The sequence below is a fragment of the Canis aureus genome, chromosome 6, assembly GCF_053574225.1.
Source record: "Canis aureus isolate CA01 chromosome 6, VMU_Caureus_v.1.0, whole genome shotgun sequence".
Classification (NCBI taxonomy): Eukaryota; Metazoa; Chordata; class Mammalia; order Carnivora; family Canidae; genus Canis; species Canis aureus.
In genome coordinates, this window is record NC_135616.1 from 12,388,154 (window position 1) to 12,457,606 (window position 69,453).

Genomic DNA, 69,453 nt, shown 5'->3' on the forward strand with positions numbered 1-69,453 from the left:
AGACAAAGCGGGATATTAATGGCAAAACTAAACTCAGAGATCCGACTAGAGCTTTGGTATGACACTATAGTGATGCATCGAGCAACTTAACCAAGTGTAGCAAGAGGCAAGAATCATCTGAGTCAGATATAACTGGCTGGCCACCTGCAAAGAATGCTCATTCTTCCCATATAAAAATGAAAAGAACTGTCAAGAGAAAAATCCAAACAACAGTTTTTAAGGCTTCATACAACTGGACTTTGATGTTCAAAGGTAATTTACTCTTGGTTCATCAATTCAATGTCACTTAGAGCAGTAGTTAATCAATATCACCCAGCTGTATTTGAATAGCTATGAAAAATACCTGCTTAGTTTAAGTCCCATTATGTAGACATCTCTAACACTGTTACATTTATTTAAATTTCTCTTCAAATCTCATAATGGAGTTTTTATTCCAAGCCCAGTTGTGCCTTGATATATCCTTTGGTTTATCAAAGATTGTCCTGGTTCTACCAGGCACTGACTTGCACTTACAAACCAAGGCATCAGCTTTTCAAGCTTCATATGCAATTTATTGAGGATGGTTGGAACTTTACTGGAATGGCAATGAAACTACAGATTAATTTTGGAGAGAATTGACCAATGCACTGAGACTATCAATCCATAAACACGGTATATCCCTCCATTAATTTAGTTCTCTTAAATGCCTACCAATAAAGTTTTATAGCTTTCTCTGTATAACCTAGATTGTCTCTAGAAATCTTCTGTTTGATTACGGTCTTTGATGCTATGGTAACTAGTATTTTTTAAATTTTATTTTAAAATTCTTTGATTCTTGCAGATAAATGCATAATTAATTTTTGAATATTAGTGATCCAGAAAATTTGATAAGCAAATAATTCTATTTATTTATTTTTTTTTTTTATGACCGTCACACACAGAGAGAGAGAGAGAGAGAGAGGCAGAGACACAGGCAGAGGGAGAAGCAGGCTCCATGCACCGGGAGCCCGATGTGGGATTCGATCCCGGGTCTCCAGGATCGCGCCCTGGGCCAAAGGCAGGCGCCAAACCGCCGCGCCACCCAGGGATCCCAATAAGCAAATAATTCTAATAACTCCTATAGAATTTTTTTAAAAAGGTATTTATTTATTTGAGATAAAGAGAGCACAAGCAGGGGGAAGAGCAGAGGGAGAGAGAGAAACAGGCTACCCACTGAACAGGGAGCTGATGTGGGGCTTGATCCCAGGACACAGAGATGATGATCTGAGCCAAAGGCAGACCCTTCACTGACTGAGCCACCCAGGTGCCCCAGCATGTAGATTTTTTTGTAGATAATGATAGTATTGTTTCTTTTTTCCTAATCATATAACTTTTCATTTGTTTCATTCATTCTGGCCTTAGTGTTCTGACTGGGATTCCAGTATAACATGTATTAGGACTAGTGATAGTTTATACCCTTGTTTTGTTTCCTGTATTTAAGGAACTGTTTTGAACTTTGGATCTTTTAAGTGAAATGTATATTGTGGGTTTTGTATAGATATTCCTTATCAGCTTAAGGTTGTTACCTTGCTGTGATGCTTTGTTAACAATTTTTACTTAAAAGAATGCCACATTAGGGTGCCTGGATAGCTCAGTCAGTTAAGTGTCTGCCTTCAGCTCAGGTCATGATCCCTGGACCCTGGCGTTGAGCCCTGTGTTGGACTCTTCAGTCTTAAAAAGTAGAGAGCCACAGTGATGAGTCTGCTTCTCCATCTGCCCCTCACTCACTCCCACTTGTACTCTCTTTCTTTCTCTCAAATAAATAAATAAAATCTTTTTAAGAAAAAGAATATCACATCATGTTCTTTTTGAAGTATGCTAATGAATTATATTAATAGAGTTTCTGATGTTGATTTTTCTGTATATTCTTTGGTTAAGAGATTCTATCTGTTTCACATTGTTTTATTTGACTGCTAATTTACAGTCATTTAGGATCTTTTATCTATTTTTATGAATGAGATTGGCAAGCGATTTTTTTCTTTTAATGTATCTACCTGATTTTGATATTGAAGGTTATCTAGACTCAAAAATGATATGGTGTTTCCTTTTTTTCTATACCCTGGGATAATTTGTGTAAGATTAGAATTATTCAGGTTTTCTTTTAGATACTGTCAGTGATTTTGAAGTAATGTATTTTTTTTAAACTTTTTTTTTTAAGACTTTATTTATTTATTCATGAGAGAGAGAGGCAGAGAGGCAGAGAGGCAGACAGAGGAAGAAGCAGGCTCCATGCAGGGAGCCCAACATGGGACTCTATCCTGGGTCTCCTGGGGTGAAGGCGGCGCCAAATCGCTAAGCCACCAGGGGTGCCCTGAAGTAATGTATTTTTAAGAATGTGTCCATTTTATCCAAGTTTTCAATTTTATTGTAAAAATGTTCACAAAATTCTACTCTGTTACCAATTTATTTATATTTGAGTTCTATTTCTTTTATTTCTTAGTAACATTTTTTTCTCTGCCTCTTCAGTTCCTCCTCCTCATTCTTTCTCTCTTCTTTCTCTGTTTCTCTTTTTTCCTTTCTTTTTATTTCTCCCTCAAGACTCGCTGAAGATTTGTCAATTTCTTTAGTGATTTTATAAAGTCAAATTTGTCTTTGGTAATTTTATTTATACCATGTTTATTTTCTGTTAATCTAGTGACTGTAGGATACACAAGACATTTACATCTTTGCTTGCATTTTCATTTCCCTACTGATATACTTTTTAAGAGCAGATTTTTAAGAATTAGATTCAGATCATATTACCAGTTATTTTGAAGGCTTTTGTTTCTTTTTACTTAGTTAATAAATCTTTTTTACTCCAAGATTGAAATATTTTTTCTTAGTTCTTCTTCTAAAAGTTTTGGAGTTGTACCTTTTGTGTTTAGATCTATGATACATTGTGACTAAATTTTTGTGTATGGTGTAAGATAAGGGTCAAGGTATTATTTTTTCTATATGGATAATCAGTTATTCTGGACTATGTGTTAAAAAGATCATCATTTCCCATTGTTGAGTAGTGTTGACAACTGTTGAAAACCAATCACCCATAATTATGTCTGGGTATAGTCTAGTCTCATTATAATATTTCACTGATTTATATATTTAATCTTATAGCAATACTGTACAGTATTTATTAGTATAATTTTAAATTAAATTTTGATATCAGGGTCAAACTTTATCCTTCTTTTTCAAAATTCCAATTTTTCAATGTTCCAATTTTTCCAAATTGATTCAGCTATTTTATGTCTTTTGCATTTCAAATTAAATTTTAGAATTAATTTGTGAATCTGTATAAAAGCATCTTGGGGCACCTGGGTGACACAGTTGGTTGAGCATCGATCTCTTGGCTTTGGTTTTAGTTATAATCTCAGGGTGGTGAGATTGAGCCTTGTATTAGGCTCCGTGCTCAGAATGGAGCCTGCTTGGGACTATCTTTCCCTCTTCCTCTGCATCTGTCTCTCAGATAAATAAATAAATAAATAAATAAATAAATAAATAAATAAATCCCCCCTCCCCCCAAAAAACCCTCTTGATATTTTTATTGGAATTATATTCCATCTATAGATCAATTTGGGAAACTAGTACAAGAGTGGAACTTATTTGTTATGCTTTCTTTTTCACATCTAATCCTTTAAATCATCAAACATATTTAATATACTGTTTTACATATTTGCTAATGGGGTTGATACAAGCTGTTGGACGTTGCTAGAGTGTTAGTGTTGAATCATGGAACACCAGTTGACCATACAGCCTATTTCCTATCATAACCTGATGTCACCTTACTCAGTAAGCCATATATGTAGGTATCAGAAGGAATTTGTCATCTATTGGAAAGGCTGTGAAAAACAATGAGCTTAGGCAGGTATAGAAGTTACAACAAAGTTGTATGCGTGGGCATCTCAGACCTGTAGCACCAGCTTCTATTACATTGCCTCCTCTCTCTCAACTCATCATAGGGAGTATCTTATGACCAGGTGACAGAAGAAAAAACTCCAGGGGTGTGTGTGTGGTGTAGTTGGTTAAGCATCCAACTCGTTTTCAGTCAGATCATGATCTCAGGCTCATGAGATCCAGCCCCATGTTAGGCTCTGCACTCAGTGTAGTCTGCTTGGAGTTTCTCTCTCCTTCTCCCTCTGCTCTTCCCTCACATGCTCTCCCTTTTTTCTTTCTGTCTCTCCCTATGATAAATACATCAATCCTTTTAAAAAATAAAAAATTCAAGTATAGCTTACAATCAGTAGCTCTGCAAGAAATGCTGGTATCATTCAACTCAGATGTGACTCTGAAGGACAAGCAGTGAAGGAAAATTTTGTCAGTGGACAAAATTTGTTTAGTTTACCTGGAGTTAATTGACAAAAGTATATATCTACAATGTTTTGAAGGCAGTTGCTAACAGTTTGGATGGTCAGGAATTTGGAAGAAACAAGATTGTAAGATAGGTCACAAGGAAGTCTAGGGGAGAGGAGCACTTGGAGTTAGCACACTGAGAAGATTTTGTGTGTCTTATGTGAATACCAAAAAGGGCATGTTTTTAATGGGGATATTAATAATTAGAAGGACAAGATGAAGCATTCTGATGATGTCTTTCATCAATCATCCCAGTGTGTGCACAATAGGCCCAGAAATGAAATGTCACAATGGCAGTGATGAAGACTATGTATGAGACCTACAACATGGACTTCCTTTTATCTGACTTGATTGCTGCTACTGATGAGTGTCTATTCTACCAATAGTAAATACCCCTGAGCCTCTAATACGGCACCATTCCTTAGGGAAACGAGCCAGTCTCCTCGTAGGTTATTGATTACATTGACTTCTTCCACTGTAAAGGAGGTAAAATGTCATCCTCACTGGGACAGACAATATTCTGCAATTGCATTTTTGCCTTCTCTGCCATATGTTTCTGCCAGCACCACTATCTCTACACTCACAGACTACCCTAGGCAATACTGTGGCATTCCATATAGCATTGCTACCAGTCAAGATATTTATATCACAGGAAAGAAAGTGCCTTGGTCACAGTTTAGTTAAATGGCAATATTTTTTCCCTTGCAAAGATTCATAAAATATAGTCTGAAATCATGGCATAGTCTATGGCTATGACAGAAGTCATACAACAAGGGAATGTGGTACTACCTCAAATCGCCAGGGCAGACATAGGGAAAGACATTAGATTTTACAGTTGGAAATTATTTTGTCACTTGTGGAATGAATTTTTTTGTCACTTGTTCTGTTTCCTTAAGCAATTCACTTAACCACTCTGGTGTTGATGTCAATTTCCTCATGGTCAGAATTAGGTAAATAATGAAGTAACATGAAATGTCCCTGGCACTTAGATAGGTCCACAGTAGTTGCTGGCTGAATAGAGAACGTAAGCTTTTTTTAAACGTTCAGTCTATGATACTATTGTTGCCTATAACAGAAAGTATTTCCTGTGGAATCAATCAGATGCCATCCTGTTGCTGTCCAACACTAGGAAATGCCCTCATCTGAATCATTACTGCTTTGTGTTGTTTTAATAACATTATTCAGCTTAGGAGATAGAAAAAACACCATTAGTCCAAAATTCTTAATCACCTGATGGATATACATATTCTAGAAAGAATTTTTCCTATAATTCGTACTGGACTGTACTTTGCAACAAAAGAATGATTTAACCACTCCTTGGGAAGCTAAATTCAAGTATTCTCTGATTTCCCTTGGGGCCTAGATGTAAATATTTCTTTGTTGCTCTTTTATAGCCATTTTATACTGATCAAGTATATTTTGGCTCTTGACATTTCCCTCGGCACTGTGGAGATATATTTGTGCCCCTTAAAAATGATAGAGACACTTTGGCGGCTCAGTGGTTGAGTGTCTGCCTTTGGCTCAATCCCTGTGTCCTGGGATTGAGTCCCTCATCCAGCTCCCTGTACAGAGCCTGCTTCTCCCTCTGCCTATGTCTCTGCCTCTCTCCGTGTCTCTCATGAATAAATACATAAAATCTTTTTTTTTAAAAAAAGATCTATAGGTGAAACAAAAATAGAAAACCCTCACTACACAAGTTTTATTCATAAGGACCATAGAAACAAAAGAGCTGTTCTGTAATAGCAGTATTTAATATAGAAAGCCAAAAAAAAATGTGTATAAAACATGATATTGACCCTTTTAAAAGTTCTTATGTCTTTCAGACAGGTTATATACCCTTTGCTTGTATGCATTAAGTTAAATATTTTTGTGATTATTGATACAAATGTAAGCACATTTGAGATTCACTATTTTTTTACCCATAACCTAAATATATGAAGTAATTTCTGAATATGCATCCTTTTGTAGCATTTTAGGTGGGTACAAAATAGAGAAAAGGTATAAAGGTCTACTAATATGTAAGCGTATATATGTGTATAAATTAAGTATAAATATGAGTATTTAAGTTGAAACCTATAAAACATAAATTAATTAAATTTTAAAATAGTTTAGCAAATGATAATTTTTAAAAATTTTTATTAAAAATTCAAAATTCTTTATTATCAATTTTATTCATGTTTGCTTATAATCATATTTTATATAAAATGAGAAAATCATTCTAATGAGATGTCTTACTAGTTAACAAAGATATTTCAATGTTTGGTGATCTACTACAAATAGTGTATGCCTGATTTTTACCAACAGAAAAGGCTTTAGGCTTGAATTTAGAGATTTATTTCTAGTTCCAAGGTTATTAGAACACTTGGACAAATAATCTCCTTGGGCCTCATTATCCTTATTTAAAAGCTGAAGAACTTATACGAAATGACTTTCAAAGGTTCATTTATCTCTAGAAACTAAAATCATCTGATAAAAAATGAATTTCAAAGCTATTTATATCAATCTAGGAAAGATTATTCTGAGGAAAATATTATTTGTTTGCCTATCTGTACGCCTCACTAGCTTGTAAATTTCACCAGTCCAAGATTGTGACATATTTATTTTAGTATGTGATGACAAACATGATGTCTCCTATGTATCCAGTGCTCAGTGAATGTGGAATAAATAATTAGTGTCATTGCAGAAAAATTAAAACCAGAATAGAGTGTTCTGTTGTGCCTTTCTAAAAGCCTAATCTTTTTACTTAAAAAGGAAACCTAGTGAAAACACACACACACAAAAACCTTGTTAAGACTTACAGGATAACGTGAGAAGTTTCAGTTGGCAATCGTTAAGTTAAATCTTAAAGACTGTGACATTATAAGTGGTGCAAACATTCAATTAAAACTATAAAACCCCAAATTATAGGATCATGTATTTATTTAAAGTACCAGTGTCTTCTAGTTAATGCAGATTCTTCATCTATTATTAATGAACTAGACCTTTAAAACCACTTGGCAAGACAGTTTTATTGCTTGCTAATGAGGATCCACATTTTAAAGACATACTTTTGTATAAAATAGAAAAACTGAGCAACTTTTCCGGTTTTTTAAAAACAAAGTTTAGTGTTTGTCCATTTAATCGATTATCTTATTCTTCCAATTCCAGTTAGTTTTCTTCTATTTAAAGTATGTAGCTAACACTAAAAATAAACTCTAAATGAATGATTTTTTTATAAAGAACTCTAATTTTGGCCTTTCATCGTGAATTTGTATAGCCCTTTCTCTTAATACTTCAGTGCTACTGAAAATATGCAATATACTCCCTGTTCTGTTGGAAAAGTTGAAAGATCAAAGATTGATTATTTTTATAGGAAAATATGGTCTATGATTTTAGGATCAGTTAGGAATTTGATTGCTCTTTTCAGCCCCCAACTACTGTTTTCATGATTTGAATGGTAATTTCTTTCAGAGAACATGTCATCTATTACATAGGAGATCTCCTCCTTAACTTCAACTGAATTGACTCATGAGTAAATATTTCCATATTGTTCTGTTTTGTTGACTGATGGGCTTGACAAAAGAACTGGCATTATATGGAAATAATCCCATCATATACGAAGCAAGCTACTTTTTTCTCAAACCTTATACATCTTGATGACTTTAAAAATCAGCCTGAAAACACTTTGTTTAAAAAATTTTGTAGCTTTATTTTGTTAGTATTTTGTCACAGGGTAAAATTTTATAAACTAAAAGACGCTAAATATTTGTGGAAGATAATTCTCCATGGGTCTTGCATATTTCTAATCATTTTGTAAGCAAGACACTAGCTGTCTTTTAATCTGGATTATTTATTCAACAATATTTGGTTAGCAAAAAGCCTTAGAAGAGAGATGGTGTCTCCCTCAGGAGCAAAGAGCAGGCATGCTTACTTACTGTATACTGTAATAAATTTAATGATTGTTTTCCTCTTACTGACCGATATAAAAATGTGGTTTTCCTTAGCTCAGAATTCCTTTCTTATAGTGACACCCACTGTGTATTCAGATGTCATTTAGTCTCCTTCGTGTCATCTTGAAGAAACTGACTTGCAAAACTGGTGGAAAAAATGATGATGCTTTTGCTACTGCTACTGCAGTAGCAAAGTATAAGTAATAAAATTCCTTCATCTCTGACCAGGAATCTTCTGTCTTCTACTAGCATCCACAGAACCATGGCAGGATAACTTCATATCCTACAAGGAGGGGAAGACTCTTATCCTCCATACTCAGAAAAATTATTGACATTACTCAGAAAAGTTTGTGATTATATTGACCTCAAGTGAATTTAGTTTCTAATTAAAATTAAATTTTACCTGAAAACCATACAGTTCTTTTCTCAAGATTCTCTGCAATTTTACTCCATTTTGCTCAACCTAATGGTGTTGCCTAGTACATATTCTGTACCATAGAAGTCTTTCCTCACTGTACACTGACCATATCTACTATTTTTCTATACTTTATTCATATTTCACTAGTTTTTCTCAAATGTCCTTTTTCCTATTTAAGAATAGTCCTTTCCTATTTAAGATCCCATTTATATTACATTTAGCCATCTCATTTTCTTAGCCTCCTCTGGCTTATGATAGTTTCTTAGATGTTCCTTACTTTTGATGACTTGGACACATTTGAAGAATACCAATTGAGTATTTCGTAGGATACCCTTGTAGGGAGATTATTTGATATTTTTCTTCTTGCTACATAGACGTTATAGATTTAGGGGAAGAAGATCACAGAGATGAAGTGAAATTCTCATGATATCATATCAAGTTACATGCTAGCAACATGACATCACTGGCAATATTAATCTTGATCACCTGACAAAAGTGGTGCTTGCCAGGTTTACCACTGTAAAGTTTCTTTTTCTTCCTTTCTAAGCTCTACTCTTTGGAAGTGGCTCACCAACTGTAGCTAATATTTCTGGAAGTAGGGGAAGTTTCCAATTCCATAACTTTTGGGGGGGGAGTATATAAATAAATTATTTTTATTTCTTCTATGTGGGAAACATTCTACTATTATTTTTTAATGAAATCTTTATTTATACTAGCATGGGCTTATGGATATTCATTTTATGCTTTGGGTTATAATACAATAGTATGTTATTTATTTAGTTATTCAAATTGCTACAGCTTTGGCCATTGGGAGCTCTTTCAGGAAAGCCTCTGGATTTTTTTGGCATCTATCTATGATCTCATATATACATGTAAATATATATACTTCCTTACTTTCTGAAACTATAGGATGCTCTGCCCATTCCTAGAATCAGTCATATCTCCAAAGACCTTTGGTTTCTTTTATTAGAGAATGTTATTAAAAATATTGAATAGAGAGCTAGATACACTCTTTGCTAAAGGGGTATCATTGTTTTTGTGCTGCCTCAGTGGACAGAGCTAAAAAATGGCTTACTAATTTTTCTCAAATGTTCAGACATTTTCTCAGTCTTCCTGAGCATCTTTTACCCTCTATTTACATATATTCTTCATAGTCTTAATATTTAGATTAAGTTCTAACTCCTTCTTGAAGGTTTCCTTATCTATGCTATTATTCGCTACTACTCGTAACAGTCAAAATTTTATTGAAATTGATTCAATTTTTAAAATTTTATTTTGATTCCAATATGGTTAATATACAGTGTTATATTAGTTTCAAGTGTAAAGAAAATTATTCAAAATATAGATTTTGAGGCAAAAAAGCATATATAAGGATGGATGTAACAAATGAAAATTAGAAAAATTCAGCAGGCATTTATTCAAAATCAACACTTGTACATTAGCAATAAAGTATATTCAAGTATGCAAAACTTAAATTGACAGATTTTGAGAACAAATATCCACCTCCAAAACCTGAGAGAATTTAGGATATCTTTTTCTATAATTGGTAATGAATCATACAAAAAATTAGTAAGGATATCTATGACTTGGACAATGTAATTAAGTTTGAGAATACTGGCAAATGTAGAGTTTAACAAACTCTAATTAGAGAGTCTACATTCTTCCCAAACACACATTAATCAGTTGCCAAGATTTGTAACTTATTAAGCCATAGGACAAGTTTCCACAATTTCAATTTCAATATTTCATATTCCACATATTTCCACATATTTAATTGAATACCACACAGACCATCTTATCTCAACACAATGAAATTAAGTTATAAATCAATAATGCAAAGATAACAAAAAAGCCTATATGTTTGGAAATCTATATAAATAGGCATTTAAATAGCTGATCGAAGAAGTCATGGGCACCTGGGTGGCTCACTGGTTGATCCTGGGGTCCTGGAATTGAGTCGTTCATCAGGCTCTTCACAGGGAGCCTGCTTCTCCTTTTGCCTATGTCTCTGCCTCTCTCTGTGTCTTTCAGGAATAAATAAATAAGATCTTTAAAAGAAGAGAAGTCATGCTGATAATTAGTATTTTATTTTTTATTTTTAGCCTCAAATCTATTTTGATTTTTTTGTCACTTTCTTCAAGTCTTCAGGCTTGCTTTTTAGCTTGTGGAAGCATTTCTGGAGTAGCTTGAGTGATGTAAGCACAGCATACAATAAGTATCCCTGTCAAGATTTCTAGAGCTTTCTTCTGGTGCAGCTGCCTCCTCTCTGGTGTGTTGTTATGCAAACCTGACTGCTTCAGCCTCTGCTAACAGTGACTGACCTCTCTTTCTGCAGCTCATGGCGACAGCCACTTCTGCTTGGGCTGGCTGTCCTTATGCTCCTTGCTGGAAAATGTCTCAAAACTGAAAGCTATTGTTGGCTCAGCTATACAATAGCTCTTAGGGAATACAATCCTGTGTTACCTGTGGTAAAATATCTAAAAACAGTTGGGTTTTATATTTTATTTTTTTATTTTTATTTTATATTATATATTCATTTTTATATAAGAAGATATATCTTATCCTGTTTACTAGCAGTTTACCGTGAGTGGGCTTATCTCTATGCCATTCCACTCCTGCCTCATACTTTTCTGCTCTTCTTGCTGCTGCTTCTGGCTTAGGGCAGTCTTTCCTCTTGCTCCGTTTTGCTTGTTCCTCTCTCCTCAAATCATGGGCCAGCTAATATAGTCTCTTCAGCGTGTCTAGTGTTTTATGGAGGAAAGAGAGCCAAAAATTATTTCAAAGTGTTTTCGTTATCTGTCCAAAATATTGCTGAGTGCAGATCTTTCAAAATGTGTGTGTGCCTGTATGTGTGTACATGTGTGTGTGTTGGCAAAGAGAGCCATATGAAGAGAGGAAAACATAAATTGAGATTTTAAATAACTATTCAGGCTAAAAATCATTTGTAATTGCAGCATTAGTATTTTAATATATCTCTTTTCTGCCTTTTCTTTTCTATCTTTCTCTCTTTTTTGTTTGGGCACAGAAGATTGTTGAATATGATGTGTCTATGATTATTAATCTTATGTGTCAACTTGACTGGGCCAGAAAGTACCGAGATATTTGATTAAACATTATTCTGGGTGTTTCTGGATGAGATTAACATTTGATTCAGTAGACTGAATAAAGCAAATTGCCCTCTTCACTATGGTGCACCTTATACTATTAATTGAAGGCCTGAATAGAACAAAAAGACCGAGTAAGAGAGAATTTATTCTCTCTCTGCTTAACTGTCTTGGAGTTGGCACATCGGTCATCTCCAGCCCTTGTACTCAGATTGAATCTGTATCATTGGTTCTCCTGGGTCTCCAGCTTGCTAACTGCAGATATTTGGACTCTCAATGTCCATAATCGTGTAAGTCAATTCCTTATAAGAAATATCAGATGTAAGTAAAAATATGTAAAATCTCTTATTCCTATTGGCACTGTTTCTCTGGAGAACCTGGACTAATACAGTATCTTACAGTGATTTCAATTCCAAAAAGGTGTCTGTTGTTGTTGTTGTTTTGTTTTGGCCAACTGACTTTGGTATATTCTTAGTAATTTCCAGTCTTTAAGAGAGTGCTCTGATTCCTTCATTTCACAGTGGAACTGCTTTTGGGAATTTGGGGGAAAAGAGAAGGCAGTTAGGAAAGGAGGAGATCCAGGCTTACACAATGTCATACAGATAAGGACCAAGTGCTATCAAAATTGGGAATAGAACATTTCCCATTTTCCAACAGTATACGCAACACTTTGGGTAAAAACTGTTATTCAACAATACCCAAAGTCATAGTCAATGGAAAAAAGCTCACATGATTAGAAATCAAACTTCATTATGGCAACTTAATCGAGAAAATAATTTCCCAAACTGGAGTTTTCAGAATTTTTGACAGACCACATTTTCCTTGCATGTACAAAATACATTTTGTAAATATATGAGATAACATTTTCTGATCTTTGTTTGCAAATGTGTTCATTTTCTGAGACATCACTTTAATTTCCTGAAATGTTACTTGTCTCCCCTTGTGTTTATTAAAATCATCTGAGACAAATCTTAAATTGTACTTCCTCTTTGTAGCCAAACTTTGCTTTGAACCTCTGTTTCCATTACAATTACTTTCCTGAGGAATCAGTTTTCCCTATATGAATTTTGTGAGAGTACTTCTGTCATAAGTAGAGAAAATATGGGAGTGAAACACAGCAGAGAGAAAAGAAAGGAAATTAGAAAAGAGGATACATATGATGATGAAGGAAGAATACATTGGACTAGTTTTATGGTTTGAACTGTGTCTCCTGAAAGTCATATCCTAAAGTCCTAACTCCACTACCCTAGAATGTAATGTTATTTGGACATGGGGTCCCAGAGGATATGTAATTAGACCAGAGTAAGGTATGACTAGTGTCCTTTTATAAGAGGGGGAAATTTGGACACAGATATACTCACAGGGAGAACACTACATGACCATGAAGGCAGGGATGAAGATGACACATGTAGAAGCTAAGGAATGTCAAAGATTCCTGTTCAAATCCCAGAAGCTAGGTAAGAGGCACGAACAGATTCTCCCTATAGCCCTCAGAAGGAACCAATCCTGCTGACACCTTGATCTCTGACTTTCAGCCTCCAGAATTGTGAGACAATAAATTTCTGTTGTTTAAGCCACCAGTTTGCAGCACTTTGTTAAGGCAGCCTTGGGAAAACTAATAAAACCAGAATTCAAAAAACCTTGACTTTTGAACTATCATTTCTATTAACTCTATGATGGGCAATGCTGATCAACATCTTTGTGTCTTGGTTTCCTTAGCTTAAAAAAGTGAAAGAATGTACCAAATGAGCATTTCTGTTTTTATTTTGTAATATAGGTACTCCTTTATATTAAAAAATATTGAGAAACCCAAAAAGCTTGTGTTTCTGTGGCTATATGGATGTGTATTTAGTTATATTGAAAATTAAACTTAGGAATTCTATAAAATATTTATTTCTGAATTATTTTAAAATAAACTCATGTAAAAAGAGTATTTTTACACATTCTTATGACAACTATACTTTAATGAACCAAACTTAGAAGAGTAACATTCTTTTACATTTTTGTAAATGTCTTAATTGTCGAGCTTATAGTGTAGCTGGGCTCTTAAATAGTGTTGGGTTCTTACATCTGTTTCTGCATTTGACCATTAACAATATGCTGTTATCATTTAAGTATACAAGGAAAATCCAGACTCACATATATTTTGAGTTGGAAAAGTGAAGAGTATTTTAATCCCTTTTTTGAAAGGGTGTGGATATTCTTTGATTTTATCCAAAAACTCATCTTTGTGCACTATGGAATTTGAAACCTTACCAATGACATTTTGTTCCCTCTGTTACATTAAAATCTCGATGTATTTATATGTTGAATGACTCTCTTACTCATTGCAAGATTTTGTGTCATGATGCTTTTTTGGTCATTTGGAGAATATTGATTGATTCACTGACTTATGCAGATGTTCCAAACATTTACACAGTTCACTACTTAATATCAAAACATCACATTTGGAAATAGGTTATTAAAACTCATGGTTGCAGATGTAAGTTTTCCAAAGTTCTAATCTTTGCTTGAAAGTTTAAATTTTATTGATATCAAAAAGTAACATCAATTGTTGGTCTTAAAGTCTTAAAGTGACAAACTTACTTTGTTCATTTTTGAGAAAGTAACTTAAATTCCCAAGTCTGAAAAATCAAATTTTGCCTATCATTTGTTTGTTCAAATTGATTTCCAACAGTAAAAATGCTGTTTCATGGGGAAGAAAAGAAAAGCTATGTTGGTTCTCAATTTGAACAGTGGTGCAATTCATTTTCCACCAGATAGCCTTTGTACTTTGACATGCTCTAGAAGGGCTTTATATGTATCTCCCATTTCCTCACACTGAAGATTAAAAATACATGGATTTTGGTGTAGACATTTGATAAAATTAATGGTTTTCACTGTTTCATCAAGGACATTCTTAAGTGAATATATATATATATATATATATATATATATATTCATGAGTACAGTTTGGAACTTTGATATGCCCTAGCCAGTAGTTTTACCCACCATTGTTTTTTTCATCACTAGTATGTCAGGAAGTAGGATTTCCTGTCCCTTTCAAGGTCCTTCTAGACAGACTGAGAATCAAATTGACATAAGACAGAATAACAAGAGAAAATAAAATTTAATAGCATACGTACAGGAAACCCACAACAGATATAGGAATTCCAAAGACAGTCAAGCAAAATGCAGTATATATGTCATCCTGAACTAAGGAAAAGGTGGTAAGATCTGGGACTTCAGAGGAAAAGAGTATCATTTACAGGAAAATGAAGAACAGTAAGTGTTTGATAAATAAATGTTTACTGGGCCACTCAGAAACAATAGGACAAGGGTGCCTGAGTGGCTCAATTAGTTAAGCATCTGCCTTCAGTTTAGGTCAGGATCCTAGGGTCCTGGGATTAGGCCCCTAGTCTGATTCCCTGTTTAACAGGGAGTCTGTTTCTCCCTCTCCCTCTCTGCTCCCTCTCTTTGTGCTTTATCTCTCTCTGTCAGATAAATAAAGAAAATCTTTAAGAATAAAGGCACACACAAAAAAAAAAAAAAAAGAATAAAGGCACAATAGGAGAAAGAGACAGCTTTGACCAAAGTGTCCTTGCTTGGTTCTTACTTGTCTACCATACTTAGTTCATATCATACTGTAGTGATCTATGGGGATAGCTCTTTTCCTAGAGCATATCCTCTAAATTATTTTTATGCAGTTACAGGGGAGGTAAAGAGCATTTCCTGAATCTGCTGGATTTTGATCACTTTTTAACTCAAATTAATCTTCATGCCAAAATGGTCCATCTTGGGGCAGCCTGTTGGTGGTCCCTACTATTGCAAATGTTGACCCAGGGAAGAAGCAAACAAAGTGTTATTATTGTTGTAAAGATAGTTTCTATCTCATGAGCCACTGAGCTAGATGATTTGAAGGTCCTCAAGATGTATTCATGTAACCTTTTATGTAACTTATTATTCTATGAGTAGTTTTGTAATATGTAAAACACATTGATCAAGTTTCTAACTTATTTCCTCAATATCCAAGAATGGATATACATTGTGAACAGGTAGAAAAGTCACCATCTAACTCCATGGGGCACTATAGTCCTAGAAGTCACCATCTAACTCCATGGGGCACTATAGTCCTAGAAGACTTGGGGACGCACCTCTCAAAAGTCAATATCAGCAGGATAGGAGAGTTGCAGGACTCAACTGGCAACCCTGGCTATCACAGGTGGTTAAATGAAACATTTACTTTCCTACAAACTGTCCTGGCTAGACAAGATCACAAAAAAGATAGGACCAACATAGTATAAATTTTCTTAGTGTAGCAGTCTTCTATTATTGATGAACATGAGCCAATGTATATTTTGAATTATGTTCTCAATAAAAAGAGAAAAAGTGTTTTGAGAAACCCAATTCCTGGGCTTGAATATAAAAAAATTTAAAAATGTTTTAGCTTATTACTTTTCATATCTGAATAATTAGCAGTATTCACAATTTTTCAGCATTAACATTTAACTCAAAGAAGCAAGTTACAATTACTGTGAAAACACTTAATGAATATTTTAATAAAAACATTTACATTCCAAAGTGGATGAAAATGGTTTTCAGACTGACTCACACATTAGATTTACTAGGCCTGTGCCCTAACAGAATGTAATTGCGAAATTCAATTACTTTGTATCTATCTATATCCACATATGTCAGAAGACATTTACTGTTGGTAATAAAATAATTTAATGATGCATATAGAAATTTTTAATGGTGTTTGCTTGGAAAAATAAATAACTATCAAAAACAATAAAATCTCATTGGGTTTTTGTAGGTATCATGAATGCTGAGTAGCTGTTGTTCTAAGATCACAACTGAAGATAATTAAGGAGAAAAACAGAATTGATCCTAAAGAAAAGTTGTTTCCTGATATTGTTTTAGTTTTGTTGGTAATTCATTTACATGCATTTGACAGAACATTGTTGATGGAATCATTTTTCCAGATTAATGTTTTAAAGGATTATTAAATAAATTAAATATAGAGAAAAATATACTGTAAAAGGCACTACTTAGGACTAAAATGTCTATCTCTCTTACTCAGTCATCTTAAATGAAGTAACTTATTAATATGAAGCAGAGGCCTGAGTTACTAAAAGTGTGCTGTCTTAGAAAAGAAGAGAGGAAGGAAAGAGAAAAGGAAGGGAGGCAAGAAGAGAGGAGGATTTTAAGAGTAATTCATACTTCTTCATATCTTTCACTATGTCTACTGTAATATGTTGCACATGGTAGGTGTTGAAATGTTTCTGCATCAAAGAAAATATGGTTCAAAGAAAATATGATTCAAAGAAAATATCAAGACATTATAATCTAGCCTATTGGCTTTATCTGTAGTTTATTTAAAAATGTGATTATTATTATGATAGAGCTTAAAATCAGAGGACTGGTTTGGAACACAGTTAGTGATGGTTTGGGGGATTAAAAAACAACTCAAAAATAAAAAGAATCAACAGAGCAAGTATGGTGAGAGCCAAAGAAATATTAAATAATGACTTCTTATGATTTGAATAAGTGTTCTGCAGGGATCCTGGCATTTAAATAAAAATCTTAAAGCAACTTTGATGCTTACAGATTGTGGGAGGGCAGAAAATAAGGTAAAGAACAGCTCACATGCACAGCTTGGAGAAGCCATGGCAGAAGAATTCAAGCACAACCCTCCACTTGCCAGGTGAGGAACTGATATTGACAGCTGGAAATGTGGTGGCAATGAAACTAAGCATAGGACAATTGTCTGCTGCTTCTATCAACCACTGACAATCTTTTTAAAATTTCAGTATAATTGACAATATTACATTAGATTCTAGTGTACAACATAGTGATTTAACAAACCTATCATTATGCTATGCTCACCAGTTACCGTTTTTTTGCCAATGTGAGTTAAAATTATTTTTTTAAGTTTTCTTGTTAAGCAAACTTGTTAACAGTCTTCTGTGTACATAGTGCTAAGCAAAGTAAATATGCTGGTATGTTGAGTGAGATCACTGGCTGATTGAGAGGAATGATTACTACAATGTATTATATGTAATAAACAAAGTGGGAACTTGAGAAATTCTTAATTTGTACAACCTAGCCCAGGAACAGGGAATGCTGGATTATATTGTATTTAAATAATTGTTTTGCTTTTCAAAATGTTTACTGTATCATCTTAGTTTATTTATTATCTAGAAGTTTTTCGTATTTATATTCTCAGAATATCAAAGGTTTTTAAATCATTGTAAACAAGTGCAAAGTAGGCTCCCAGCAGTACTAATGTTCAAGGATGGAAAGTGGCTGGACCCCTTTGTGGAGAGCTCTAGTTTGAAACTGAGTCAGAATCACTGCTAACGTTTTTGAGCCCATCAAGTTAAAAGTACAAATAGAGGCCCACATTTCTGGTATTTATAACTTCAAAAATATCAATCATATTAGCAAACTGCTAAATAAAATATGTTCTATTCTCATAAGTTGACAAATATACCTTCATTATGAATTCATAAAAATATTTGTGAAAATCCATGGTTATAATATGATTAAAAATCAGTAAAATATAAAAAACCAGTGAGTATGCTTATTCTTGCCCATGCCTGAAAGTTATCTCTACAGAAAAGTGATATGGGATGAGTAATAAAATAAAGGCATACATAACTCATGAATTATTATACATTAATTTTCTGAAGTGTGTTTCTTTGACTATATTTCAGTAAAACCATGACTTACAGAGTCAAGATAAAAAAGTTTCATACAGTTTGTAGTCTATTGATGGACATTGCATGCTATGCAATCTTCTTGAAGTTATTATTCTTAGATAATTTTCCATTAATTTCAATTTGCAGGAACTTTGATCTACTAAGAAATTAGCAATTGGAATTGACAATAAGAATCCTGAGGCAATATTTATATTTGGAAATAAGCTTTTATTTTTCATGTCACATTCAAAACACTGTGACAGGGTAAAAAATATCATAACCAAAGAAATTACTTCACATTATTTTAATTTTATTATATAAATTTTTAGACTTATGTGGTAATTTTTACTATTTATTAAAATAATAGTCACAAAGTTTAAAATAAAAAGTTAAGTTTTTATTCTTTAAAATATTACAATGCTAAGATATTAAAAGTACAACAAAAATAGCTTTTTGTAGCTTGAATTTTTTTCAATTTAAATCTCTTTAAAAGTTGAAACATATTTGTCTATACTAGCCAGAAAATAACCTTTATAGATTCTAGGTTATGTGCACATAAATCTTCTAAATAGTTAGGAAATAATTTTGCTCCATTTTTCTAATTTATGTATATTTGGGATGTCTTTTGTTGCATTGCTGATATATAGCATTTTTCATTTAGAAAAATTTTGTGTCAAAACTTTTAAATAGCATTTTAAAAGTCATATTAAAAGTTAAAGAGTAAACCTTGAATCTGTTTTACTGTTTTGGTATGCTTTATAAACATAATAGTAACAAGAAATGTTTTATAAAAACAACCCTGATGGTACCTCAGTGGTTCAGTTGGTTGAGTGTCTGATTCTTGATTTTGTCTCAGGGACATGAGATCAATCCCTGTGTTGGGCTCCATACTCAGCACAAAGTCTGCTTGAGATTCTCTCTCACCCTCTCCCTCTGCCCCTTCCTCCATTCATACTCGTACTTTCTAAATACAACAAATAAAATCTTTTTTAAAAAGTAACTCTAAGGCAGCCCGGGTGGCTCAATGGTTTAGCACTGGCTTCAGCCCAGGGTGTGATCCTGGAGACCTGGGATTGAGTCCCCTATCGGGCTCACTGCTTGAGGCCTGTTTCTCCCTCTGCTGTGTCTCTGCCTCTATGTGTGTGTGTGTGTGTGTGTGTGTGTGTGTGATGATTAAATAAATAAAATCTTTAAAAGTATATAAATAAAAAAATTAAAAAGTAACTCTAGATAGCACAAATTCAGTAGTTCTGTTTTTTCTGCAAAAGACCACAAATTTTATTTAAGTCTTTGATTCTTTTAATTAAAGTAACTTCTTGAATCAGATGATAAATTTCCATTTTAAAAAAGCCTCTAGGGGTATTGGTTTTGACTGCATTAATCTACAGAACAATTTGGAGAGAATTAATATCTTTATAATTCATGAACAAAGTATATTTATCCATTAACCTATCTTTTTTTGTAACATATAGTTTTCTCTTTAGAGTAATATATGTATTTTGTTTGATTTATTCCAAGGTATTTTACTTTTTGGGTTAATTGTAATTGGTATAATTTTAATATTTATTTTTCTACTTCTTTGTGGCTGTTAGAGTTCTGTTTATTTTTGTATGCTGAACTAATTCCAAGCATCTTCCTAAATTTATTCATTAATTCAAACAGTTTGAATAGAAGACATGGTAGCAGACATCCAATGGTTTTACAGACGTCCTACAGGTCTCACAAGGGAATAGTTGCAGTATTTCATCAGTAAATATGTTTTCCATAGGGTTTTTGGAAGACATTTACTATCAGATTAGGAATGTGTTCTTCTATTCCTAGTTTGGGAAGAGATTTAAAAACATCTCTAAAAAAGATCCATCATCAGCGGGTATCAAATTTTGTGACATGTTTTCTACGTGCATTTGAGATTTTCATAGATATTTATCTTTTATTTTGTTAATGGAATGTGTCACAATGGTTTCTAAATGTTAAGGAAGTTTTCAGACCTGGCCAAGAAGATAAACAAGGAACAAATACAAATTAAAACCAAAGTTGCTCATGATGTGTTAACATTTTTATATACTTAACTATATTTGGCTTGCTAATATTTTATGTAGAGGTTTTTGATTCCATGTTTATGAGAGAGTTTGGCATGTACCTTTACTTTCTTGTAACGCCCTTGTCGAATGTTCAACATCAAGATAATACTAGCTTCATAACACGAGCTAGGAGATATTCTCCCTACTTCTGTAGCCCAAGAGATCTTGTATTAGATTGTGTTTTTTCATCTCTATATATTTGGGAGAATTTGCCAGTGTCTAGTCCTGAAGTTTTCCTTTGAAAAGGATGATCACTGGGACAACTGGGTGGCTCAGCGGTTGAACATCTGCCTTTGGCTCAGGGCCTGATCCCAGGATCTGGGATTGAGTCCCACATCAGGCTCCTTGCATGGAACCTGTTTCTCCCTCTGCCTAGGTCTCTGTCTCTGTCTCTGTCTCTGTCTCTGTCTCTGTCTCTCTCTCTCTTTCTCCCCTCTCTCTCTGTCTCTCATGAATAAATAAATAAAATCTTTAAAAAAGAAAAGATTGATTACAGATTCTTTATTAGATATAATACTCTTTTATTTTTACCTAGAGTCAGTTGAAAATGTGTTTTACTAGGATTTTTCATATTTTATCTAAATTTTAAAATTGACATAATATATATAATTATATATATATTAAACACACACACACACAATTCTTTAAAATGGCTGTCCAGTCTTTAGTGGTAGTCCCTTTTTAAACTTTTGTGTTATTAGTGACTTCTCATTTTTTTCCCTTGACCAGCTATGTAAGGGGTTTATCAAGAAGTCAACTATTGGCTCTGCTGATTTATTTTTTGTTGATTTTCATTTTATTGATTTATTTTCTTTCATAACTTTCCTTGGATAGAACTTTTCATTCTCTTTCTAGCCCCTCGAAATTAATCTTCATATAATTGATTTTCAGTTTTTCTTATTTAATACTATAAACTTTTCTCTGAAGACAACTTTAGCTTCATTCCACAGATTTTGACTTGTTATATATGAATTATCTTTAAGTTCAAACATTTTAAATTTTGTTCTGATTTTTTCACTGACCCTTGGGTTATTTTGAATATATTACAATAATTTGCATACATTTGTGGGTGTTCTAGTTCTCTTTCTGTTATTAATTTCTAGTTTAAATCCGATGACTTCTGAGATATCACTTTTGTTCCACTTTGAAATTTATTGATACTTGCTTTTTGTCTTAGTATATGGACAATTTTAGCAAATGTTCCATGTGTACTTGATAGTAATAATATGTACTGTGTAGTTGTTAGATTCTATGTTTTAAATATAAATCATTTCATGTTTAAAAATTTTGTGTCTTTTTATCAGTTACTGAGAAATCTGTGTCAAAATTCCCTTCTATGCTTATGGATTTATTTAATAAAATATTTTAGAAGAAAGTAAGAAAGAAAGAAAGAAAGTTTTAGTTTAAAAGGATGCCTTATCTACTTATTGAATGAACCACTTTTATGTTTTCTCTTAATCTAGAAAAATCAGAGTAATCGTAAAAAAAGAGAGAGAGAGAAAGAGCTTTGAATTGCAACTGGGTAATATATTGAGTTGTAAATACAGGCTTGCATATTAAATTGTAGGTAAATTTTTATCCCAACTATAATTTTCTTTTTCTTATGGAAAGTATCTTAAGTATTTAATCTTTTCATGATTGCATATTGTTTTATGATGAAGGTTTTAATCACTCATTCAGATGTATTGAGCACCTAACCATGAAGGAAACACTCGTTACAGGTTATCTCCCATTCTTTCCAAAGAGAAGCAGTCTTATTGACTTTATGTTTACTTCAAGTCATAGAAAGATTGCAGGCTGAAGTTTACATCCATAAAAGATAAAAAGAAAATATTCATATATTATAAAAGTGACTTGGCAAAACTTCCTCCCTTTGGAGAAAAAAATAGTCAACACTTAATCCCTGATGGACAAAAAAAGAGTAAGATATCCTGACTGAAAAAATAGAACGCTCCCAATTACTCTTAGACTCCTAATTACATGTGTGAACAGAACAAAGAATAGACACAGCAAAGCTAGTAATAAGTACACTATTAGAAATAGAATATTTGTGGGGTGACTGGGTAGCTTAGTCAGTTAAGTGTCTGCCTTCAGTTCAAGTCAGGATCTCGGGGTCCTGGGATCAAACCCCAAGTCTGGCTCCCTGCTCAACGGGGAGTCTGCTTCTCCCTCTGCCTCTCCCCCAGCTTGTGTTTTCTCTCTCTTTCTCTCTCTCTCTCCCTCAAATAAGTAAATAATATCTGAGTAAAAAGAAATACAATATTTGTTTCTTTGGGTGGTAACAAAAATATTTACAAGTATGCAAAAAATTAAAATCTTATGGGGTATTTAAGGCATATCTAAGAGCCAGGATTTAGAGAAACAAGTTCTATTAGATTCTGTTTTTGATACTAGGTATCTAAGCATGAAGGCTGTAGAGTCATCTAAGACCACAACTTAAATAAAATGAACAAATACATGCTGAACACATTTCTAAGCATCTTAGAGAAAATTTAAATGCATAGCACATGTTACTGTACTCTGGTAAACAACTCTTGCCTAAGAAAATTATACAATAGTACAAACGTGTACAAATTTATGGTTTTCAATGTCATTCTGGTCCTCAGGGAAACATGGCAATCTTTTATAGATTTCTATTTCACTTGCTTTATTTTTCCCACATAGGCAAGTCCTAATATGTAACAATCCTTTACATGGTCCCAACACTACCCCTACTCTTCTTTCTCTCAGGAGGTGATTATGCCTTCTCTTTCATGGAGAAAATAGAGGGTCTATCCACCTTACCAAATTACAGTATTATTTGTCCTTACATCATTTCCTTCCTTTTCAATGGATACGCTGGCTTTTCTTCTTCTCGTGTCTTATATCCTCACCCCTGTAAGTTCCTATACAACTTAAAATGATCTCTTTCCTAAGCCATTAACCTCTTCTACACTGTCTTCTTTCATTTTTATATTTTAAGAGAATTATCCTGGGGCACCTGAGTACTGAGTCGTTTAAGTATCTGACTCTTGATCTCAGCTTGGGTCTTGATCCCAGAGTCATTTGTTCAAGCTCCACCTTGGGCTCCATTCTGGGTGTGGAGCCTACTTAAAAAAAAGAGTACTCTTCTGCTGGCCATCACTGATTTCATGGCCATGCTTCCTAAAAGCATCACCAATGTCTACTTTCTTCAGTTCCTTCAGCCCATTGATTATTTAACCCAATATATTCTGCAGTCTGCTAACACCAGTCTACCCACACCATCCCTGTCAGTGTTCATTTGTTCATTTCATCTATTGCCTTTCTTCCCTTTGATCTTATTGAGCAATTCTTTATGCTACAATCTTCTTTTTCTTTCTTTTTTTTTAAGATTTTATTTATTTATTTGACAGAGAGAACACAAGCAGGAGGAGTGGCAGGCAGAGGGATAGGGAGAAGCAGCCTTGCCCTAAGCAAGGAGCCCAATGTGGGGCTTGATCCCAGGAACCTGGGATCATGACCTGAGCTGAAGGCAGACATTTAACCCACTGAGCTACATTTAACCCCTATGCTACAACCTTTCTACTCCCTTGAATCTACAGTGTTTGTCCCAGTTTCTTCTCCCACTTCTCTGTGTAAGTCTCCTGAGCAGATTTTTCTTGCATCTGCAAGTGTTCCTCCAAGGGCCAATCTTAACTTTATTCTCCTCTTAATCTTTATTGGATTATCTCTTCTACCCTGATGGCATTGAGAATCACAGATATAGAACTCTGCACCTTCTTGAGACTTAAATGTATCCAGCCTTCCAGGGCACTCCAGTGAAGATTCTGTAAACTTTTCAAATCCACTCTGTGAATTCATTTTCTTGCATCTGAGACTCAAAACTGATCCTTCTTCTTAAAAATAATATTACTAATATTAATGACTCAGATCTCTTGAAGACTATTCTAAATTATTAATATACATTATCACTTTTAGCTCCATTTTCTGATGAGCACAATGAGACAGAAAAGCATTAGCTTATCCAAGATTATGTGTCTAGTAAGTGAATGTATAACTCCTGTTAAGCATGACACCCATAGCACGCTACAGTTCACAAATCCCTCTTGGCCAATTTCATTGACTAAATTTTTATTATTTCTTATCTGATCTAATCCAGTATCCTTCTAATTGGTTGTCTTAACTCTAGTTTCATCTCCCTCAAATGTATTCTCCAAATGGCTGACAGAGTTATCTTTCAAGAAGATAAATATGATTTCATTAAAAATTTTCAATGGCTTCCTGTGATCCATAACAAAGTACTATATATATATATATATATATATATATATATATATATATATATATATAAATATTTATTTATTCATTTGAGAGAGAAAGAGAATGTGCTTGCATGTTGGAGAGGGGCAGAGGGAGAGGAAGAGAATTCCAAGCAGACTCCCAGCAGAGCTCAGAGCACCACTCAGCCCTGTCCCAGTAACCTGGGATCATGACTTGAGCTGAAAGTAAGTTGAAAACTTAACAAACTGAACCACCCAGGTGCCCCCAAAATACCAGATATTTAATATAGATTGCAAGATGCTTCAAAATGTACCAGTGGCTATCACATCTTATCTTTAGGTGATGACTCACTGAGCCTCACTTCTGTAATTTTACTTCTCTTGTTGCTGCTGAGTTGTCCTACCCCTGTGTCTACCTAGAAAGTATCTCCTTAAATTCAAAGTCGTTACTCAAATATAAACCTCATGACCTCCATACTAGATTATGCATCTCTTCTTTAAATTCTCATAATATATTGTACATATTTTTTTACGATGTATGCTGAACTGCTATGCTTACTGGGTAACATGTATCTCTTACACTAATCTCTTAAGCCCTGATTTTTTTTAAGTACCAGGCATATTTACCAGAATACAGTAAGTATTTAAAGTGCTTTTTATGTATGGAAGGAAGAAAGAATGAACAAACAAATACAAGCAAATGAACTGAATGCTGGAAATATAAATCAACGTCTTTAATATTGAATATAGCAAAGTTTTAGAGCAGGTATTAAATACATGTTATTAAATACAATATTTAAATACATGTAAATATTATTTAGAAATAATAATAAGTAAAATATAACATGACTAGGGCACCTGGGTGGATCAGTTACTTAAGAATCTGCCTTCAGCTCAAGTTATGAACTGAGAATCCTGGAGTTGAGCCCCATATTGGAGACCTGCTCAGTGGGGAGTCTGTCTGACTGTCTCTCTCTCTCTCTTTCTCTCTCAAATAAATAAAAAATAATAATAATAAAACTAAAAAATAGGGACTCCTGGGTGGCTCATTGGTTGAGCATCTGCCTTCAGCTCAGGTCATGATCCCAGGGTCTCAGGATCAAGTCCCATATCAGGCTTCCCACAGGAAGCCTGCTTCTCCCTCTGCTGGTGTCTCTGCCCCCCTCCCCCTTTCTCTTTGTCTCCTCTGTGTCTCATGAATAAATAAAATCTGAAAAAAAAATTTAATTTAAAAAATTAAAAAATACAACATGACTATTAAAATAAATCAGAATAATGAATAATGACTTTACTTTATAAATAAGATTAATAGTTTCACAGAGCTACAAAATAAGTAAATGTAAATTGAGATTCTATAAGGCATTTGGCCTTATACTATTATATCTTTACAAGTTAGACTGAGAAAGTTGAACAAAATAATAATACTAAGTGGATTCATAGCTGATTCAATTGTCCATCTTGTGAAGATTTTAGTTTCTGCATTTTTTCAGCCTTATAGAGGGTTTTTACTTGCATTTTATTCTGATTTTTTTGTTTCATATTTTATCATTAATGAATAAAGTCATAGAAGACAAATATGTTAAATTGTGGAGTGACATAAAGCTATAAAAGACTGTACAATACTGAAAAGAACTAAGATTTTAGAATCAGACATACACCTAGATTTAAATCCCATTACAACATATACTTGCTTTGTGGGACCTTAATCTAACTGACTCTAGCTTTCCTCCTATGTTAAAAAGGAATAATACCTAATTTGTAGGGCTTTCATGAGCACTTATTAGATAAGATTTATAAAGCCTGAGAAATTGTAGACTCATTAAAATGTATCCCTTAGTTATTATTAAGGATTATGATTTTAAAGAATCATAATCTTTAAAAAATGCTCAGCTAGTACTAAAACTAACAATAGATAATTTAAACAGGATAATTGTTAACTCCCATGTCTTAATTTAAATATTAACTGTCATGCACTGCTCTGAGTTATTAGCTATTTATATGAGATCAGGGGTTTTAATTGAGTCCAGACTTATAAACAAGTCAACAGTGTAGCAAGATTGACATATAGAAAAACAGTGAACTTAATTTTAGCCTATATAAACAGAAATATAGCATCTAGAACAATTTGTGAGAAATTACCCCCTGCCCCATTATATTAGTCAGACTACAGCTGGTGTATTATGTTCCTTTATGGGTGCCAGAGAAGTGTGTCTGAAAACCATGTCATGGGGAGTCATTTAAAGATGCAGCGTTAATCCCCTATCAATTTCCTCATTTTCAAATAAGAAACTATTCAGAGGCAGTAAATTGACCCAAGGTCAGAGCAGGGAATCAAATCCAAGCCTTATGAGCCCAGGGTAAAACTCTTTGTGTACCACAACTATTTCTTAGAGATATATGACATATATCCTAATACATCTTTTTTTTTTTTTTGCTAATATACAAAATAAGTTGAAGGAAAAAATATGCAATGTCTGTAGGACTATGAAAATTTACAGGCTCTCACAACATATTAGAGCTTAGAGCTCATCTTTTCCTCCTGCTTCTCAGGTAATAAACTCTTCTGTGATGACCTAGCAGGTGATTGCTCAATCTCTGAACACTCCTGGGGGTGCAATGAAAAAGAACGCACTGTGTTATAAACCAGCCCATTCAATGTTGGGAAATTTCCAAATGTAGGAAAGTTTTTTATTCACATTGAATAAAAATCTCCCTCTGTTAAATGTCTAGCTTTTTTAGTCGCAGGTCACACTGAATAAAGTTAGTACTTAGCTCACATGATGATCCCTGCAATATGGAAAGACAGCAATAAAGTTTCCCAAACTTTGCCTTTGGGGGGTCATTTTAATGAATATTTCTGGAACATATCAGTTCTTAATACAGATCTTTGTTTTGCTTTTAGCCTAGGTGTTGTGGGCGTATGTGAAAATTAAATTATAACATTGGAGAAAATTCCCTGCCAAATGATTCATTGACAGGTGCTAAATCAGTAAGAGTCTGTCACATACATTTTAATACCAGGTGGGCTGCTGAAGACAGCTTTGTTTTCATGGCTAATATTGTTGGCCTGGGCAAAGAATCTGAATTCTCTGAATTCAGATCTGAACTCAGCTTATTTGGGGGCTGGCATACCATTGACATGGACTGCGTAAGGTATGGTCAGAGGATACATTTTCTTATATCATCCCTACCTGGATAGTGAACACAGAATAAATTGGCAGAGTCAATCAAGGCAAAAGCAGTTGAGGGATTTTCCAATACTCTTGCTCACATTCAAGGGCAGATATTACTTAGGTAACTACTCAGCTGCTGACATTTGCTGTGACAGAGTGCCCGGCAGTAGTAACAACACTGTGCAAGCAAGATCTCTGACAGGCTTGAAATGAAGACATCTGTTTTCTTTTGGAAAGTGTGAGACAATGTGGTTAATAGAGAAGCACTATTTATTTTTTTTAAATTATTTTTATTTATTTATGATAGTCACAGAGAGAGAGAGAGAGGCAGAGACACAGGCAGAGGGAGAAGCAGGCTCCATACACCGGGAGCCCGACGTGGGATTCGATTCCGGGTCTCCAGGATCGCGCCCTGGGCCAAAGGCAGCCGCTAAACCGCTGCGCCACCCATGAATCCCGAGAAGCACTATTTAAATCTAAGGCATACACATCCTTGAGCTTACTCAAGATTATATATGATAATTGGGTATTATTTCATGTTCTCACTAGTTTTTTTCTAGTTATAGAAGTGAGTCTAAGCAAGATTAACTGACTTTGGAGGAATAGTTACCTCTCTATCCTTTCTATGATAATTTATTGTGTAGTGTAAGTTCCTCAAAAGTTAACAGTAGGTCAAAGAAATGAAAATAAAGAATTTTTTGTCATTTTCTTAATAATAAAGTTAATGATACCTTTTGAGAGTTCCCAAAATTCTGCTTAATTCCTTATTGACTTTGAAGATGGGGTTAATCTCTTTGAGTTTCAGTCTTCTCATCTGTGAACAGGAACTCACTTGTCATTGTGATTGTGAGATAAATTATGAGTGTATAACTACTGCCTGGCTAATGATTCCTGGCAACCCATGATCTCAGAAAGAGATTCTTTCCAGATTCTATATTGTGCCTGAAAACAGGACTTTTGCTCTGGGGTATTGACCACCGCTGGATATCGTGTGGGATATCACATGAACCTGCCTCGTTGGTTTTATAAGGCATGGAAAGCCAGCATATAATTGACAGTCTCACAAGATGGGAGAAGAGCATTTCCAGGTTACAAAAAAATCTTTTGTTATCAGAGAAAAAGTGAAGTCACACTGAGAAAGTGAAACAGCAGATAGCCACTGTGATACTATGATTTATAAGAAATATGTGTTCCGTAAGTTGGATGACCAACAGCAGTATTGAGCAAAAGGTACAGAGATTTTCCCATAAACTCCCACACATGAACAGCCTCCTCTATTATCAACATGCCACACCAGTGTGGTACATTTGTTACCATCGATGAACTTTTATTGGTTCAGGGTTATCATCTAGAGTCCATACTTTATATTAGGGTTCACTTTTGGTGGTGTATGTTCTATGGGTTTGCACAAATGTATAATGACATGTATGTACCATTATGTTATCATAGAATATTTTTGCTGAGTTAAAATTCCTCTGCTCTGCCTATTGATCCCTGCTTTCTCCCACTTACACTCGCAATCCCAGCCCCTGGCAACCACTACTCTTTTTACTGTCTCCATTATTTTGCCTTTTCCAGAATGCCATATAGTTGAAATCATACTTTTCCTTTGGAAATGAGTCACTAGGTCCAGGCCACAGTTCAGGAGAAAAGACTTACGCATCACCTCCTGAAGGGGGGTAGTATCTACATAATATTTGAAAATTTTCTATAATGATGACTATCTCTTCTCTCCCATTCATTTATTTAATACTTTTATTTTTTTATTTTTATTTTTTTAATACTTTTATTTAGGGATGCCTGGGTGGCTCAGCAGTTGAGCGTCTGCCTTGGCTCAGGGTGTGATCCTGGGGTACCAGGATCAAGTCCCACATCGGGCTCTCTGCATGGAGCCTGCTTCTCCTTCTGCCTGTGTCTCTGCCTCTCTCTCTCTCTCTGTCTCTCATGAATAAATAAATAAAATCTTTAAAAAACCACTGTGATTTAAAATAATAATAATAATTTTATTTAATCATCTTTTGTTAATATCAATGTCAACTAACATATATTTATAATTTGGGATGGAGAGCCAATACGTTAAAATAATGTGTTGCTGAAATTGTTCTAGCTTTTGCCACTGGGAGCTCTTTCAAGTTGGCTTTAGCTTCTTTTAGATGAGCTTCATTCTTTGTTTCTGGAACAGATAAGAATGTATTTTAGGATAATTTTTGCCTCATAACTATGAAATGAAAGAGTTGTTATTTTACAGGACTTATGTCAGGCACTTAACTTTCATTTACTCTTTTAATCTTTAAATAAGAATTCTCCAAAGAAGGAATTGTATTCAATTGTAGATTAAGAAACTGAAAATGGATTTTGTGTAACTGTGTAAAAGTCACGTAACTCCTAAGTGGTAAATTCGGAATTTAACCTTAGGTCTATCTGAATTCCTGCCAATCTGTTGGTTCTATAAATTGAGAGAAGCATGGTTAAAACTTAAACACAGGTAACCTGGGAACTTTATCTTTGCAGAAATTTTAGAACTTCATTTTCATCCTTTTCATGTTTGGGGAATCTCTTTTGCTACGTGATTTATATGTTGCATGGCAATGTGGCAGCTGGATTGACTAAAGTCATCTCTGGTCTTTCATTGTATGCTCTGAACTCTTTCAGTTCATCTTTTACCTCTGCTCCTGCTACTGGCTGTTTTCTTTTTTCTTTTTTTTTCTTTTTTCTTTTTTTTTCTTTTATTTTTTTTACTGGCTGTTTTCTTCATCATTATTTATTGTAGCTATATTTGGTATTATGAATTTGCTCTGTCTTATTGCTTTCAGTATTTAGATCTCTAAAGTAGGAAGATTATTGACAACATATTAACTACTCCAAATCTCAGGGTGTATTTTAACACATTTTTATATTTAGAGAAAAATGACAAGATAACTCACAGATTCAAGGTAATTCTCATATATCTCATATTCAGTTATTAACATTTTGCATGAGTGTGGTAAATTTAATATAATTATTAAACCAATATATCAATATATTATTTTTTAAAGATTTTATTTATTTATTCATGAGAAACAGAGAGACAGAGAGGCAGAGACACAGGCAGAGAGAGAAGCAGACTCCACACAGGGAGCCCCATGTGGGACTGGATCCTGGGTCTTCAGGATCAGGCTCTGGGCTAGCGGTGGTGCTAAACCGCTGAGCCACCCAGGCTGCCCTCAATATATTATTATTAACTAAAGTCCAAACTTCATGCAGATTTCCTCAGTTTTTACATAATGTCCTTTCCAGGATGCCTCATTATATTTAGTTGTCGTGTTTACCTAGTTTTCTTTTCAATGTGACAGTTACCCAGTTTTAGATGATCTTGAAAGTTTTGAAGAGTACTGGTCAGATTTTTTTTAGGCTGTCCTTAATTTGGAACTTGTCTAATGTTTTTCTTATGATTATAATAGAGTCATTCGTGTTTGTGAGGAAGACCACAGAGTTGAAGTCCCCTTTTCATCTCATCATATCAAGTGTACATACTTAACAACATGACTTTGCTATTGATGTTAATCTTGATCACCAGACTGATAGTGTTTGTCTAATTTCCTCACTTTAAAGTTATTTTTGAGGGACGCTTGGGTGACTCAGCAGTTAAGTGTCTGCCTTTGGCTCAGAGTGTGATCCTGGAGTCCTGGGATGGAGTCCCACATGGGGTTCTCTGCATGGAGCCTGCTTCTCCCTCTACCTATGTCTCTGCCTCTCTCTCTCTCTCTCTGTCTTTCATGAATAAATAAATAAAATCTTAAAAAAATAAAGTTATTTTTTACTCTCCCCCTTTCCATTCTGTACTCCTGGAAGGAGATTGCTATGTGCCCCCTACACTTAAGAAAGGAGAATGTATACTCGAGGGCAAAGTATCAGCATACATTATTTGAAATTCTTCTGCACTGGAGATTTGTTTCTTTCCCTCCATTTATTTATTTATTCTATCATTTATTTAAAACACTATGGACTCATGAATATTTTATTTTATACTTTGGGTCATAATCCAATAATACTTTATTTTGTTGCTGAAATTTTTCCGATGTTGGCCATTCAGAGGCCTTTTAGTTGACATCTGGGACCCTTTGATATATTCCATTTTGTGAATAATTTAAAGCATTTTCCTACATCTTTGGTACTACAAGATGCTTTAGGCTTGTCATTTATATTTCTTGCCCTGATCCTAGATTCAGCCATTTCTCCAAGAACCTCTGGTTCCTTTTATTGGGACATGGAATTAGAAACCAAGATCCGGGCATTGGATATTCTCAGTGTTACTGGGATATTATTGCTTCTAACCCCTCCACAGATTAGAACAAGGGAAAATATATATACTAGCCTATGTGTTTGCACATATCTGTAAAATATTACTATATATAGCCATCTGTGTGTATATTAAGCTAATATGAGTTCATGCTAATATGTACAACTGTAATCCATTACTACGTAGATTATTCTAGACTGTCATTCAAGCCTTCCCCCATTGCTTACTTCTAAGTTCCAACTCAAAAAAGCAAGAAACTTGGCTACCATCATCTGCCATCAACTTACTAAATTATTCAATTCCAGTATACCTGTAAAACCATATCAGAATTGTTAATCTATATTCCCATGGGAAACATTTTATCGAGTAGGGTACAAATTCTTTTGGCTTTATACTTACAGATTGAGCTGAATCCCAAAGTTATGTTAGGTCAGCACTTTCTCCCTCAAACCTATCAGTCAGGTTGTTTTATACATTTATAAAACAGTTAAATTATTTCATCACATTCTACATTCTATTGTGAGATTCCTCAGACTCCTAAATTACTTTTAAAATTTGCATTCACTAAGGTTCATTATATGTAGTGTAGAGTTCCATGGATTTTGACAAATGCAGTTTCATATATCTACCATTATATTTTTCTGCAGAGTAGTTTCAATGTTTTTAAAAATTTGCTGTGCTTTATACAAATAACTCTCACCCTAATGCTGAGCCCCTGGAAAACTTTCCTCTAGATGTTTTATTATTTTTGCATTTTACATTAAATTCTGTGATGTATCTTGACTTGGTTTTTGTAAAAGCTGTAAAGCCTCAATCTAGATTCAATTTTTGCATATGGAAATCCAATTGTTCCAGCAACCATTTGCTGATAATACTTGGTCCCTTGAATCTCCTTTGCTCCTTTTTCAAAGGTCAGTTGATTCTATTTCTGGCCTCTCAATTTTGTTCCATTGGTCTATATATCTTTTCTTTAGCCAGTACCATACTGACTTGATTACTGTAGCTTTATAGTAAAATCTGAAATAGGACAGTGTGAGTCCTACAACTTTGCTCTTCTTTTTCAGTGTTTTGATAGCTATTCTAGGTATTTTGCTTTTACATATAAAGTGTAGAACCAGTTCATCGATATCCACAAAATTGGCTGCTAGGATTTTGATTGGGATTGTGTTGAATCTATAGAACAACTTGAGAAGGATCAGCATCTTAATATTGAGATTCCCAATTCAAGACACAATTCTTGGTCTCTCTCTCTCTCTCTCTCTCTCTCTTTCTTTTGCTTTCTCATATTGAGTACTTTATGATTCCTTTTATTTATTTTTTTTAATTTTTATTTATTTATGATAGTCACAGAGAGAGAGAGAGGCAGAGACACAGGCAGAGGGAGAAGCAGGCTCCATGCAGGGAGCCCGACGCGGGATTCGATCCCGGGTTTCCAGGATCGCGCCCTGGGCCAAAGGCAGGCGCCAAACCGCTGCGCCACCCAGGGATCCCTGTATGATTCCTTTTAATCTCATTTCTTAGTATAGGAATTATCTTTATTTAGAAACATTTTTTTTAGTAGTTGCAATTGGCATTTATGAAAATTCCAAGCTAGCTGGGATGAACAGGAAGTGTATTTTTCCTCTCCAAATTTTCTTTCAGGTAACACTTGAGTTATTAATTTAAGCCAGTCACATCCACATACCTATAATCTTGCTGTCCAGAGGAATAAAAAAAAAAAGAGCTCAGAATTCTGTCTGAGTTGGTGTAACATGTGTATAGAGGAAGGAATACTAACAGTACCACTTGATAAATACTAACATCAGTGTTTCACTGATGGTGGCATAGGAAGTATAATGGAAATGTTGGCAGTGGTGAGCTTCATGTCTTACACACACATTGGTGGTCACCCTGGTAGCAGTGGTGGTACCCAGTGTCATTAGTGACAGCTGTTCCAATTGTAATGGTAGAGGCATTTTCACTAGATTCATCTGATGGCATGCTTTCAGCTGAAGTTTCAGTTACTTGACTTCCACTGCTTTTGGTCCATTTTCAGAATTGCTTCTTCAGCCTTTGCATTGAGTCTGACGGATTTCTGGTATTCTTTAGTTAAGTAACTTAAACAGAACTCTGACTAGAACAGATGGGAGCAGAATTTAAAAACAAATCTCACTCAATAAAATTTCTAAGGCAAATGGAGAAAAAAAGTTCAGGTGTGTCTTGATCATGCTTCTAACTGAGTTACCCCATTTGATTTTTTAAAGGATTCCTTCAGTTAATTGCTCCCATACTTATTGTGAAGCTTGAATGGCATAATATTAAATCTTTCCAATAGTCTTGCCTGCCCAGACTGGAAGCTATGGTGTGATTCAGCATCTACAAGTCTGTTTTTATGGGCTTGGAATGGGCAGAACTTACAGAATATATCTCTGGTAGAAAATATAGAACATATTTTATTTGAATATATAGAACATACCTCTATTAAAGGTATTAGATTATATCTCTAATATTCTATATTAGAAATGTTAGAATATATCTCTAATATTCTCTATTAGAATATATAGAATATATATATCTCTGAGCAAAAATAGAGTACAAGATGCCCAGTAAAGTTCCAGGTACACGAGGAACTTAATAAATGTTACTGTCAAGATCTGTGGACTGAAGGAAAAAAAATCAAAACTTTAGAATACTTAAAGCATTTAATACTGAGAAACTATTGTAATATATTTTAAGTATCCAAAAGGCACTGTTTTGTTTTTTAGAAATACATCTTCCACTGTAAAGATTCATCTCAAACTTCCCTTCAACTTTCTGCAATAGTTACTAATTGCGTTCTTGTTGTCAACCAGTTCTTAGTCCTTGTCATTATAGGTTCAGCAGCTGCAAAGGTGAAATGTTTTGACAAATATTGAACATCATACATTTTATACTGTGGATCAGCATGGATGTTTCTTAGCTTCTTTAGATGGTTCTGTAATGGAGTTATATTTGGAAGTTTCCCAGTGTGGTGCAGAAGCCTCACGGAGAGAGGAAGTTTATAAACTGCAATTCTACAGGAAGGAGAAAGGCCAGCTGCTCATCCTGCATGATTCCTCCTTGAGCTTTTGTATTTTCCCAGCTAGACATTTCAAGCTTCCTATTTATAAATGTATCTTCAGTATACTGACTGGTGACAAAGACTCCAATTGGCCAGCATATTTTCACTCAATGTGGAGAGAAGCCATTTAAAGACTGAGGTAACATATCAACAACAACAAAAAATAAAACCTGACAATAAGGGAACATGAAGGGAAAGGAGTATCCTTGACTGTGGTACTGCCAGTCACAAAGTTATAACCTATTCACGTTACTAAAAAGATATTCTCATATCCCTGGTTGGTTTATACCAAAGTCTATAGGTTAAAAGAACTGCTAAAAAGTTTCCATATCTTTAACATTATCTGGAAAGTTCTTCAGAAAATTATAATTTTTCCTCTTGCAGGAAATTTAAAAATAATGTGTGAAGAACTTTTTAAAAATATTTAGTCTTTTACTTCCAGACTTATTTTTATGACCTAGTTGTATATCAATAAAACAGATAGGAAAATATATCAGGTAATTACTAAAGTTATTCATTATTAACTAGAGTAGTTAACATTAAGGAGCAACCAATTTAATGGAAAAAGATACTTCAGGTTATTTCTTTAAATATATTTTAGAGTTTTCCATTTCATTGACAGTAGTAGTGACATTTGCGGACCCTAAAACTGAATTATGTCAGTTCTGCCTACACATTTGAAATGATCCATGGGAAAGGTAACTTATGGGTGATAAATTCTCTTTCCAGTACCATATGGAGTAACATCAAAAGCCATGTCCTATTAACTTTGTTTTCATAGTCTAAGAGTTCATTCTGTTGTTTAACCTTAAATTAAGCTATTTTTGGAAATTAAATGTTTATTAGATAAGTTGGTTAATAGCACTTGCTGTTTGCCAGGGATTGTGCTAGGCTTTTTTTCACATATATTAACTCATTTGCTCCTCACAATCCTAGAGAATAGATTCCGTAATTATTCTCCTTTTACAGATGTGGAGATTGAAGCAAAGAGAAGCAAAATAATTTGACCAAATTTACACAGTAGGTGGCAGAGAAAATATTTGATTTCCAGAATATGTACTCTTTTAAAAACAACAACAAAAAAAGATTTATATATTTGGGAGGGGCAGAGGGTGAAGGAGAGAAAAACTTAAGCAGACTCAATGCTGAGTGTGGAGCCAAATGCGAGGCTTGATCTCACTACCCTGATACCACAATCCTGAGATCACAACCTCAGCTGAAACTAAGAATCAAACATTTAACCAACTGCCCCACCCAGGCGCCCCTCTAGAATACATACTCTTGACCATGATATAGTATTGCTTCCAGTTTTTAAAATTACCCTCATGAGTGTTATTTTCAATTTTCATGTGGTTCAAATATGGTGCCATGTTTTTTTCTAACAATATTATTTTTATTATATGTTAATCTTAACTTGTCTCTAAACCAATGCACAGTTTTGTACCACCCTACTTTGCATTAGTGGGAGGCACAATGTAGTAAAGTCAATCTCCACTACAGGGGCTTTGTTATTAAAGCAAAGGACCTATGTGTCATCTGTGTTTGTGTGTGACTATGAGTGACAAAATCACAAATAACAGTGGATTAAACAAATCGATTGCTCTCATTCATGAAGAAGTTGACTGGAGGTTGGCAGTTCAGCTACGGTATCATGGCTTCACAAGATCATCAGGGAGCCTTGTAAGTTGTTGGTCAGTCTTCCTCAGCATGTGACTTTTATGTTGTGATCCAGGATGTTGGTCAAGTTCTAGCCATCATAGGCCAAAAAATTGAAAAATAAGAACAATATAGGGCATTTCCTGAAAGCTTTAACTTCACTTCTTCTTATGTATTCCTGGTCATAGATTAATCTCAGAGACACATCCAGAGCAAGGGAGACTGGCAATGTGGTATTTATCTACACAGTCATGTTCCCAGCTGGAACTGGAGCTTCTATTATAGGAGAGAAAGGGTGAGTGGAAAGCATGTGTTAACTGCCATCTAATAGTTTCTGCTGCATCTAGGGTATAATTCGAGTTTGTTACTTGGGAATGATAAATTCTATAAATTCCATAAGTTCAGACATTCCCAATAACTACATTTTGTTGTACTTTAAAAAAGCCTCGTATTGATATACAACATTTATTTACCTTAGCATTCTTTTCTCTTACCCTCAATCAATTCCTTTGGTTATATCTCCAACATCTTACTTCTTAACCCCTGTGCAGCTGAAAAATCATGGTTACTATTATTCTACTTTCCAAAGACTACTAGTCTCCTGTCATTTCCCCTGCCAGTCTTTTCCACTGTGCTTCTGAGGGAAACTTTTACATTCCTTTTCAGCGCTTTTTGCCTCCTCTTATGAAGATAACAATTCCTTGACAACAAAACATCCCTTGTAGAACTTTCCAGAGAACGACCGCTCCTCCTCTTCCCACTGACTCATAGAAAAGGCAAGATGGTCATGTTTTTCGCATTCTTTCCTTTGTACTGCCAGATGACTATACCTCCCAGGGAACACAAGCCCATTGTTTCCCACTCACCTGCCAGAGAGCCTCCACCTTCCTCAGTGACATTATCCTGCAGTGACTCATTCTCCTGCCCTCTCCTCCTCTCCTGATCATGCCTGCAGAGTGCCTCCTTGCTTGTCATGGGATTTCAGACTCTGGGGACATGGAAATGGTGCTAAACTAAGGAGGTGTTGGGAACTGATGCAGTTTGGAGAAGAAAGATGACATTTTAAGTCTTGATAACTATTTATTTTTTTGAAGTAGGTTTGAAAAGTTGGATACTCTACCCAGTAAACCTATAAGAATTGCATACTCTACCCTGTAAACCTATGAAAACCACATTTGTTCATTAACAAAAGGACAGAACTTATTTCTGCAACTCCTAGAACTATAGACATGTAGTACATTGGCAGTTTTATATCATTTCACTAAAAACAGAACAGCCTACTCATGCTTGAGTGATCTGAGTCTCTGATGCATACATGCAGTCTTGTTGAGTTCCACATAACGAATTTCCAGATACAACATTCCATATTTACCTTCACATTGTATTTTCCAAGAAGATGTAACTCTAAATCTACTTTGCAGCCCAAGACTAATACTAACCATTTTATACATAGACCAGCTTTTCTCTGAGCCATCACTACTTAATACAATTATTTGAACTACTCACTTCAAGCCATCCCCAATTTCTATAATAACCTATTTCTTTGTTTGGGGAGAGGCATTTCAAGTTTTTTATAGTGTCTTCCTTTATTGTAACAAGACAATAAACCCTAAAGTTTTTAACTATAGGTTGGTCCCCAGAGTCATTACCAGACAGGTTATCATAAACTCCATCGTGGTATTGAAATCCTGAGGGCAATAAGATGTCACCGAGGTTGTAAACTAATTCTGCTTAGTTAGCCTAAAACTCAAAGTGTCAAAACTAATAATCTGGCAAGTCCCAGTGTGAGTGAAATTTTCCATGTAAGAATTGTAAATACAGAGGAAGGAGAGAGAATTGTAAATACAAAAGAGAGCAGTGGTAAGTAGAGTTTGGAGTTACATAGTTATGGATTTCTATTTTGACTCTAGCCATCAAAACTATGTGCCCTTGGTTGTTATTTTATCTATTAAACTGTTTTTCAACTCTGTGAATTAGGAAATAATAACACTTATAAAATAATAATTTTATAAGGATAAAATGTAATTTATTTACCATAAGCTTGAAACATGATACACTCTCAGTGAGTGATAGGTGTTATCCTTTGGTATAGTGTATTTCACGTAGAGTCAACACCTACATTTCTATATATAGCTTAAAAAGTCTTAGACAATTCATTCTATTTCACTTTGCCTTACGTGCAAAATGTGGATAAGAGTACAAATCTGACACAGTTGTGTTATTGAGTGTGATAATGTAATAGATATATATGTATAGTATTCAGTGAGCAATATGCATCCTATTAATATTAGTTTTCTATTTCTCCCTACACTTGTTTTCTAGTTATGCTTTGAGAAATATGGTAATCGAACCATACAACTGGAAGAAGATAATATATCAGTTAATATGTGTCTGTGTGTTACGTAAGTAGGTCTGTTTTCCCTGTTCCTCTTTACACCGTATGCCTCTGGCCATCTTCTGGGGAAGGAGCTATTCCTATAGCTGAGAGTCATATATGGGTGCAACCCCTCCTGACATAGTGTCCACCAGAAAAGTGTTTCCTTTTTTTTTTTCCAGAAAAGTGTTTCTGAGTCTTCTGATAACCTCACATATGTGTATGTATTGGGGTAGTGTGGGTGATATTTTCCTAGAAATTTCAGATATCAACTTGATCTCTATTACCCAAAGCAAGGACAAACAAAATAGTCATTAAAAATGTTTAAGAAGCTTTTTACTCAGGGATTCTGGTAATAAATATAATTTACAGAGTGACAGAAGACTGGACACAGAGTCCCAGTCTATTATTGCTCTTTACATTAGCAAGGATTTTAGGCTTCTATCTAGGACATCCCATAGGAATGTTCTCTTTTTCTTTTTAGACACTTTGCTTCATATATCCTGATTTCTTCTGTGTCCAGTGACCTAAGAACCCTCACTCAGAATTTATAGTCTTAAATACTGTCTTCTGTCTTATATATATTCTGACACTTTCTGTGAATCAGTTATTTGTGTGTGTGTGCGTGTGTGTAAAGCCATTAAAATAGCTTGAAATTAAATTTCATTATTATAAGGTATCCTCTATGTGATTTTATTTTAAAGTTGGAGCAAAAGTATCAACATCCTTCTTGCAACTAGAAACATTATCAATTTTTGTGGAAAGTTTTCTTTCCATTCTTAGTTGTTTGGGTTTTTTTGGGAGGTGGGGGGAGGCTTTCTTTTGCAACTAACAAGTTTTTAAACAAAGAAATAAAGACGTGCCACTGAATCAGTTTAGGTTATTTATTCCTAATTTGAGAGACATTTTTTTAAAGATTTATTTATGTATCCTTTTAGAGAGAAAGTTCATGCGAGCTGAGGGAGGAACAGGGGGAGAGCACAGAGAGAATCCACAAGCAAACTCCCCACTGAGCATGGAACCTACTCCTGGATCTCAGGACCCTGAAAACATGACCTGAGCCAAAACTAAGTGTTGGCCACTCAATGGACTGAGCCACCTAGGTGCTCTAAGTTCTAATTCCAAGATATCTTTCAGATACCAAAGAAATTAAGAATAACTTCAGAAAAAAGTTGTATCACTATATATATTATAAAACAGCCATTCTGATTCAGAATAGATGAGTTTTTTTAAAATATTTTATTTATTTATTCATGAGAGACACAAAGAGAGAGGCAGAGACATAGGCAGAGGGAGGAGAAGCAAGCACCATGCAGGGAGCCTGATGCAGGACTCAATCCTGGGACTCCAGGATCATGCCCTGAGCTGAAGTCAGGTGCTCAACCACTGAGCTACCCAGGTGTCCCATAGATGAGATCTTTAAGTGAGGTTTTGTGTGATTATTTCAGGAAGTAGGGAGCATTTAGTTTATGGGACATCTCCATTTTATATTCTAGTTTGTGTGATAATTTCCAAAGAGCCATTCTTTATAAATCCATAGATTCTAGGAATATTTCCATAAGCAGTCCTTAACAAGGAACATACTAGAGACATTCTCGGTCTAAGATAACTTTATTTTTTTAGATTAAAAAAATTATAGCATCATCTGACTGGCTCAGTTGGTTAAGCATCTGACTTCAGCTCAGATCATGATCTTGGCATCCTGGAATTGAGCCCCACATTAGGCTCTCCACTCAGTAGGGAATCTGCAGGTCCCTCTCCCTCTCCCTTTGTTTGCCTCTCTTCCCACTCCTGTTCTCTTTCTCTCGCAGATAAGTAAATAATCTTTGAAAGAAATTATAATGCAGATATTTCAAAATTCAAATGGTACAAAGGGACCATGGAAATTCTCCAATCCTTGAGATCAATGTTACTTGAGAGCAATGTTACTTGCATATTTTGAGGCCACTTTAAACTTAATTTTTGATCTGAGATTCTTCAGAAAATTCAAATTTAAAGTTTGGTGGCAAATCCATGTGAGATCTAATGAAGATTTCAATTCTCAGAGATTTTCTTTCACCCTGTAATCAACACCAAGACTTGAGTTCCCCTAGATGGTGGGAGGTGCTTTCTTCCCTCTCCCCTACAAACATACATCTAAGATGGAGGAGGGGCCAGGAGAAAGGAATCGTTTCTATTAAAATTTCCTAAATGTAGGATGTCTGTTTAGTCTTCTGTACTTTCAAGACCCTCAAGATGAGGAAAAACTAAACTTGACTTTATTTGGTTCAACAAATGGCTTCAAGCATACATCGACTCTATTACAACCCTTAGTTCTTGGTTCCCACTATTATATACTTGTTCTTAGTTTAAGTTCCTTTAGGTTTTATTCAGCTCACAAATGCATGCAAGAGTTTTTCTTTTACAAATATTTCTCTAGTATTGCACACATGTACTGTTTTTCCCCGTTTTTTGTTGGAAAAAGGGATGTCTGGATTTGTGCTCTCCAGATTGTTGAAAATAGAAATTTTGCTTCTTAATTTTTGATGACCCTTGCATTTATTCATAGACAAGATTTTACAGATGCATATCTTGGGGAAAAAACAACTAATTCAATTCAATGAGAATCCTTTACCCTTTCTGTATCACTATAACCTTTCTCTCCCTCTCTCTTTCTCTCTCGTTCTTGTCTTTCCCTAAAGATTGAGTTTTAATACATACTATATTCTTCTACTTTTGAAGAATGTTATGTTTTAGAATGTTTAAGGATTATTATTGTCTCACAGTCTTGCTACTTTATCTATTATTCTTGACTTATTTTTTAGCATTATATCCATAATAACACACCATTTTAATTCACATTTCAAATGGCTTATGTCAGAGTTTATGAATAGCTAAAATAGCAAATAGTATGTAACAAATATTATAGCCATATTTTTTGCTTTGAAATATATTCTAATGTTATGTTTAGAGGCAGCTCATAACCAAATTATATAAATTTTTATTTTTTCTGAGGAAAACACATGTACATTGAAACAAATTTAAAGAATTGGAGTAAACATTTAAGAAGGAATAATAATATCCCATATGAAGAAAAGCCTAGAGTATTAATGATTTTTTTGTTTCATATGTTTCTTATTTTTAAGCAAATTTTCATTCTAAAAGTTGAGATCATTTTGTGTATAATGTTTTTTGCCTATCTTTATATAGAGCTATTTAATATTCTTTATGTTTCTGGTTTAATGGTTGCATAGTCTCCTGTTAAAGTATGTAATACTTCGTTTTTTTAATACTTAGATATTTTAACCAAATTCCTCTTATTGGAGATTTATATAGTTTCTAATTATTTAGTATTTTAGACATCACTGATACAATAGTTACTTTTGTACTTAAATAATTTATATATCTCTATTTTCTTAGAGTAAATATGTAGAAGTAGAATTCCTGGGTCAAAGAGAATTTCAAGGTTTTTGAAATGTCATTTTATCTGTTAATATTCTCCAGAAGTAAGGGAGAATTTACGTTTCCTCCAATACTAATAGAGGAATACTAACCTTTAATTAAGATTAAAATTTTCTCAGTAAGCCAACCATGGGTATTATTACTGAGGTACGTTATTTTAGTAATTTGCCAAAACAAGAAACTGGCACTAGTTTAAAACGTATTTCTTATCACCTTCATAGGTTCAGAGAACTCTTTATGAAGCACATCCCTTTTTAAAGGTAAATAGCACTTGAAAAGTATAGAGCTTATTTTCTTCTCTCTAAACCTCTTTATGTTTCTTGTGTGTATTTTTTAAATGTATTCAATCATCAGTATAGAGCCCTTATTTGTTCTATCCATTTACCTAGATATCAGCAACTGGAAAAGCTCAAAATTGTTGGTAGATACTCTGATTTTTTTTTTAATAGAAGTTTTACCATCTCAGTACATTTTAGTTTACTCATGAGGTAGCATTCAATGATATCATAGTAGACACAAAGAACACACAATAGACACACGAAAAAGATTCTTGAGACTAACTTGACCTTCTACTTCTGTCTCAAACACTTAGTGATTATAAACCTTGAGCAAGTTATTATACATTTCTGCCTCAATGTCTGTGTATTTAGAATGGATAATAATAGTAATTTACCACATGCAATTGTTTGAATAAGTGGATTATCTGATAAGTATAATATACTGAAAGGAATACGTGGCATGTTAGTTATTATTGCTACTATATTATTGGATCAATAATTTTAATTTTAAATGGAAAATCCAGATACTTTACTGATGCCTCTCACTCTAGAGTTCTGATAATGAACATGTACAAGAATCACAAACTGCTCATTTTACTGGTTTAAGTATCATACACAACGATGGAAAGTACTGGCAAAAGCTGACTAAAAATATCTTGGCTCAGGTTTAAAGATGAAGTAAAGCTTGGAATAGATTTGTCTTTGTCATTATATTCCTAGGAGTGTATAAAGAGATGAGAGAGAAAAGATGAGAACTGGTCCTTTGCAGAGCAGATTTAGTACCATCAATAATAGTAGCAAGCATGGCACTCATGCAATCACAGATCATCCAGGATGATAGATATGAAAAGTTCTAGAAGAAACTGAACATGAGAGATGCCTTTTAGAGAATGGTACCTCAACCACTAGTGATGTAGCCTGAGGAATATGTCAGATTCTGACCAATAAGATTGGCCACCATAGCCCTGGGAAGGTGCAGATAATGTGCTGAGGGAGACTAGACATACTTTCTCCAATGTGGCCTCAGGAGATCCAGAAAAATTCTCCCTTCTGTGGCCTGAGGCTAAAACATGGCAAAGGACTATGTGTCTCCACTTTCCATACTCCAAGAATTTATAATTTAGATTTGACATATTATAATCCCATAAAAGCCATGGCATAGCCATCACAAAGTTTTACTGTTCACAGTGTAAATATATTGAAAATTCTTAGTCTGTTCTTTGTGCTGAGACAATACAAAAAGTCATGAATGATGGAAAGTTCAAAATGAGTCTGTCCCATGACTTTTGGGAGCTTCAGGTTTGCAAGGGTTTAATTTCTGCTGTCATGGAAACTGTCAGCACCAACTCTCAGTGATTTCCTGCAGGCGGAGTGACAACATTTCTAAGAAGAATGATACTGTCTCTATTACCATCAATCAATATTTATTGAACTCCAGCAGCCGGTCTTGAGCCACATTAGGAGCTTGCACTGAGATTTGCCCCCAGCTAGCATGTGGTTGAACTGAGACACAGGAGGTCAGACAGGTGAAACAAAGCAGCTCCAGAATATAGCCAAGAATTAAGGTTATAAATCCTGTAGAATTAGAACTTTAGTGACTGAATCACTTGGGTCCTGGTGAAAATTTAAGAACACGTTAAATGTCAAGGTGTGAACTGAAGGAATTTAGGTTCTGTCAGAAATGGTAACACTGGAATTATGTACTTTTAGAATACACATGTTTGACAGATTCATTTTTCTTAATGTTCCTTATATTCTTTTCTGTTGCTTGATATTTGAGATTCTTATTCTATGAATATCCTTTCTTCAGTCTTCGTTATCTACCAAGTATTTTACAAAACCATTCAGCTAGAAGCATCTAGGAGTCAGGGTAAAGTTTCTCCATCAAATCATTCTGTTGAGATTCATGTCTGAATTATTCTACCTTTGTCTTAAGCTGTTTTCTTACCTCTTCATCCGCTATTTCTGTACATGCAGTTTGCTTGATCAAAGCATCTCTAGGAAGCCTCAGATGTGTGGCTAACATCTTTCCTTAAGTTCATCCCTCTCTGAACTTATAGATTAGCTCTTGTAGTTCACATCTCTTGACTCTATTGCTTTTTCTGTTTCTTCTCCTATGACTAAGCAAAAATTAAAACAGTTTCAAAGCCCAGTATCATGCCATTCCCATATACTGCCCCTATAGTCTAGAATTATCTTCCCTCAACTAACATTACATACTGGGTTCTAAGGACTAACTCTTTTATGACTTAAAACGCCTCCTCCTTGGCGGAACTTTATTCCATTTCCTGTGTCTAGTTATGTACTTCCTCCCTGTTTCCACTACACTTAAAAAAAATTCAGTTACAGCGTTTAATTTATTATATTGTACTTATTCATTTAAATATCTGTCTCTGCATTTCCCTGAGAGCTCCTTAATGAAAGTGGCTACATCTCATTTATCTTGGCATCTTCTGCTTACACTCAGCAATTGGCATCAATATAGATTTGTTTATTGAAATGAATCAAGAATAAAATATAAGGTTTAATAAAGAAAACAAAACCATTCTCTGAATCCTCACTGTTTTGATCCCTCAGAGTAATGCACTGCCTTACATCTACAGCCTGACAGAGGAGTCACTCTTGTTGACTTCATATGTCAGCATATGATACATGCTGAACTGATGTTAATTTATATTAGTTTATATTAAATCAGTTTCTAATGTTGAGTTAAAATTGTTAAACACTCAAAAATGCCTGGATCCACCAAATGGTTCAGTGCCTCCTATTCTCAGGAGCTGATAGTGACATTTGTAGAAGTTGTGAAATACCACGGTTGCATCTGGAAAGCTTGACAAATATAATGCTGCATTTTAGTTTTTAGAGAGAAATAAAGGGTTGGCAGTGGAGTAGAATAGTTAATGTTTTGAGGCTTTCTGCTAGCATCTGAATAACTACATCCTTAGTTAGTCTTCACAATAAGCTTATAGGTAGGTTTTTGTTTTTTTAACTTACTTATCTTTTTCATTTTTCAAATGGGGAAGTTGAAGAAATAGGAATGTAGATCTGTTCATCTGTGGAAACGTACTAACATCTTAATGACATTATCATATTCTCTGCTATAAGTATTTGTTGGTATCATTATCATTTCATTAAAAATACCTACCTTTATTGAGGTAATATTGACATGTAAAGAGCTATATATATTTAATGTATACAAGTTGATGAGTATGGGGATAAGTATATACCCATGAAACTATCACCACCCACAAGGTCATAAACATATTCATCACCTGTTGAAGTTTTTTCTCAATCTTTCTTCTTCTTATTATTTATGTGGTAAGAGCACATGAGATCTACCCTGTTAGAAAAATTTAAGTGTACAATACAGTATTGTTAGCTGTAGGCACTATGCTGTATAATAGATCTCCACAACTTATTTTGCATGACTAAAGCTTTGTACCCTTTGACCATAACTTCCTCATTACCCGCTTCCCTAACCCCTGGCAATCTCATTCTGCTCTCTCCTTCTATGAGTTTAATGATTTCATATTCTAGATACAAGTGAGATCATGCAGTATTTCTTTCTGTGTTTGGCTTATTTCATTTAGAATAATGTCTCCAGGCTCATTCATGTTGTCACAAAGGCAGTATTTTCTTCTTTTTGTAAGGTTGAAATTATATTGTATGTATATACCACATTTAAAAAAGATCCATTCATCTGTCCCTGGACTTTTAAATTGTTTCCATATCTTGACGAATGCGAATAATGCTGCAATGAACACAAGAGTGAAAGTATCTCTTTGAGATCTTGATTTCACTTCCTTTATCAACATTTCATTCTGATTAGAACAGAGAAGATAAAAAGTTTGAAATCTTTTTCTCAGTTTGAAATTTTATTTCTTTCAACTTGAGAATATCTGAACCAAATAGCTAGACAACACAGAAAAATGCAGCTTCCTTCATGTGGTCTGGCACTTAGGTGATGCCATTGCAAGGATGGGTTAAACAGGGTAGTAGAAAAAAAAAACATAGCTTTTCAAAATGTGGTATATGTAATTTCATCATGCATCTGTGGGGTGTTGGGATATTCTAACATAGCAACTATAGTCAAACATATTCTAATGTAAAATTTAAGCAATTTCAAAATTAAATATAACAGGAATTTACTTGCTATTTTCGCTTATTTGCACCATTTTTGACCTTTACCTGGAGAAGTTAACATGATATTATATAGCTTGCTTATGAGAAACAAAGCTAGCACTCAGAAGAAAAAAAAAATCAGAATTAGATTCTAAACCTCAGTTGCTAATCTGTTGCTTAGTTACAACACCAGGCGGTTTCCATAGTATATTGTGTCACAATCATTAGCTCTGGCATTTACATTTGTAAACCTACTTTGTTTGGGTCATTTTCCATAATACTGTTAAAATATTCAGACCTTTGCCTTAAGTAAAATGGTATCAAGCTTCTAAAGTGTTTTTTACTTAAAAAAAATCCTAAAGTCATTCCCCCCCCCAAAAAACCCCACATTTCAGCAAAATTTACAAGAAATGATGTTCCTCATGTCGTGTTGCATTTCTTAAATCCTAGAAAGATAGCAATTAAAATATAGCTATTATTGGTGACTCATAATTATAGTCTTTCAGATCATTTTATCATCCTGTTAAATATCTTCAAACATTTTGAAACATATGTTTGATGAATGACCATATTTTTGAACATATTGAAAACACTTCATCACCATATTTTACCAGTAGGTTCCACTATGTTTTACTGCCATTGAGTACCCAGCTGCTTCTTTCTCTCAAACCTGCCAGAAGATTCATTATGGAGCCCTTTCTCTTAATGCTTTTGTTCCACTTCTTTCAATTATGTAATTCTTAACATATGCCATCCTACTGTTGACCTAAGGTGGTATTAAGAATTTAATGACTTAAACAAAGGAGTATTCTCTTTTCTCTTTTCATCCATTTTCTAAAATGATTGCCAAGCAAGAATAGATATATTTTAGGAAGAAGGGAGAATTTGTGAAAAAATTATTATTAATTACATAAGCCAAAGTGGGGAAAACATATGACAGTTACATACAGAAGATACTCAAGGTCCGGCATCATCTCACTGTGACTGATAAACACTCAGTATAATTGGGGGAAGAAAAGAAAAAAATAGAAGTTTTCTCATGGTAGTTTTCAACTATATAATTTTTTTAAAATTTAAGAGAGTACTATATATGTCACTAAAATCACACATATCACTGAAATCTTGATAGTTTTTTTTAAAGATTTATTTAAATAAATAAATCTCTTTGAGAAAGAAAGAATGGGAGGAGGGGTGGGGGGAGGGGAGAGAGAGAGAGAGGATCCTCAAGCAAACTCTCCACTGAATGTGAAGCCCAACACAGGGCTCTATTACAGGACACTGAGATCATGAGCTAAGGTGAAACCAAGAGTTGGATGCTTAACAAACTGAGTCACCCAGAGACCCTTGATAAATTTTAATAAAATATAAAAATAATTGCAGCCAAAGAAGTAAAATCCATTCATTCCCTCACCAAATGCCCTAGAATGTCTATTATGTGTCAGAAACTGTCTTAGATATTGAGTTTAAACTGCTGAGCAAGATGGACAAAGTCCCTGCCTTATAGAACTTAGAGTATTGCTCTTTTGAATTACATATTGATTTCCATGCTTTTGTCAGCATTTAGGTTTCCATAGTTGTTGACATGTCTAAAGATGCCCGGAGTCTAAGATTTAAAGGGAATATTGGCCTACTTCCACTTTACCTATCTATGAATTTTTCAATGATCTCTTTAATCCCTCTTCCACACCAAAAGGGGTTTACTTTTGTATTGTTCTCCAGAGTATTTCTTCTGGATCTAAGATATGAGAAAAAATATGCAAAGATGAAGGAATAAGAAATGCCTAGTCATACTTACATTGAACTTAACATTAAAGTATGCTAAGTGTGTTTTCTTTGGCTTCTGCTTTAAATTTCTGATAACCAAGGCTACTGTGAAAACTTTTATGAGAAAAAAAGACCCTCCCCTTTTCTAATTCTTCAGGATAAGATTTTTTTTTATCTAAAAGGAAACTTTGAGATCTGATCTAAACACCAGTAAGGGATAACCGATAAATTTGTGTTTAGGTTCAGTTTTGAAGTAGTACCTCCTGTGATGAAAGATTCATTACTTTTCCTTTTTTTGAACTGTTTTTGGAGTCTATTTTTTGAACAATACTCCTGCTACTGTGGGAACTATTAAGGGATTTATAGACAAATAAGCTAATAAATAAAGAAAATGATAATGGCACCACACAGTTATCCATTAGTCCCATGATATTTGCTTCTGTTATTCATAGAATGTCAAAAGAAATACCTGTCCTCAAGAAATTTTGAATCTATTTAGAGAACTGAGATATGTATGCTATAGAGGTATAAGATCCCAGATGTTTTGTGACTGTAGTGCCAATTACATAGGGTTATTATGGTCGGTTACACCTTACTGAAGACATGAAATGTAACCTGACCCTTATGGGCTACATAAGAATTAAAGTGGTAGGGACGCCTGGGTGGCTCAGCAGTTGAGCATCTGCCTTCAGCTCAGGGCATGATTCTGGAATCCTGGGATCGATCAGTCCCACATCACGCTCCCTGGGGGAGCCTGCTTCTCCCTCTGACTATCTCTTCCTCTCTCTTTGTGTCTCTCATGAATAAGTAAATAAATTTTTTTTTAAAAAAAAGAAACTGGTAGATCTTTATGAGTGAAATCATATGGTATTGGTTTTGACAGGTGCCATATTATTTCACTCATAAGTGGAATCTAAAACAAAACAAGGGGTGCCTGGATGGCTCAATCAGTTAAGCATCTGCCTTTGGCTCAGGTCATTATCCTGGGGTCCTAGGATCGAGTCCTGCATTGGGCTCCCTGCTCAGCATGGAGTCTGCTTATCTGACTCCCTCTGCCTCTGTCCCTCTGCTTATGTTCTCTCTCTCAAATAAATAAATTAAAAAATATTTGAAAAATAAAGCAAACAAAAAACAAGAAATAAACCTACAAATGAATAAACAATCAAAATGCAGAATCAGACCTATAACTACAGAGAACAAACCCATGATTACTAGAGGGGAGGAAGAGAGAGGTTGGGCAAAAGGATGAAGGACAGTAGAAGGTACAGGCTTCCAGGTATGGAATGAATAAGTCATGGGAATAAAAGGCATAGCATAGGAATATAATCAATGATTTTGTAATAGTGATGTATGGGGACAGATGGCAGTTACACTAGTGATGAACATAGCATAAGATATAAACTTGTTGAATCACTATATTGCACACTTGAAATTAATGTAACATTGTGTGTTGACTATATTCAAATAATGAACAAACAGTTAAATCTTTGAGGACAATCAAATTAGTAGAAAGAATGAGGATACATAATATTTGTTCAAGAACAACTAGAAGAATGGTCTGGCATATGATACAGTGCCAGGGACTGGAGCATAAATTGTAGACATCAATCTATAGGGGCTATTGAACTTATACCATAAACACTAGACCACTGGTGAAAGATGTTGAAAACAGAATAATAACTATTGAATGAAAGTGATATCAAGTCTGTAAGATAAATTAGTGTAGAGCTACACTAAAGTGTGGGTTGGAGGTAATAAATCTAGGGAAATGGTAGTGTGAGTAGACATAACATATGGGTTTGAGAGGCATTAAGAGGTAAACAAACTGATGTGCTGACTAATTTGGTAAAAGATGACTAGTCAACTGAACGTATTCAGTAAGTTTACTTGATCAACAAAGAGAAATAGAAAAACTTCAGCAAATCATTCCTTTTTTAAAAGGATTTTAAAAATGTAATAATAAGAAGAATATCATGGGACAAGAAGGATGTTAATTAACATCTCTTTAACTCCTTTCTATTTTCTTTACATTAGCTTTCTCTGACCCTTGCTTCTTAATGCAGTGAATAGGAATTGGTAAACTCTACTATGATTAACCTCCTTCTTCTCACTTTAAACTGAACATTTTATTCGAAGTGTCTCTTCCAGCCAGTACAATAAGGCAGCGAATCACACGGATGATTCTTAACATTACTGTTCAAGTGACATATACTCTGGTCTTAAAGAATCATTAATTATCCGTTCTGGAGACAGTCTTGACACTGTCTTCAAATAAGCCACTTGTATTCTAATTAATATGCGAAATGATTTCTGATCTTTGGTAAAAGCTCTATTTAAGTGGATTATACTCAGCTGCAACTCAGCCAGGTTGGGAACTACGGTGGTAGGGGCAGTGTGGCTCATTTAATCACACATAAATAAGTGATGAAGCCTCAAATGAGGCTTTAAATGGCAGTCATTTTATTTCGATCCCAAGATTTATTTTAAAACATCATGTCCTATCAACGATATTTCCAGGACTATGAGTGGAGGATAAATTTTCTAAAGTACATACTTACGTCGTATGAACAGTATACACGAGTATGCTAGAAAACATTGTCTTTCTTAGGGAATTGGAAAATAAGCATGTTCAGTTTTTAAAAGTTGAACATTTTGGTGTTGATTGAGTTGCCTCTTTTGAGAAACAGTTTTGACATATCACATATGGTGTAACCGATACTATTTGAAATAAAGAGGAAGGAATCATGTATAAATCTCTTGGAAAGTAAGTCCACAATAAATTTTAGATTAAACTGTGCATGATAATAACATGTATGATAGGCTTCTTTACATCATGGAAGTTTCATTTGTTCAAGAAAAAAACAGTTTTACTGATAATTTAAGCAAGGAAACACTTAAATTACAGAAATACTGAAAGATAATTTTCAATGATTGTTAATAAAATTTTCTTCATCATTCCTCTGTACTAAACTTTAATATATTAAAAATACCCATATTTTACCAATCAATCCCTACTTACCAAATAAATGTTTACTTTTTATAAATATAAAAGCCACATAGAGCATATGTGACCTAAGTAGTAAGTCTTAAACATAATGTACTTTATATGATAATAGCAAACATTTCCAGTATATTTGCTGTGTTAGATACTTTACATGTGTTATTTTGTTTAATCTTTACTATGTACCTGTGAGATAGGCACTATTATTACCTCTATTTCGTAGATGAGAGAATTAATGTTTTTTTTTTTTTTTTGAGGGAATTAATGTTGACAGAAACTAAGAAATTACAAAGGACACACACATAATGGGAAAAGCAGAAGTAGAACCAAACCTCACTAGTCTGATTCTGGAGTTAATGCACTTAATATACTGAATTGTCTTCATTATGCTAGTGATACATTTTTCAAATTCATGTTCCACACTAATAAAGGAGTTGGGCTTAATATTCCCTTTCAATATAATAGTTAAGACATTTTGTTCTTGTCCACATTGATAGTACCACTGAGATTTAGTAACTGATTTTTTTTTAAATTTGAAAAACATAACTGATTGGCAAAATCTAAAAGACACACTAATTGGGATGTCTGGGTGACTCAGCATTTGAGTGTCTGTCTTTGGCTCAGGGTGTGATCCTGGAGTCCTGGGATCTAGTTGCACATCAGGCTTCCTGCATGGAGTCCCATATCAGGCTTCTACCTCTGCCTATGTCTCTGCCTCTCTCTCTCTGTGTCTCTTATGAATTAATAAAATCTAAAAAAAAAAAAAAAAAAAAAAAGACACACTAATATGGCCACTAAGACAGGTGAACAAGTGAGAAGTATGTTTCTAGAAAGCAAAGTCATCTTCCAAAATCATTGGCTCATATGAACACAAAGGGTATCTTGGTCTACAACACATTCCTGTCCTTTGCCTTTTTTGTGACATCCTCCAATACATATATAGGCAAGAACCAAGTCCATTACTTGAATCTAAATATTATTTATAATAATAGAAGTTTGTCAAGGGAAATGAAAAGCTGGTGTATGTGTTTATGTGTATGTGTGTGTCTTCAGTAGGTATCTACTGAGTGTTAGAGGTTGTGCAGATTTCTGCCAACTATATCCAATGACTCTATCATCCAAAATTCAAATGTTCTCATTTAAAACTGTCTTTAAAACTTCTTCCTTTGTATGAGCCAGCATATTATAGGTTCTAAGTTCTAACTTCTGAGGTTTATAAGACATATCATTTACTAGAATGTAGTCCCAAAAGAAAATATGTTTTTCAAAGAGTCAATTGCAACATTTAAAATAGCAATTGGAAATGTTTTATTTATTTATTTGTTTATTTTTTAGTAACTTTTGAAATGAAATACCCTTTAGAGCAAATTGAATTCAGAACCCCATCTCTGACCTAGAATGAAGAATAATTTTCTTTGGTCATGTTCCCATGGAATCGGAATTTTCTCAGTGGAATCATTTAAGAGAGATTATAAAACAAACAAATAAATACACAAGGAATGAGGAATTGCCCTGTCTTATAGTATTAAACAAAATAAATTGTCCCAGAGGTATAAACAGATACAGTTATGCATATTCACTTGTATTTAGGTTCCATGGCCAAATTTTAGGGCATGAAATGTCCTTTGTTTTTGAGCTGTGTGTCTATATGTGTTTTTAACCAAACATATTATGTATATAGATTTCTGACAATAAACAAATCTAAGTAGTAAAAAATTAAATCAAATTGGATTTTCCCACTCTTTTATCCTTGACTTCAAGAATTAAATTTGAATGTTCCTTCAGTATGTTCCTTGTTAGAAAATAAGAACATAACGAAGAAGATCTCACAAACCAGGACTCATGGTAACAGATACAAGTACATCCCAGGAGAAATGATGGGCTACAATCCATCTGGAAGGATTACGGGGTAATGGAAAACATTTATTAACCCCTGCTCTCCTTGCTTCTTTTTCCCTTTTCCTCCACAAATCTGATGGCCCCTGCCTTCAGGTTGGAGAGGAAGTTTTCATTAGAGCAAAAAATGAAATCAGGAGATTCAGCAACACCTTTTGACCAGTAGCGGAAGAAGAGTTGCAGCGAGTAGGTTAGGTGTGATAACAAAGATGTGCTTTTTGAGGTGTTTGAATAAACTCTGAGTTTCAAGATTCTCAAATTCAAAATCATCTAAAGCTCAAGTATTGACATCGACAGGTTTGCAATAAAGCCGCATTTCTTCTAACTAGCATTGTAAGTCCCTGTTTACTAAAAGAACCTTAACTTGAAATCCAGCCTTCATGAGAACCCCATCCTTCTGCCAAAAACTTGACAACCTACTAAGAAAATAGGGTTGAGTTGTGTCCTTACTAGCCTCCTCTTTCTGCTCCACCTCACCCCAACTCTGATCCTACAAGTCCTTAGGATGTGGGCTTCCAACTGTTACCAGCCAATGTGGCTGTGGAATCAGAATGGCCGTCTGACTTCCAGAATCATTGCCGCCCTTTACACCTCTTCCCTTGCTGGACTCTGCTTACTGGATCTCATGTTTCTACAAGGTAATGCTCAAGCCACACCTGAGCTTGCCCGCTCCTTTGAATAACATGAGTTAGTGCATCTCGAACTATAGTGTGCATACAAGTCACACAGGAGGGAATTATGTGTGTCCAAAGCCTGTGTGAGGACGGGGACCATGATTCTGCATGTCTAAAATGCACTCAGTTAGTAACTGTGCCACTTTCCATGGGCCAGACTAGTAACAGTAACATATTAGATTGTCAGATTGCCTCCTTCAGCTTAATATCTAATGCCTATCTCAGATGCCTCCACCCTCCCAATTCTTGGAAATGTGTAGTTGAGGACAATGACCAACCTAGGTATCAATGAATGCACTGCTTTATCATTGTTCCAAGATGCCTGCTATATCTAGCAGGAATAGGCATTGCTCTTATTGTTTTCATAATACTGCAAGACAGGGACAAAAGTTACTTTATTTATCCCTTTCTTCCTGCCAAAAGCCTCCTCCAAACTACCACACTCTCATGGGAGCAGGCTGCCACCTGTGATAAGATTGGTGACTAGAACTGGGAGTTCCCTTTTCATATGCTCCTTCATTTGTGAAAACTATAGTGAGGCTTTTCTCTAATTGCCTCACCCACCTGCACTCAGGGGAAAGAAATTGTTATTTTCACTAGTAAAGCCAAATAATCTCCCTAGGGTTGCAAAAAAGTGTATTGATAGATTGACCGCCCTGTGGGGCCACAAGTCAAGGAATGTTTAAGGCCTTCAGACCATCAGGGTCCTGCAAATCTACAGATATGGAACACAGTGTTGCTTGCTTTCCCAGACACTATAAAAGAAAGTTAGACAATTTGTTGGCTTTATGTTTTACACTGACATTCTTTTTCCACTAAAAGGGAAGCATCAGGGCACCTGGGTCGCTCAATTGGTTAAGCCTCTGACTTCAGCTTAGGTTATGATCTCATGACCTGAAATTGAGCCCCTGGGATTGAGCCCCAGGTTGAGCAGGAAGCCTGCTTCTGCTTCTCCCTCTGTCCCTCCTGTCTGCTCCTGCTCTCTCTCTCTATCCAATAATAAAATCTAGAAAGAAGAAGAAAGAAAGAAAAAGAAAAAGAAAGAAAGAAAGAAAGAAAGAAAGAAAGAAAGAAAGAAAGAAAGAGAAAGAAAGAAAGAAAGAGAGAGAGAGAAAGAAAGAGAAAGAAAGAAAGAAAGAAAGAAGAAGAAGAAGAAGAAAGAAAGAAAGAAAGAAAGAAAGAAAGAAAGAAAGAAAGAAGAAAGAAAGAAAGAAAGAAAGAAAGAAAGAAAGAAAGAAAGAAAGAAAGAAAGAAAGAAAGAAAGAAAGAAAGAAAGAAAGAAAGAAAGAAAGAAAGAAAGAAAGAAAGAAAGAAAGAAAGAAAGAAAGAAAGAAAGAAAGAAAGAAAGAAAGAAAGAATCAGACAGTAATAGACTGAGAAAACATCAGGGAGCAGCAAGCCAAGCAATGCCCTCAGCAGCTTTTCTTGGTGTTGCACATTTCTTTTTTTTTTTTTACCACAACAGTGGGAGAACTATTCCATAGGAAATAAAGTCTTAGCTGAAAGTTAATGCCATCTGAAGTTGGAGGATTAGCATCCATGTTTGAGAGAGGTCCCTGAGGCCACTAAGAATTTGCCCAGCTAACAGCTCTGAATTTGCAAGGGAACATGATGACAATACTGATAAAGTCTGAAACTACTTTTTAGCTTTAAAAAAATTACCCGAGACCTGAGTGGCTCAGTGGTTGATCATCTGCCTTCAGCTCAAGGCGTGATCCCAGGGTCCTAGGATCGAGTCCTAGTCCTCCTTCCTGCAAGGACCCTGATGTGGGGCATGATCCGGGAGTCCTAGGATTGAGTCCCACATCGGGCTTCCCATGGGGAGCCTTCTTCTCCCTCTGCCTATGTCTCTGCCTCTCTTTCTGGGTCTCTCATGGATAAATAAATAACATCTTTAAACATAAATAATAAAAAAAAATTTAAAAATTACTCTGTGGAAAAAATAATTTTTCTTTTTTTCGTATTTGGTTCAAAAAAGGTAAAAATGCCATTAACCATTTTTCTCCATATTAACCTTCACTAAAGTGTTCTTTCTAACATTAATCTTACTGTTTTGACTAGTTTAAATACTTAATGGTATAAAAACTTCCTATTCCAATTGTCTTTTGTAAACATGTATTTATGTATAAGTATCTTCCTACATTCTCTGATATTTCAGATGTTCTAAAACTTCAAATATGTCTTGGGCATCATTGAATATATTGATAAAGCAGTGACTAATGATATTCTCTTCTATCTGATAGCCATCTTTTGTCTCTGATCATGTATTTGGAGTTAGTGGAAGTTTGACATAACCTATCCTCAACTTTATGTTGATAAATCTAAATCATTTAGTTCATATCAATCAATCACATACTTATTAAACACGTACTGTGTGTCCTTTTATGTCAGTCACTGAGCTAGGGTAAAGGTTTTTTACTTTACTGACTGTTTTTTATTTTGCTAAAACCTATTTTCTTCACATTTCATGTCACTTTAATTTTGCTACAGTTTTCAGCTTTATTAAGGTATAATTGACAAATAACATGATAAGATGTTTAAGGTATTGAATGTGATGATCACTTTTATCATATTTTGAACACTATAGATGTAGTTACCTAGTCTTAAGTTTTTTCTCAATTATCAAGGACATCTACCCATGCCCCAGTATCTGCTGCAATTTTACTTATTATACACACACAAACCTCTTTCAATATAAAAAACTACCTCAAAATAGCATGTATATTTATGCCAATATTGTATCTTCTACTTGACATTTAGTATTAGCTTGTATCTGGCATGAATTTTCCACTTTTTATTTAATTATATATGTTTCTGTATAGTTACATCAACTGCTGTAATAAAGTAGTGTGTAGGGGTGAGTAGCTTGTATTTTTTATAAATCAGTGTATATATGCATTTTATAGAATTGACATAAGGTGAATAAGTATGTTCACAGAATGTCTTTCTCATTAAAAATGAATTCTTTTTTTTTTTTTTATGATAGTCACACACACACACACACACACAGAGAGAGAGAGGCAGAGACACAGGGAGAGGGAGAAGCAGGCTCCATGCACCGGGAGCCTGATGTGGGATTCGATCCCAGGTCTCCAGGATCGCGCCCTGGGCCAAAGGCAGGCGCTAAACTGCTGCGCCACCCAGGGATCCCATGAATTCCTTTTTAAGATAAAAATGCGTCAAAGAGTCCTTGCCTCCAGCTTTAGATGCACCAGCAGCATTGTTCAGCTGCTATACAGGGTGGGTAAAGTGTCAGCCATGGACTCATATCGATCATGGCTCATAATGGACTTCTTTGGGACCATTAAATTTGCATTAAATGTGCACAATAGTGTGTAACTTGCAAAGCTGTTGTACAGATTAAAATGTTGAGCAATCTGCTAAGGCCTCCTTAGAACGTTGAAAGCCCTAAGCAGTCATGATCTTGTAAAATTCATGGAATGCACCATTTGGGGGCTGCACCACTCTGGTCCTAGGGTGCTTGGGGAGTGGATCGAATATGACTTGCAGGCTGCGACCTGGAACCTGGCCTCAGTCCCACCTGTCAAACCATTACCCAGGGTAGAGCTTCAGGTGCAGATCCATCTCCCTCAGGGTTTCTCTGCCCATCCCCTCTGCACCCTACACCTTTTGATCATTTCCCCCTTGAGCTTTATTTCAATTCCCAATTTTGCTCAAGAGTTTTAGTTAACCTGAAGTTCATTGACTAATACAGCTATTCTCTAATTCATCTTTTCCAGCCCCTCAACCCATTCCTGAAAACAGGATAACCTCGGCTCTTGACAAACAGAAAAGGAATTATTGCAAAATGAGAGAAAAATGCAAATTGGTAGCAAAGGAAGCCTTTGTCAGGTTGAGAATATGTCTCTTCAACCCTGGCCTCCTTAAATCACTGCTGAAACCATTTGCTGTCACCCAGATTCCTATACTCTCTGATGGCCTCAGGTCTATGATGGCCACAGGATAACCAGGGAAACTGATTATTTCCCTGTCTTCTCAGGCCCTCCCTCCCTGCCTTTGCTAACTCATAGAATCTTCCCTCTTACATTGATTTCAGAGGCTTGGACATGAGATGTGTGCATTAAAGTTTTTGTTTTTGTTTTTTTTATTGGTCCAGTGTCTCCATTCTCCCTCTCTCCCTGCCTACCGCCTTATTTCTGCATTCCTTCCTCTGAAATTCTCATTTTAAAAAGTCATAATCAAACTGATTTTAAGTAATTTCCTATCATAGGAAACTAAAATATACAAAAATGAGGATAGTATTAAGAGACTATATAAGCCATGGCTCTACAGATAAACATTTTAAATGTTGTTTTCCCCTTACATAGAAAAAATAATTACATAGATGTAAAGACATGCTTTCCCTGTTCTCTCTACAATCTTCCCCATCCCCTTCCCTATCCAGAGCTTTAGAAAGAAAAATAATGGCTAGACATAGATAAGCCAGGCAGGTAACACAATACAAGAATTTTTGGAGGTGTTGGAAGGGGATTTCTGGCATCATAGAATTCTCAAGTATACAATCTATAAGTTTTTCTCCCACAAGGTATGGGGAGGAACCCAACACATTCAAGGGTCCCATGTCCTCATGTGCCCCTGTTTATCTGCTCATAAGTGGAAAGTATCCGAAAAGCAGAAAGGAGGAACCAACATGTATTCCTGGCATCATAATGTATAACTTTTTCAATAACTAAATTATCATTTGAGAAATGTGATTTTCAAAACAAGACTTAAAATTGAAAAAAATAATTTGGGTCTGTGAGAGTATGAAGGGTAATTGGCAGTAGAACTTAAATTACATTTTTGTGGTGTACTTTTAATCTACACAAGAAACCAGTGAAAATAACTAATGTTAGAAATAGAATCCACTTTATTATTTCAGAATCAAATACAATCATGCATATCTGAAATTAACCACACTAAATTTGAGATAGAATGAAGTGAATTTGAGTATAATGGAAAAACACTTTTACTTGAAAATTCTAAAAATATTTCATATATATATATTTTTTACATATAGGACAAGCAAACAAAAACAAACTTTAATATATTGACCCACTTTTCATATTGATATAAAGGCTTATGTTTGTTTACTAGTTTAAATGTAAGAAAGTCTGTTTCTCTTAACCTGGATAAATGAAATCTCTAAGCCTGGAGAGTTCATAACAATGCATCACATCTGTAGTACCTGTTGCTATGGATATAGCCCCTGTCCCTGCCAGGAACTGTAAAATTGCCTCAGTCACACTGAGATATTGATCATTTGTGTAACTGATCAGTGCATATTTAATGTTTTGTAAATTATACTATTTTCATATACATGATTAGTTTAATGTAAAGATGCCTTAACTAGTTAGAATAATAGAATACTACTACTAGAATAGAATACTACTTTAGCTTTTTTCATGGTATAAAACAATTCCATCAAAAGCAACCTTCTAAGCATATAATTTTTGCTGAACTATTTATTATTCATTATGTTCTAATTTTGCTCATAGAATGGTGGTTTCAATGTATTTGCTTTATAAATGACATTTCTTTTCAAATGAGATGACATTATCCTAATGTTTGATATGTGTATGATTTGACCCACTGGTGCTGTGAATCAATAGTGTGCCCTCAATATAATTTTGTCTGTAAAGTCTTGGACAAGTTACTTCACCTTTGAGCCTCCTTTGTAGAATAAACAAGGTAGGGATAGTAATATTACCCAATTTATAAGTCTTTTATGAGCATTAAATGAAATAATCCATGTAAGAGCTAGCCCAGTCCCTAACCCAGGGCAAAATTCAATACAGGTGTTAGCAATTAGTATATGGGAAGAATCATTGGCAATAAACTTTGTAATACTTTAAAGTAGGCCAAGTAGCAAGCCAAATCATATGAAATATTGACAGCCCTGGAATAGTTGGAGATGTCTGTTTTTATGGCCTTAAATTAGTCATCTGACTTCAGTATTTTTCCTATCACAAATCAGCTAATTTTGGCTAATTAACCACTCATTCTCAACAAAATGTTTCGGGCAACTTTATTAGTAGCACAGTCTAAATATACCAATTCCACTTCTTTTTCTTGTTATGTCTATGACTGAACTCATCATGCCTAAATGTTAGAGACACCATCAATCTTAGCATGAATTTAGCTGTGCTAAAGAAAACACAGGGTGAAAGAAGAAGAGCAGGGATGGACCTAGGTCTGCATCATGGATCTGTCTTTTCTCTCTGTGTGACCTTGGAGACTTGCCTTTCTTAAAGGTCAGTTTACTTACCTGCACAATAAAAATAACACCTTCCTTGCTAGTTGTAACAAGAAAATGTAATGAATATGAAACTCCTTTTAATAGCAGACGCTTTATTAATTTTATTTATTACTTTTAACATTTAGGAAAGCAAAAATTCATAGTGTTTTCCTTATCCTTATTTCCTTACCCTTAATCCTAAAAATTGTAACTAATTATAATAACTAATAATAATAATTCAGCTTCAATAGTCTCTAGCTGTAATCTAATTAAGTTGAAAGAAAGACATGTAGACCTGATCTCAACCTTTCTCTGGCTGGTAAGTGGCCACATCCAGTTTCAATTCACTTTTTTTTCTTTCTATTATCCTGAAGCAGCATTTGCTGATTTCCTAAGTACTACACCTCCAGTCATATTAATTTTCTAATAGTTGCTAGGAACAGAGCATCCCCTGGGAGAACGGAAAAAGACATGTCAGAATAAGGATTATATTTCGGAGATAGTGGGTGAGTTAGCAAATATGGATAGGTCTCCCCTTAATACGATCTTATGTACTCTCTTTAGCTCCCTTGGCCCAATATTGAGAATCCTTGCTCTTACACAGAAGAAAGTTTAACAGATTACATATATTTGACTGGGAAATTGGGTAGACGAAAAGAACTGACTGAATCAGCTCTTGAAGAGCTCTCATGTCCAGAATACTATGCATTTCACAATTAGGAAAAGGGCAGCTGGGAGAGGAAGTCCAACAAAGGAAGATTATTCTTAGGATAGAGGGAAGTGGGAAACAGAATTCTAATAAAGGAATCAGAGTATTAACTAGAAAACAGAATAATTTGATAGAAGATTATGAATGATTTAACAAATGTGAAACCACGAAGAAGAAAATATATGATCATGTACACTATAGAATGTATAGTCCAGTAATAAGTTAGAGAAGGGAAATAGAAGAGTATTATATAGACAGGCTATAGTGAACCGTAAGCAGGTAGCCAGTCAGTCCTTAGTAAAAAAGCTTATGATATGGGGTACCTGGGTGGCTCAGTGTTTGAGTGTCTGAGTGTCTGCCTTTGCTTCAGGTAGTGATCCCAGGGTCCTAGGATTGAGTCCTATGTCAGGTCTCCCGCAGGGAGTCTGCTTCTCCCTCTGTCTATGTCTCTGCCTCTCTCTGTGTCTCTCATGAATAAATAAAATCTTAAAAAAAATTTATAGCATGATTTATATTAATCCATTTATTCATTTATCATTATTGTTATTATTTTTATTACTTTAATTCCAGAGGATACAAAGAAGTAAGACACTTCTTATTCTGGAGACCCTATATGACTTTTAAAAAATGCACAATTTATGTTTAGGCTGTGATATATCTTTTAAGTGAGAGCAAGAAATAGCTCCGCAAAGATACCCACATCTTAGTTTGTCTTTCACTTTCATGGTGATTTTTTTTTCAAGTGAAGATGGTGAGAAATGTTTTCAGGCCAAGAGAATAATATGATTCAAGTCACAGAGGTATGAAGGTATATGATATGCTCAGAAAACAACAAAATTTCAGTGTAGCTGTAGAATAGAATTTATTGCAAAAAAAAAAAAAAATGAGAGTGGAGTCTGGATGTGTAGCTGGAGCCAGATGGAGATAGGCATTATATGACCTCTAAGAAACTCACATTTCAGCCTTGTGTCAAAAAGAAAACCTTTGAAGTTTTATTTGTTTGAACCCAAATCAAAAAGTACTTTCTTCTCTAATGATTATGAAAGCCAAGAAAGATAGCCATTGGTGGTATTGTTTGTATCTTCCCAATTTATACAAAGAAATAGAGAGATAATAGAAGATCCCAAGTTCACTGTCTCTGAGTACAGTTGTGTTAGAACTACATGGTTCCACTGCTTCCTATTTGTAATTGAGTAGATGGGGGTAAACATGCAAAAAATCAGATATATAAGATATATGTAATATAGCAAATATATAGGTATAGCTTAAAGATAATCTATCTACAAAAATACATAAAGTATAATTATAGTTATACAGGAGAGAGCTACTGCTTCAAGCTGGAGAAATCAGAGTACAGTTTGTAGAGAAAGTAACATACAAATAAAGGCTGATTCATAACTGTGCAGATTATTTGTGGAGGGCTCACACCAATGTATTTTAAATTGCTTTGCATGTATACTGCTGAGGAAATAAAGCCTTACTATCCAATGAATGGTCAAGTTTATCCTCTGCAACTGATGTTTTAAAATTTAAGAATTAAGTCTCAGATTGTACTCATGCAAAGCTACTCATTACTTACTCTTTAGAATTCACACTTACAAACTAACCTGTACAATCTCACCATTTATGGATGAGGGATTATGAGTTACTCAGGGTTACATAGTCAGTGACAGGAATAGGAATTCTTTAAATTATGCCATTGTATCCATTTAGAGCCCCTTTAAAAAGGGATTATAAAATCCATTAAAATAAAAAGAAAGGGTAGCAAGTAAAACGGGTCTAACTATTGTTAAAGGTACTTTTTTTAAAAGGTTACAAACTTTTTTATACATATATAACATGTTTATATATCCACGATAGTGTTAAACTCATTACATTAATGAATAACCAGAAGATGGCAAAACTGGCCTAAGAAGCATTGAGAAGGCAGGTGTTCATGAGCAGATTAGCAAAGAAATGTTAAAATAAGATAGGTGAATTTGATAGAAAACTGGTTACAACAAACTATAATTCGGGGATTTATCTGTTCTACTATAATGAAATTATTTGCATCTCTACGAGACAAAAGTCTTCAAATTAACCTTTGCTCCAGTGGAGTTGTAAAACAGCCTAGCCGTTGTGAAGTTGATCAAAGGTACAAGCCCAGCACTGAGGGAATATCCAGTAATCTTTTCCTATTTTCAAGTTCCAGATGTTTTTTTTCTCACAGCGATTTTTAAAGCTCCTTAACTTTGACCCCAGTTATCCTCTTTGAAGATTACATAAATATCTTTATTTATCTCTAGTGCAGAACCTTTCAAATATAAATATCCATCATTCTGGAAACAAATAATGTTGAAAGGCCACAGACTCAAGTTTTATTTTCTTGGATCTTAATGCTGTTATAAGAATCACAGCTCGAGCAAACTGTGTTTGGGAACTTGTTAAAATAAATCATTTCTTCCGCATTTTTATTTAGTCAGAAGGCTGAAGACAGATCTCCAACAAACAAGCATAAGGAATAAGGTGGAACTAGCTGAGTTTCCTTTAAATAAGAATTATCTTACTATTTCAAGGTGGACTGAAGAAGAGGCTATGAGTTGCTTCAATTATAATATGCACTTTGAAACCGCAGATCACCTTCACCTCATTCATTCACCAATATACTAGCAATTAAAGAAATTGCTAAAAGCTACTTGTGAAAAGTTAACATTTATAAGAAATTTTATCATACCTTAATGAGAATGTTTCAAAATGGTGGCAAATGATATTCACTGTGTATTTGACACCTTCAGTCACCTACCTGGTGGCATTTCCATATTTCAGTCTCCTCAGCCTTTCTCAGAAGAAGATGAAACTATTTTCTCCTGCCAGATGTTGAGCAACACCAAAACAACTAATGAAATAGTTTGGAGATGGTGTTTTTGAACAATAGTGTCATTCCTCTGTAACTGATGTTCTGAAATTTAAGTAAAATATCAAATCTCAAGTCCTACCCATGGGAAACTACTTATGACTTACACTTTAGAATATGCCCTTACATAGTGAGGAGTACAATCTCATCATTTATGAATGGGAAATTGTGAGTTACTCAGGGTCATATAAGAAATCACAGAATATTCTTTAAAAGAACACCATTCAAGAAAAAATATAAATAACTATAATGTAAGCTCCATGAAAGCATGGATTTTTGTCTGTTTAGTTCTCTGTTGTATCCCTAACATCTAAACACTTAAATAAGAATTATTTTACTGTTTCTCCTATCACTGTGAAGCAAAAATAATTTTTAATTAGATTAAAAAATTATTATTTTACTGTTTCTTAGGTGCCTGGCACATAGTAGACACTCTTAAAATATTTTTAAAAAATATATCACATTCATTTCAAGATTCAGTTTCATCCAATATGTAAAATTCAATGTAAATACATAGTGGGTCAATATGTAAAATGTAGAACAATGTAAAATGTCCACTGAGCACCTTATATCAAATAATAGGCATCTAATATCAGAACGTTATATACATATGATAACTATACTTTAATATAAATTAATAAGTTAATGTAAATTATAAGTTAAATTAATATATTTAACGCCATTTTAATGATCAGTGGCTCCATTGTATTGATCACAGTAAAATATTTCTTGGGATATTTCACAGTGGAACTAAGTAAATTGTTAGATCTTCAACCAATGCAAAGACAGGGAGGCAGATGAGGGCCATACTAGAGCATAAAGATTAAATATTTGAATAATTTTTGCAAATACAAGACAGAATAAATAGCCCAGTCATATGATTTTCTAAATCTAAATTATTTAGGTCAACTGAAATTTATTTGATCACAAACACTTTCATTGACAAATTTATATACATGTTAAAATGTTTTCTCCATAATTTTTATTCTCAAATATTCCACCTTCTGCTGCTCTCCATAGTAATGAAGAAAGAGTAGTTCTACAGACTTACATGAAAGCCAAACAACAGTGGAGGAGACAAAGACGGAATTTTAATGGGAACTTCACTATTTAGAAGACTTTGAGGTATGCTAACTTGAATGCAGAATTAATGACCATCTAGCGCCAAACTGCCAAAAAGTGTCTGACTTTGATTTCATAGGTGAAAAGGCCAGAATTATACAAGACAAAGTACTGAGGGTGACACAAGCACCCACAGTTAACTTTCTAAACAACAATAAATTTCATAAGTTTATCAGTCTAAACAATATTTATTCCTAAGACTAACGTGAGCCATTGATTCCTGCTTAATTTAGCTCTGGTTTCTCATTTTATTTTGAACAGAACATCTATACCTTTTTTTTTAGAGTGAAAGAATGAGAGCACACATGCATGAACAGGGGAAGGAAAGACAGAGGGAGAGGGAGAGAGAGAGAGAAAATCTTAAGCAGGCTCCATGTTTAGCCCAGAGCCAGCTGTAGGGCTCAATCTCATGACCCTAAGATCATGACCCGAGCTGAAATCAAGAGTTGGATGCTTAACTGACTGAACCACACAGGTGTCGCCCCCACTTTTTTACTTATTTTTCAAGTGTCCCCAAACTCTGGAAATCCCAACGGTGTGTTGGCAGCTTTTCTATGCTGTTATTTAACTAAGAGTGGTGGAGTCTGCAACCTCTCAGCCTGCCAGGGATTGGGCACTCTTTCTCTTCAGATATGGTATTGTGACTGCCACCAGGTCTGAGACACTTAGTGCTTTGGTTTATTAAGCCTAGCCAGACAAAAAACAGCACTAGGCAATAATATGTTGGGCAAATATTTTCATATTACATAAGACCTTGATTATCTTTGTGAGGTCTTTCCCACTCTAATTTATTATACCTATTCTTACTCAGAAAAACAGCACAGTAATACAAGTACAAGCAGTAGATTTCTCTGCAGAAAATCCAGGATTCTTTTTCTTCTTTTCTGTTTTTTTTTTTCTTTTTTTTCTATTTTTTTTTTTGCAACTAGTAGAAGGCTCTGTGGCCAAAGTTACTCATTAATTTCTCTGATACTGCAGAATCTAAATCTGTCAAATCTGTTTAAAATCCTTTTAGTATGATTAGGTGATTATATAAGAATAAAATTTTCTTAATAAGCCCCAGATTTTCATTGCTTCAATGAAATTTTTAAATAAAATATCCCATCTTTTAGCCTCTTTAACATATCTGAAAAATAGAGGCCAATTTTTACACGAAGTTGAGATATGTCAGTTTCCTAAATGCATGGCCATGGAGGTTTATGGCTTCTTAACTTCTTAAAACATTTTTAAAAGAGATAGAGAATACAAGACAAAGGGGTTTTTATATATTTGGTAGATTTTATTTCTTTAAAATATTCTACTTAATTCATATTTCTATTTCAGTTTATTTGGTATGTTAGGGAATGATGGCTAGAGATAAGGGGGAAAATACCCTTTATTCACTGTGTGGGCCTTAGGTAATTAATTATAAGGCAGTGAATTAACATTTCAAATTCAATAGAAATCAGTCTAAATCAGTCTTATGAGGTTGCTCTCTTTGTAATAATGTTTATTAATATTCTGATACTCCCTCACTGCTTTTTCAGCTGCTACAAGTATAGTTTCTTTTGTTTCAAATGTGTTTAATAGAGACCATTCAATTAATTACATAGGAAGGGTGGATAAGAAAAGCCTTACCGGGACAAATTTGGTCACTACCTTCTATGAGCAACATGATAATATTTGCTTTTTTATGATTGAGACAACTAGGAGTGATTATACCTAATCCTATCTGTTTGTTTCTTAACTTGGGGAACTTGGGGAACAGAGGAGTACCTCTGTTCTAGAAGTGAATTATTAAATAGCATGCATGCATTTTTATATATATAGAAAAAAGGATAAAATTGCTTTGCAAATTGTATACTTTTGTTGATATGCTATGGATATATAGATATACAGATATATAGATATAGATATATTGATATTGGAGGAGGTGGATAAGATGACAAAGGAAGAGGTGGATAGATGGACAAGGCCCTAAGGCCTAAAAACCATGACCCGTGCTGAACAAAAAAACTTGAGACAATTTATTGTACCCAGTTCTTCTCATATGAAGAGTAAACTTGTGAGTAGCATCTGCTTTCAAAGACCTGTGGCCTGAAAATACAATATTCTCCAAGGGTCTACTGCCATCTCAAAATTTTTTTAATTAGAGTAGTTCCATAATACTCTACAATCTTTTTCTATTGAAATGATCTGAAATTTTTATTAGAAACATTTGAAATTATAATTAGAAACTGAATTAATTCATTTTAAATGTATAGTCTGACTTTAGTCTGAGCCATACTCATTTTATTTAGGTTTAGAAATATTTATTTATTGGCTTACTTAAAAAAAATACACAAAAGCAACAAAAAACTAATTACCCTACTCTTAAATATTCCTTACTTTTGTACTAAGGAATGGCACATGGATAATCTAGAAAACTCCCTATTTTTTCTTTCCATCTTAGTGCTAGAATTTTTCTTTGTTTTTATTTTCTTGTCTCTATTGTTAGTACTTCTAACAAATACAGATACATATCAGACTGGTCCCTGTGCAAATAGACAAAACCCATCCTGTCATTATATGGAAGACATAACTAGATTTCTATGTAGATTTCTTTTCAATTTTCAACTATTGCAACTAAGAATAAAATCATTATCAACCCTTTTTTCTCTATTTGCACATATTTAGAAGAAAAACCCATTTATCTTAAAGTGATATTTATTCAACAATCTGTCTACAACAATGAAAACTCATGTTTGACTTACTGGAAAAAAAAATATTTTCAAGGCTAAGTTGCAAAAATTTCATATTTTGGTCAAATCTTGTAACCTGGAATCATGAAGACATACTGTGAGAAAGCACTGCAAGTTTGTAATTTTATGTATACTTTATCTGATTCATCTCCAGATTCGATGAATAGAACCAGTGGCCAAGATTGTCTTGTAATCATAACATTGACATAAAGGCTGCCAGAAAGTAAATGTTAGTTTAATCTTTACACGGAAAAGAGGCAAATAACACCTCTCTTAACTAAGCTTTATGTGAAAGCCATGGTAGGAGAAGAGAAAGGACATAAGGAAATGCTTTATGTCAACTATAATAGAAGTAATACAAGAGGTAATACAGGAAGTGTTAAAAAAGAAAACCTCAGGCCCAAAATAGAGTCACTTAAGGTAACCTCACATCAGCAAACCAAGACTTTATACCTAACCTAACTGCGGTTTCAACTTCTCCAGCAATATGACAATTTCCTTGTTAGCACTAGGAGATAAGCTACTGAAAAGCTCCTTCAGTTCCCCTTAAGAGGGCAACCTTGCCTAAAATAATGCATTCTTTACCACTTTCCCTTTTTCCACTCCCTCTCTTCCTTTAAAAGCCTTTCCTATTCTGCAAGACCAAGGAGTTCCTTTTTTGTTTGCTAAATAGGATGCTGCCCAAATCTTGAATTGATGAATAAAGCCAATTCAATCTTTAAATTTACCTACTTATTTCCAGATAAGATGGAGTAAGATGTATGCTTTACTCTCTCTTACCTACTGATAACAGCTACACAACTTCTGCAACATGCATTGATCTCTGTTGGGAGAGGCTGAGAAGTCAAAATCAGCAAATAGATAAGGAAAGAATCCTGGAACTTGAGGTACCATTGAATTCAGCAAGTTTACCATTTTATTTTTCTCTAGTAATTCCCAAGGAGTAAGTACTGTGGTATAGAGAGTTCCAGATGCCTTCCATCTCTGGCTTAAGGAACTGCAAAGGAGACTGCTAACATGCAGTATAGAAATCTACTATTTTACTCCTTCTCTTCTCCATTCTCTAATGTCGGAGACCCCACAAAATGTTTGAATTGCTCAGTAGAGGGAGATAACTAGAGCCACAAGTTTCTGACTAGAGGATAGAAAAATGATATCCCATGAACCAGAAAGTAACTGGGAGATTACAGAGAAGGAGAAACTCAGGGAAGTATCTTCATAGAGATATTTACAG

At 34.5% G+C, this 69,453-nt stretch overlaps 1 long non-coding RNA gene across 1 annotated transcript; it reads right to left on the bottom strand.

The window, feature by feature from the left end:
* Positions 1 to 29,994: 29,994 nt before the first annotated feature.
* On the bottom strand, positions 29,995 to 47,364 carry LOC144315118 (uncharacterized). Its single transcript, XR_013380897.1, has 4 exons — positions 47,269 to 47,364; positions 46,353 to 46,420; positions 45,029 to 45,200; positions 29,995 to 30,146 (listed from the first exon to the last, which is right to left on the bottom strand). It is a non-coding gene; the product is annotated as an uncharacterized LOC144315118 (long non-coding RNA).
* Between the last annotated feature and the right edge of the window lie 22,089 nt (positions 47,365 to 69,453).